Source organism: Somniosus microcephalus, unplaced genomic scaffold (assembly GCF_052327205.1).
Source record: "Somniosus microcephalus isolate GS21.2 unplaced genomic scaffold, FLI_Smic_1.0 unresolved_chr9, whole genome shotgun sequence".
Classification (NCBI taxonomy): domain Eukaryota; kingdom Metazoa; phylum Chordata; class Chondrichthyes; order Squaliformes; family Somniosidae; genus Somniosus; species Somniosus microcephalus.
Genome location: NW_028225187.1, coordinates 15053591 through 15124871, shown reverse-complemented (window position 1 = coordinate 15124871; position 71281 = coordinate 15053591). Strand labels below are relative to the sequence as shown.

The 71281-nt window shown below is 51.3% G+C and overlaps 1 protein-coding gene across 1 annotated transcript; it reads left to right on the top strand.

Moving 5' to 3' along the window:
* Window positions 1-30981: 30981 nt before the first annotated feature.
* Window positions 30982-63611, top strand: LOC147084807 (uncharacterized). The gene is made up of 3 exons (XM_085979519.1): window positions 30982-31240; window positions 41756-42400; window positions 58178-63611. Exons 1-3 carry the CDS (start codon window positions 31164-31166, stop codon window positions 63237-63239), a joined length of 5784 nt encoding a protein of 1927 aa, XP_085835645.1. The 5' UTR covers window positions 30982-31163; the 3' UTR covers window positions 63240-63611.
* The last annotated feature ends 7670 nt before the right edge of the window (window positions 63612-71281 follow it).

Sequence of the window (71281 nt, the reverse complement as noted above, 5' to 3'; positions counted from 1 at the left end):
AAGGTGTTCCCTGTTGTGAAAACATGTTCCTTGTGAAAAGATGTTCCTTGTTGTGAAAAGATGTTCTCTGTTGTGTAAACGTGTTCTCTGTTGTGTAAATGTGTTCCCTGTTCTGAAAAGATGTTCCCTGTTGTGTAAAGGTGTTCCCTGTTGTGAATAGATGTTCCTTGTTGTGAAAAGATGTTCCTTGTTGTGAAAAGATGTTCCCTGTTGTGTAAACGTGTTCTCTGTTGTGTAAATGTGTTCCCTGTTGTGAAAAGATGTTCCTTGTTGTGTAAAGGTGTTCCCTGTTGTGTAAACATGTTCCCTGTTGTGAAAAGATGTTCCCTGTTGTGTAAAGATGTTCCTTGTTGTGAAAAGATGTTCCTTGTTGTGAAAAGATGTTCCCTGTTGTGTAAAGGTGTTCCCTGTTGTGAAACGATGTTCCTTGTTGTGAAAAGATGTTCCTTGTTGTGAAAAGATGTTCCCTGTTGTGTAAACGTGTTCTCTGTTGTGTAAATGTGTTCCCTGTTCTGAAAAGATGTTCCCTGTTGTGTAAAGGTGTTCCCTGTTGTGAAAAGATGTTCCTTGTTGTGAAAAGATGTTTCCTGTTGTGTAGACGTGTTCTCTGTTGTGTAAAGGGGTTCACTGTTCTGAAAAGATGTTCCCTGTTGTGTAAAGGTGTTCCCTGTTGTGAAAAGATGTTCCTTGTTGTGAAAAGATGTTCCTTGTTGTGAAAAGATGTTCCTTGTTGTGAAAAGATGTTCCTTGTTGTGAAAAGATGTTCCCTGTTGTGTAAAGGTGTTCCCTGTTGTGAAAAGATGTTCCTTGTTGTGAAAAGATGTTCCTTGCTGTGAAAAGATGTTCCCTGTTGTGAAAAGATGTTCCCTGTTGTGTAAAGGTGTTCCCTGTTGTGAAACGATGTTCCTTGTTGTGAAAAGATGTTCCTTGTTGTGAAAAGATGTTCCCTGTTGTGTAAACGTGTTCTCTGTTGTGTAAACGTGTTCTCTGTTGTGTAAATGTGTTCCCTGTTGTGAAAAGATGTTCCTTGTTGTGTAAAGGTGTTCCCTGTTGTGTAAACATGTTCCCTGTTGTGAAAAGATGTTCCCTGTTGTGAAAAGATGTTCCTTGTTGTGAAAAGATGTTCCCTGTTGTGTAAAGGTGTTCCCTGTTGTGAAACGATGTTCCTTGTTGTGAAAAGATGTTCCTTGTTGTGAAAAGATGTTCCCTGTTGTGTAAACGTGTTCTCTGTTGTGTAAACGTGTTCTCTGTTGTGTAAATGTGTTCCCTGTTCTGAAAAGATGTTCCCTGTTGTGTAAAGGTGTTCCCTGTTGTGAAAAGATGTTCCTTGTTGTGAAAAGATGTTTCCTGTTGTGTAGACGTGTTCTCTGTTGTGTAAAGGGGTTCCCTGTTCTGAAAAGATGTTCCCTGTTGTGAAAAGATGTTCCCTGTTGTGAAAAGATGTTCCCTGTTGTGAAAAGATGTTCCTTGTTGTGTAAAGGTGTTCCCTGTTGTGTAAACGTGTTCCCTGTTGTGAAAAGATGTTCCCTGTTGTGAAAAGATGTTCCCTGTTGTGTAAACGTGTCCTCTGTTGTGTAAACGTGTTCTCTGTTGTGTAAATGTGTTCCCTGTTCTGAAAAGATGTTCCCTGTTGTGTAAAGGTGTTCCCTGTTGTGAAAAGATGTTCCTTGTTGTGAAAAGATGTTCCTTGTTGTGAAAAGATGTTCCCTGTTGTGTAAACGTGTTCTCTGTTGTGTAAAGGTGTTCCCTGTTCTGAAAAGATGTTCACTGTTGTGAAAAGATGTTCCTTGTTGTGTAAAGGTGTTCCCTGTTGTGTAAACGTGTTCCCTGTTGTGAAAAGATATTCCCTGTTGTGTAAAGGTGTTCCCTGTTGTGAAAAGATGTTCACTGTTGAGTAAAGGTTTTCCCTGTTGTGAAAAGATGTTTCCTGTTGTGTAAAGATGTATATTGTGATACACACACACTGTGTATATTGTGACACACACACTGTGTATATTGTGACACACATGCTGTGTATATTGTGACACACACTGTGTATATTGTGATACACACACTGTGTATATTGTGACACACACACTGTGTATATTGTGATACACACTGTGTATATTGTGACACACAGACTGTGTATATTGTGACACACACACTGTGTATATTGTGATACACACTGTGTATATTGTGACACACACACTGTGTATATTGTGACACACACACTGTGTATATTGTGACACACACACTGTGTATATTGTGACACACACTGTGTATATTGTGATACACACACTGTGTATATTGTGACACACACTGTGTATATTGTGACACACACTGTGTATATTGTGATACACACACTGTGTATATTGTGACACACACTGTGTATATTGTGACACACACACTGTGTATATTGTGACACTCACACTGTGTATATTGTGACACACACACTGTTTATATTGTGACACACACACTGTATATATTGTGATACACACTGTGTATATTGTGACACACACTGTGTATATTGTGACACACACTGTGTATATTGTGACACACACAGTGTATATTGTGACACACAGTGTATATTGTGATACACACACTGTGTATATTGTGACACACACTGTGTATATTGTGATACACACAATGTATATTGTGACACACACACTGTGTATATTGTGACACACACAATGTATATTGTGATACACACACTGTATATTGTGACACACACACACTGTGTATATTGTGATACACACACTGTGTATATTGTGATACACACACACTGTATATTGTGACACACACACTGTGTATATTGTGACACACACAATGTATATTGTGATACACACACTGTATATTGTGACACACACACACTGTGTATATTGTGATACACACACTGTGTATATTGTGATACACACACACTGTGTATATTGTGATACACACACACTGTGTATATTGTGATACACACACTGTATATTGTGACACACACACACTGTGTATATTGTGACACACACACTGTGTATATTGTGACACACACACTGTGTATATTGTGATACACTGTATATTGTGACACACACACACTGTGTATATTGTGACACACACACTGTGTATATTGTGACACACACACTGTGTATATTGTGATACACACGCTGTATATTGTGACACACACACAGTGTATATTGTGACACACACACTGTGTATATTGTGACACACACACTGTGTATATTGTGACACACACACTGTGTATATTGTGATACACACACTGTATATTGTGATACACACACTGTATATTGTGACACACACACACTGTGTATATTGTGACACACACACACTGTGTATATTGTGACACACACACTGTGTATATTGTGACACACACACTGTGTATATTGTGACACACACACTGTGTATATTGTGACACACACACTGTATATTGTGACACACACACTGTGTATATTGTGACACACACACTGTGTATATTGTGATACACACACTGTGTATATTGTGACACACACACTGTATATTGTGACACACACACTGTGTATATTGTGACATGTGTATATTGTGACACACACACTGTATATTGTGACACACACAGTGTATATTGTGATACACACACTGTGTATATTGTGACACACACACTGTATATTGTGACACACACACTGTGTATATTGTGACACACACACACTGTGTATATTGTGACACACACACTGTATATTGTGACACACACACTGTGTATATTGTGACACACACACTGTGTATATTGTGACACACACACTGTGTATATTGTGACACACACACTGTATATATTTGTGATATGCACAGACTGTATATTGAGGTCCTGGCAAAGTGGTTTGATTGACTGGTCCTCTTGCCCCGCCCCCATTTCTGACCGGAAGTGCCTCTACCAAAGATGGCGGCCTCCATGTGCCGGGCAGTCGCGGTTTTTGACCCCGAATCGCTCGGTCACCGCCAGCCGGAGCTGCCCATTGCACCCGCCGGAGCGGCCGGACTCTGCGCCGCTGCGGCTCCGCCGCCTCCGCCCGACCCGCTTTACCCGCTCCTTCTTCGCTTTTTCTTCAGCTGGGGAAGCGACAAAATGGCGGCTCCTCCCGCCTCCCCCCCCCCCCAACGGACCCAGCCTGCACTGCGGTCCGGTTCCCCGCGCGCCTGCGCACTGGCGGCCACCGGCTCCATCTTTGTAGAGGGGAAGCTGGGCGGTGAAGCTCGTCCGCCATCTTCGTAGAGGGCTGCCGCCGCCGCCATCTTCTATCAACGGAGAAGCGGGCGGCCGCCATTTTAGTTCCGTCGTCTCGCGCCATCTTTGTAAAGGGTGGCTTTCCTGTGAAGGGAAGCGGTGGTGAAGCCGGCGGCGCCATCTTGGGAAAGATCATCCTTTGAGTCGCGAGTTCGAAGCCCAGCACGGCAGCTGGGGATTTTAAATTAATTTTAAATTAATTCAATCAATCAGGATTAAAAAGCTAATATTAGTAAATGTGACCCAAAAACTACCGGATTGTCGTTAAAAACCCCAACTGGTTCACTAATGTCCTTAAAGAAAGAAAGAAAGACTTGCATTTCTCCAGCACCTTTCATGACCACCAGAAAGCCCAAAGCGTTTCACAGATAATGAAGTACTTTTGAATTTTTTTTATTTGTTTGTGGTATGTGGGCGTCGCTGCCAAGGCCCAGCATTTATTGCCCATTCCCTAGTTGCCCTTGAGAAGGTGGCGGTGAGCCTCCTTCTTGAACCGCTGCAGTCCGTGTGGTGAAGGTGCTCCCACAGCGCTGTTAGGGAGGGAGTTCCAGGATTTGGACCCAGCGACGATGAAGGAACGGCCAATATATTTCCAAGTCAGGATGGTGTGGAACTTGGAGATGGTGGTGTTCCCACGCGCCTGCTGCCCTTGTCCTTCTAGGTGGAAGAGGTCGCGGGTTTGGGAGGTGCTGCCGAAGAAGCCTTGGCGAGTCGCTGCAGTGCATCTTGTAGATGGTACACACTGCAGCCACGGTACGCCGGTGGTGGAGGGAGTGAATGTTTAAGGTGGTGGATGGGGTGCTGATCAAGCGGGCTGCTTTGTCCTGGATGGTGTCGAGCTTCTTGAGTGTTGTTGGAGCTGCTCTCATCCAGGCAAGTGGAGAGTATTCCATCACACTCCTGACTTGTGCCTTGTAGATGGTGGAAAGGCTTTGGGGAGTCAGGAGGTGAGACACTCGCCGCAGAATACCCAGCCTCTGACCTGCTCTTGTTGCCACAGTATTTATGTGGCTGGTCCTGTTAAGTTTCTGGTCAATGGTGACCCCCAGGATGTTGATGGTGGGGGATTCGGCGATGGTAATGCCGTTACATGTCAAGGGGCGGTGGTTAGACTCTCGCTTGTTGGAGATGGTCATTGCCTGGCACTTGTGTGGCGAGAATGTTACCAGCCACTTATCAGCCCAAGCCTGAACGTCGTCCAGGTCTTGCTGCATGCGGGCATGGACTTCATCATTATCTGAGGAGTTGCGAATGGAACTGAACACTGTGCAGTCATCAGCGAACATCCCCACTTCTGACCTTATGATTGAGGGAGGGTCATTGATGAAGCAGCTGAAGATGGTTGGGCCTAGGACACTGCCCTGAGGAACTCCTGCAGCGATGTCCTGGGGCTGAGATGATTGACCTCCAACCACCACAACCATCTTCCATTGTGCAAGGTACGACTCCAGCCAGTGGAGAGTTATCCCCCTGTTTCCCATTGACTTCAATTTTGAAGTGGAGTCATTGGGACCTTTTACATCCACCTGTGAGGGCAGACGGGGCTTTGGTTTAATGTCTTATCTAAAAGACGGCACCTCCAACCATGCAGTGCTCCCGCAGTACTGCCCCTCCGACAGTGCGGCGCTTCCTCAATACTGCCCCTCCGACAGTGCGGCGCTCCCTTAGTACTGCCCCTCCGACAGTGCGGCGCTCCCTTAGTACTGCCCCTCCGACAGTGCGGCTCTCCCTCAGTACTGCCCCTGCGACAGCGCGGCACTCCCTCAGTACTGCCCTTCCGACAGCGCGGCACTCCCTCAGTACTGCCCCTCCGACAGCGTGGCACTCCCTCAGTACTGCCCCTCCAACAGTGCGGGGCTCCCTCAGTACTGCCCCTGCGACAGCGCGGCACTCCCTCAGTACTGCCCCTCCGACAGCGCGGCACTCCCTCAGTACTGCCCCTCCGACAGTGCGGTGCTCCCTCAGTACTGCCCCTCCGACAGTGCAGCACTCCCTCAGTACTGCCCCTCTGACAGTGCGGCGCTCCCTCAGTACTGCCCCTCCGACAGTGCGGCGCTCCCTCAGTACTCCCCCTCCGACAGCGTGGCACTCCCTCAGTACTGCCCCTCCGACAGTGCGGCGCTCCCTCAGTACTGCCCCTCCGACAGTGCGGCGCTCCCTCAGTACTGCCCCTCCGACAGCGCGGCGCTCCCTCAGTACTGCCCCTCCGACAGCGCGGCACTCCCTCAGTACTGCCCCTCCGACAGTGCGGCGCTCCCTCAGTACTGCCCCTCTGACAGTGCGGCGCTCCCTCAGTACTGCCCCTCCGACAGTGCGGCGCTCCCTCAGTACTGCCCCTCCGACAGTGCGGCGCTCCCTCAGTACAGCCCCTCCGACAGTGCGGGGCTCCCTCAGTACTGCCCCTCCGACAGCGCGGCGCTCCCTCAGTACTGCCCCTCCGACAGCGCGGCGCTCCCTCAGTACTGCCCCTCCGACAGTGCGGGGCTCCCTCAGTACTGCCCCTCCGACAGCGCGGCGCTCCCTCAGTACTGCCCCTCTGACAGTGCGGCGCTCCCTCAGTACTGCCCCTCCGACAGTGCGGCGCTCCCTCAGTACTGCCCCTCCGACAGTGCGGCGCTCCCTCAGTACAGCCCCTCCGACAGTGCGGCGCTCCCTCAGTACTGCCCCTCCGACAGTGCGGCGCTCCCTCAGTACAGCCCCTCCGACAGTGCGGGGCTCCCTCAGTACTGCCCCTCCGACAGCGCGGCGCTCCCTCAGTACTGCCCCTCCGACAGCGCGGCACTCCCTCAGTACTGCCCCTCCGACAGCGCGGCAAGAGTGCGACCAACTAAACCACGGCTGACACCTGGGGAAGGAAATCTGCAGCCCTTACCCGGTCTGGCCTATATGTGACTCCAGACCCACAGCAATGTGTTTGACTCTTAACTGCCCTCTGAAATGGCCTCGAAAGCCACTCCGTTGTATCAGAACCACTACGAAAATGTATAATAAGAATAAAACTGGATGGACCACCTGGCATCGACTTAGGCACTGGATTCGGACACGACAAAGTCAGGATGGTGTGTAACTTGGAGGCGGTGGTGTTCCCATGCGCCTGCTGCCCTTGTCCTTCTAGGTGGAAGAGGTCGCGGGTTTGGGAGGTGCTGCCGAAGAAGCCTTGGCGAGTTGCTGCAGTGCATCTTGTAGATGGTCCACACTGTAGCCACGGTGCGCCGGTGGTGGAGGGAGTGAATGTTTAAGGTGCCAATCAAGTGGGCTGCTTTGTCCTGGATGGTGTCGAGCTTCTCGAGTGTTGTACAGAGGAGATTTACAAGGATGTTGCCGGGTGTAGAGAATCTTAGCTACGAGGAAAGACTGGATAGGCTGGGTCTGTTTTCCTTGGAACAGAGGAGGTTGAGGGGAGACCTTGTTGAGGTGTATAAAATTATGAGGGGCCTAGATAAAGTGGATAGAAAGGACCTATTTCCCTTAGCAGAGGGGTCAAAAACCAGGGGCACAGATTTAAAGTAACTGGGGGAAGATTTAGAGAGGATTTGAGGGGAAATTTCTTCACCCAGAGGGTTGTGGGGGTCTGGAACTCACTGCCTGAAAGGGTGGTCGAGGCAGGAACCCTCACCACATTTAAAAAGTACTTGGATGTGCACTTGGGATGCTCGAACCTGCAGGGCTACGGACCGAGAGCTGGGAAGTGGGATGAGGCCGGATAGCTCTTTGTCGGCCGGCGCGGACACGATGGGCCGAAATGGCCTCCTTCCGTGCTGTAACTTTCCAAGATTCTTGTTGGAGCTGCACTCATCCAGGCAAGTGGGGAGCATTCCATCGCACTCCCGACTTGTGCAAGCTTGTTTAATGCTTCAGCCTTGCACTCTCGCTTTCTCGCTCTGGTATGCGGTCTCTTAGCAACAGCCCCCTTATCTTGCGGTGGGCCTTCTCCTGACCTGGCTGGTCATCATTCTCCGTCGAAGGAGTCTCCGAAACCGCCTCTGCTCACACATTTCCAATTTTCCTCCGCATTCGCGCTCAGGCGGAACTGCATAAAGTTTGACCGCTTTGAACTATTTTAAGACCTTCTGACAAAATCCAAAGAGGATCTTAGATGCGTGTGAGTATGCTAAACATCCTGGCCGCGGGCACACCCAAGCCTCCTGTGCTAACCCCCGCGGTAAGTGCACCTTGGATTCCACCCTCGTTCTCCACGCTTCCCGATACTCCAGGGCCTGGCCACAAGCGCGGGTAGGGGCATTTACTCGGCTCTCTCCCCACTGTCGCAAGGCCCCATACACTTTCCAACGCCCACCCCTCCCTCCCTCCCTCCCACACAGGGCCCCCTACATAAGGGGCCAATACTAAGAAACATCGAAGATAGGAGCAGGAGTAGGCCATTCGGCCCCTCGAGCCTGCTCCGCCATTCAATGAGATCATGACTGATCATCCAAATTCAGTACCCTGTCCCTGCCTTCTCCCCATACCCTTGATCTCTTTAGCCTTAAGAAATATATCCAACTCCTTCTTGAATATATTTAATGAATTGGCCTCAACTGCCTTGTGTGGTAGAGAATTCCACAGGTTCACCACTCTCTGGGTGAAGAAATTCCTCCTCATCTCTGTCCTAAATGGCTTACCCCTTATCCTTAGACTGTGACCCCTGGTTCTGGACTCCCCGACCATCGGGAACATCCTTCCTGCATCTAGTCTGTCCAGTCCTGTTAGAATTTTATAAGTTTCAATGAGATCCCCTCTCATTCTTCTAAACTCCAGCAAGTATAAGCCCAATCGACCCAATCTCTCCTCATACGTCATTCCTGCCATCCCAGGTATCAGCCTGGTGAATCTTCGCTGAACTCCCTCCATGGCAAGAACATCCTTCCTCAGATAAGGCGACCAAAACTGCACACAATACTCAAGGTGTGGTCTCACCAAGGCCCTGTACAACTGCAGCAAGACATCCTTGCTCCTGTACTCGAATCCTCTCGCTACGAAGGCCAACATACCATTTGCCTTCTTAACCGCCTGCTGCACCTGCATGCTTACCTTCAGCGACTGGTGCACAAGGACACCCAGGTCTCGTTGCACTTCCCCTTCTCCCAATCTATTGCCGTTCAAATAATAATGTGCCTTCCTGTTTTTGCCCCCAAAGTGGATAACCTCGCATTTATCCACATTATACTGCATCTGCCGTGCATCTGCCCAATTACCCAACCTGAAGCAGCATCACCGGATCCACACCGAGGAGGCAACCTTCCAGCATGGTGTGCACGCCAAGGATCTCCACTATCCCATGGACCTGGCCTGGCACAACCGGGTCTTCAAGCCAGGGCCTTCACCAGGTCCTCCAACCCGCTGGTCACCAGCATCAGCAACTCCCATTCATTCAGCACCTTTAACATAGTAAAACTTCCCAAGGCGCTTCACAGGAGCGATTATCAAACAAAATTCGACAGCCAGCCAAAAGCTTGGTCAAAGAGGTAGGTTTTAAGGAGCGTCTTAGAGGAGGAGGAGAGAGGGGGAATTCCAGAGCTTAGGACCCCAGGCAGCAGAAGGCACGGCCGCCAATGGTGGGTGAATAAAACCAGGGATGCGCGAGAGGCCAGAATTGGAGGAGCACTGAGCTCTCGGAGGGTTGTAGGGCTGGAGGCGGTTACAGAGATAGGGAGGGGGCGAGGGGCCAGGGAGGGATTTGAACAGGAGGATGAGAATTGTAGGGGCTGGAGGAGGTTACAGAGATAGGGAGGGGGCGAGGGCCATGGAGAGATTTGAACAGGAGGATGAGAATTGTAGGGCTGGAGGAGGTTACAGAGATAGGGAGGGGCGAGGGCCATGGAGGGATTTGAACAGGAGGATGAGAATTGTAGGGCTGGAGGAGGTTACAGAGATAGGGAGGGGGCGAGGGCCAGGGAGGGATTTGAACAGGAGGATGAGAATTGTAGGGGCTGGAGGCGGTTACAGAGATAGGGAGGGGGCGAGGGCCATGGAGGGATTTGAACAGGAGGATGAGAATTGTAGGGCTGGAGGAGGTTACAGAGATAGGGAGGTGGCGAGGGCCAGGGGGGGATTTGAACAGGAGGATGAGAATTGTAGGGGCTGGAGGAGGTTACAGAGATAGGGAGGGGGCGAGGGGCCATGGAGGGATTTGAACAGGAGGATGAGAATTGTAGGGGCTGGAGGAGGTTACAGAGATAGGGAGGGGGTGAGGGGCCATGGAGGGATTTGAACAGGAGGATGAGAATTGTAGGGGCTGGAGGAGGTTACAGAGATAGGGAGGGGGCGAGGGGCCATGGAGGGATTTGAACAGGAGGATGAGAATTGTAGGGCTGGAGGACGTTACAGAGATAGGGAGGGGGCGAGGGCCATGGAGGGATTTGAACAGGAGGATGAGAATTGTAGGGCTGGAGGAGGTTACAGAGATAGGGAGGGGGTGAGGGCCATGGAGGGATTTCACAGAAATCACAGAAACCCCACAGTGACAAGTGTCTGCTGCTACAGGATCTCCAGCTCCGTGTTGATGAGCTGGAGTCTGAGCTTCAGATACTGCGACACATCAGGGAGGGGGAGAAGTTCCTGGACTCTGTGTATCAGGAGGTGGTCACACCTATGAAGTTAATTAATTCAGATGTAGCCCATGGTCAGGGACAGGACGGTGTGACTACAAGTGAGGCAGGTACGGGGATCCAGGAGGTGGAGCTGGAGGAGCCGCAGCCCTTGCTCTTGTCCAACAGGTTCGAGGTTCTTACTCCCTGTGGGGACAGGAGCAGGGACTGCAGGGAGGATGAGCAACCTAGCCACAGCACCGTGGAACGGGAGGCCATTCAAGAGGGGGGGAGTAAATAGAAATGTTGTAGTGGTAGGGGATAGTATTATTAGGGGGATAGATAGAGTTCTCTGCAGCCAAGAGCGAGAGTCCCGTAGGCTGTGTTGCCTACCCGGTGCCAGGGTTAAGAACATCTCCTCTGGGCTGGAAAGAAACTTGCAGTGGGAGTGGGTGGATCCAGTCGTCATGGTCCATGTTGGTACAAACGACATAGATAGGACTAGGAAGCCGGTTCTGTTAAAGGAGTATGAGCAGCTAGGGGTCAAATTAAAAAACAGAACCTCAAGGGTAATAATCTCTGGATTATTACCTGAGCCACGAACGAATTTGGCTAGGACAAATAAAATCAGAGAGTTAAATGCGTGGCTCAAAGACTGGTGTGGGAGAAATGGGTTTTGCTTCCTGGGACACTGGCACCAGTACTGGGGCAGGAGGGAGCTGTTCCGTTGGGACGGGCTTCACTTGGCCAGTGCTGGGACTAGAGTCCTGGCGGATCATATAACTAGGGCTGTAGAGAGGGCTTTAAACTAACTAGTGGGGGGGAGGTTCCTAGAGAGCAAATAATAAAAATGACAACAGAGAAGGTCATAGACTTAGGTAGCAGTGGGGAAATGAAAAACCAGAGCGTGTCAGGAAGGGGCAGAAGGTATGGAGTAAAAGGTAAAGTAATAAAAAGGGCAAAAGCAGGAACTAAGTGTCAAAAAACACATTTGAAAGTTCTCTATCTGAATGCACGTAGCATTCGTAACAAAATAGATGAGTTAATGGCACAAATAGCTACATATGGGTATGATCTTGTGGCCATTACAGAAACATGGCTGCAGGGTGACAATGCCTGGGAATTAAACATACCAGGTTATTTAACGATCAGGAAGGACAGGCAGGAAGGAAAGGGAGGTGGGGTGGCTATGTTAATAAAGGAAGGAATCACTGTAATACAGAGAAATGATATTGGGTCAAAAGATCAGGATAATGAAACAGTTTGGGTGGAGATAAGGAATAATAAGGGGAAAAAAACACTAGTGGGCGTAGTCTATAGGCCTCCGAACAGTTGCAACTCGGTTGGACGGAGTATCAATCAGGAAATAGTTGAGGCTTGTAATAAGGGAACATCTATAATTATGGGGGATTTTAACTATCATATTAACTGGACAAATCAAATTGGGCAGGGCTGCCTTGAGGATGAGTTCATTGAGTGTATTAGGGATGGGTTTCTTGAGCAGTATGTAACTGAACCGACCAGGGGGCAAGCAACCTTAGATCTGGTCCTGTGTAACGAGACAGGATTAATTAAAAATGTCCTAGTAAAGGATCCCCTTGGAATGAGTGACCATAACATGGTTGAATTCCATGTTCAATTAGAGGGTGAGGAGGTTGTATCTCAAACAAGCGTGCTAAGCTTGAATAAAGGAGACTATGAAGGTATGAGAGCAGAATTGAGCAAAGTGGATTGGGAAAATAGATTAAAGGGTAAGACGATACATGATCAGTGGTGTACATTTAAGAGTTATTTTACAACTTCCAAAAAAAGTATATTCCACTGAGAAGAAAAGGGTGTAAAAGAAAAGACAGCCATCCGTGGCTAAGTAAAGAAATTAAGGATAGTATTCGACTAAAAACAAGGGCATATAAGGTAGCCAAATCTAGTGGGAGGATAGAGGATTGGGAAAACTTTAAAAGACAGCAAAAAATAACAAAAAGATTGATTAGGAAAGGGAAGATAGATTATGAAAGTAAATTAGCAAAAAATATAAAAACAGATAGTAAGAGTTTTTATAGTTATATAAAAAGAAAAAGGGTGGCTAAAGTAAATGTTGGTCCCTTAGAGGATGAGACCGGGAAAATAATGGTGGGAAATATGGAGATGGCAAAAACACTGAATGAATATTTTGTATCAGTCTTTACAGTAGAGGACACCAAGAATATCCCAACACTGGACAAACAGGGGGCTATGGGGGGGAGGAGATAAACACGATCAAAATCACTAAGGAAGTGGTACTCAGTAAAATAATGGGACTCAAGGCGGATAAATTGCCTGGACCTGATGGCTTACATCCAAGGGTCTTGAGGGAAGTGGCGGTAGGGATTGTGGATGCATTGGTAATAATCTTCCAAAACTCCCTGGACTCAGCAAAGGTCCCGGCAGACTGGAAAACTGCTAATGTAACACCCTTATTTAAAAAGGGCAGTAGACAGAAGGCTGGAAACTATAGACCGGTTAGCCTAACATCTGTGGTAGGTAAAATTTTGGAGTCCATTATTAAGGAGACAGTAACAGGACATTTGGATAATCATAGTTTAATAAGACAAAGTCAGCATGGTTTTATGAAGGGGAAGTCATGTTTGACAAATTTGCTGGAGTTCTTTGAGGAAGTAACATATAGGGTGGATAAAGGTGAACCAGTGGACGTAGTGTATTTAGACTTCCAAAAGGCATTTGACAAGCTGCCACACAAAAGATTATTGCTTAAGATAAAAAATCACGGGATTGGGGGTAATATTCTGGCATGGATAGAGGATTGGCTATCTAACAGAAGGCAGAGAGTTGGGATAAATGGTTCATTCTCAGACTGGCAATCAGTAACCAGTGGTGTTCCGCAGAGGTCAGTGCTGGGTCCCCAACTCTTTACAATCTATATTAACGATTTGGAGGAGGGGACCGAGTGTAACATATCAAAGTTTGCAGATGATACTAAGATGGGAGGGAAAGTAGTGAGAGAGGAGGACATAAAAAACCTGCAAGGGGACATAGACAGGCTAAGTAAGTGGGCAGAGACTTGGCAGATGGAATACAATACTGGAAAGTGTGAGGTTATGCACTTTGGCAGGAAAAATCGTAGAGCAAGTTATTATCTTAATGGCAAGAAACTGGAAAGTACTGAAGTACAAAGGGATCTGGGGGTCCTGGTGCACGAAACTCAAAAGGTTAGTATGCAGGTGCAGCAAGTGATTAAGAAGGCCAATGGAATGTTGGCTTTCATTGCTAGGGGGATAGAATATAAAAATAGGGAGGTATTGCTTCAGTTGTACAAGGTATTGGTGAGACCGCACCTGGAATACTGCATACAGTTTTGGTGTCCATACTTAAGAAAAGACATACTTGCTCTCGAGTCAGTACAAAGAAGGTTCACTCGGTTAATCCCGGGGATGAGGGGATGGACATATGAGGAGAGGTTGAGTAGATTGGGACTCTACTCATTGGAGTTCAGAAGAATAAGAGGCGATCTTATTGAAACATATAAGATTGTGAAGGGGTTGGATCGGGTGGATGCGGGGAGGATGTTCCAGATGATGGGTGAAACTAGAACTAGGGGGCATAGTCTTAGAATAAGGGGCTGCTCTTTCAAAACTGAGATGAGGAGGAACTACTTCACTCAGAGGGTGGTAGGTCCATGGAATATGCTGCCCCAAAAAGCTGTCGAAGCTACATCATTACATAAATTTAAAACAGAAATAGACAGTTTCCTAGAAGTAAAGGGAATTAAGGGTTACGGGGAGCGGGCAGGAATTTGGACATGAGTTTAGGTGCGGATCGGTCATGGCCCTGTAGGTAGCGGAGCGGGCCCAGGGGCCGTGTAGCCTGATCCTGCTCCTGTTTCGTGTGTCTAATTCTGTTAGATTCAGGAGATAGTCCTGTCATAGTGGATTGGCGGTTAGGATCAGATCAGCCATGATCTTATTGAATGGCGGAGCAGGCTCGAGGGGCCAATTGGCCGACTCCTGCTCCTATTTCTTATGTTCTTGTGTTCTTATGTAGTGCAGATAGAGGCCATTTCGGCCCATCGAGCCTGCACCGACACATATCCCACCCGATCCCCGTAACCCCTACACCAACACATATCCCACCCTATCCCCGTAACCCCACGTATTTAATCCCCCTAACACTAAGGGTCAATTTATCATAGCCAATCAACCTAACCCGCACATCTTTGGACTGTAGGGGCTGGAGGAGGTTACAGAGATAGGGAGGGGATGAGGGGCCATGGAGGGATTTGAACAGGAGGATGAGAATTGTAGGGGCTGGAGGAGGTTACAGAGATAGGGAGGGGGTGAGGGGCCATGGAGGGATTTGAACAGGAGGGTGAGAATTGTAGGGGCTGGAGGAGGTTACAGAGATAGGGAGGGGGCGAGGGTCATGGAGGGATTTGAACAAATGGATGAGAATTGTAGGGGCTGGAGGAGGTTACAGAGATAGGGAGGGAGCGAGGGGCCATGGAGGGATTTGAACAAGAGGATGAGAATTGTAGGGGCTGGAGGAGGTTACAGAGATAGGGAGGGGGCGAGGGCCATGGAGGGATTTGAACAGGAGGATGAGAATTGTAGGGGCTGGAGGAGGTTACAGAGATAGGGAGGGGGCGAGGGCCATGGAGGGATTTGAACAGGAGGATGAGAATTGTAGGGGCTGGAGGAGGTTACAGTGATAGGGAGGGGGCGAGGGGCCATGGAGGGATTTGAACAGGAGGATGAGAACTGTAGGGGCTGGAGGAGGTTACAGAGATAGGGAGGGGGCGAGGGGCCATGGAGGGATTTGAACAGGAGGATGAGAATTGTAGGGGCTGGAGGAGGTTACAGAGATAGGGAGGGGGCGAGGGCCATGGAGGGATTTGAACAGGAGGATGAGAATTGTAGGGGCTGGAGGAGGTTACAGAGATAGGGAGGGGGCGAGGGCCATGGAGGGATTTGAACAGGAGGATGAGAATTGTAGGGGCTGGAGGAGATTACAGAGATATGGAGGGGGCGAGGGCCATGGAGGGATTTGAACAGGAGGATGAGAATTGTAGGGCTGGAGGATGTTACAGAGATAGGGAGGGGGCGAGGGGCCATGGAGGGATTTGAACAAGAGGATGAGAATTGTAGGGGCTGGAGGAGGTTACAGAGATAGGGAGGGGGCGAGAGCCATGGAGGGATTTGAACAGGAGGATGAGAATTGTAGGGGCTGGAGGAGGTTACAGAGATAGGGAGGGGGCGAGGGCCATGGAGGGATTTGAACAGGAGGATGAGAATTGTAGGGCTGGAGGAGGTTACAGAGATAGGGAGGGGGCGAGGGGCCATGGAGGGATTTGAACAAGAGGATGAGAATTGTAGGGACTGGAGGAGGTTACAGAGATAGGGAGGGGGCGAGGGCCATGGAGGGATTTGAACAGGAGGATGAGAATTGTAGGGGCTGGAGGAGGTTACAGAGATAGGGAGGGGGCGAGGGCCATGGAGGGATTTGAACAGGAGGATGAGAATTGTAGGGGCTGGAGGAGGTTACAGAGATAGGGAGGGGGCGAGGGCCATGGAGGGATTTGAACAGGAGGATGAGAATTGTAGGGGCTGGAGGAGGTTACAGAGATAGGGAGGGGGCGAGGGCCATGGAGGGATTTGAACAGGAGGATGAGAATTGTAGGGGCTGGAGGAGGTTACAGAGATAGGGAGGGGGCGAGGGCCATGGAGGGATTTGAACAGGAGGATGAGAAATGTAGGGGCTGGAGGAGGTTACAGAGATAGGGAGGGGGCGAGGGCCATGGAGGGATTTGAACAGGAGGATGAGAATTGTCGGGGCTGGAGGAGGTTACAGTGATAGGGAGGGGGCGAGGGGCCATGGAGGGATTTGAACAGGAGGATGAGAATTGTAGGGGCTGGAGGAGGTTACAGAGATAGGGAGGGGGGGCGAAGGCCATGGAGGGATTTGAACAGGAGGATGAGAATTGTAGGGGCTGGAGGAGGTTACAGAGATAGGGAGGGGGCGAGGGGCCATGGAGGGATTTGAACAGGAGGATGAGAATTGTAGGGGCTGGAGGAGGTTACAGAGATAGGGAGGGGGCGAGGGCCATGGAGGGATTTGAACAGGAGGATGAGAAATGTTAAATGGAGACGTTGCTGGAGCGGGAGCCAGTGTAGGTCAGCGAGCACGGGGGGTAATGGGTGAACGGGACTCGGTGTGAGTTAGGACACGGGTCAACAGAGGTTTGGGACGAGCTGAGGTTTAGGGAGGTTGGAAGATGGGAGGGCAGGCCAGGAGAGCGTCGGAATAGTCGAGTCTGGAGGAAGTAGGAGCGAGATAATATCCAGGTCATTAAACACCGTGTGTCATTCACCAGAATGATACGGGGGCTAAAAGGGTTAAATTATGAGGACTGGTTGTATAGGCTAGGCTTGTGTTCCCTTGAGTACAGAAGATTAAGGGGTGATCAAATCGAGGTGTTTCAGTTGAATTAAGGAGTTGATCGGGTAGAGAGAGAGAGAGAATCTCTTCTGGTGGGGGGAGTCCAGACCAAGGGGGCAGAACATTAAAATTAGAGCCAGGCCGTTTAAGGGGAGGCTAGCGAGATACGCACATGAGGGAGAAGGGAATAGAGGGTGGCGCTGATAGATTTCGATGAGGAAAGACGGGAGGAGGCCCGAGTGGAGCATAAACGCGGCATGGACTGGTTCACAGAATCACAGAAACCCCACAGTGCAGGTAGAGGCCATTTCGGCCCATCGAGCCTGCACCGACACATATCCCACCCGATCCCCGTAACCCCTACACCAACACATATCCCACCCTATCCCTGTAACCCCATGTATTTAATCCCCCTAACACTAAGGGTCAATTTATCATAGCCAATCAACCTAACCCGCACATCTTTGGACTGTGGGAGGAAACCGGAGCACCCGGAGGAAACCCACGCAAACACGGGGAGAATGTGCAAACTCCAAACAGACAGTCACCCGAGGCCGGATTCGAACCCGGGTCCCTGGCGCTGTGAGGCAACAGTGCTAACCACTATGCCACCGTGCTGCCCTGGTTGGGCCGAATGGCCTGTTTCTGTGCCGTATATCCTATGTTCAGGGGTGAGGTCAAGAAGCACTTCTTCACACAAAGGGTAGTGCAAATCTGGAACTCTCCCCCCCCCCCCCCCCCAAAAAGCTGTTGAGGTTGCGGGGTGGTGGGGGGGGGGGTCCATTGAAATTTTCAAGACTGTGATTGATGGATGTTTTGATACGGGGAGACCAAACGCAGATTGGGCGACCGCTTTGCGGAACACCTCCGTTCAGTCCGTAAGGGTGACCCCGAGCTTCCGGTCGCCTGTCATTTTAATTCACCGCTCCATTCCCACTCGGACCTCACCGTCCTTGGCCTCTTGTATTGTTCCACGGAAGCTCAACGTAACCTCGAGGAACAGCACCTCATCTTCCGATTAGGCACTTTACAGCCTTCCGGACTCAAAATCGAGTTCAACAATTTCAGATCATAACCTCGGCCCCTATCACATTTTTACTTACATTTTTTTTCCACCCCTTTGTTTTGGGTTTTCCCTCCACCCCCCCATTCCTCTTTGTTTTACACGGCAGCTGTCTCCCATCCTGCCAGCACATTTCACACCTAATCTAGAGCCGTCTGTTGTCTCCACTAATCCTATCACCATCTCGTCTGGTTTTGAATACCTCTTAATGTCTCTTCACTTCACTTGTTCCCTCCCCAGCCCTGCCTTTCGATCTATTTCATTTCCTTCCCAGTTTTGAAGAAGGGTTCGACCCGAAACGTCGACTCTAATTTCTCTCCACGGATGTTGCCTGGCCTGCTGAGTTTTTCCAGCATTTTCTGCTGTTATTATTGATAGATGTTTGTTAAGCAAGGGTTTTAAGGGTTACAGAACCAAGGCGAGTATATGGAGTTAAGATACAGATCAGCCGTGACGTAATTGAATGGCGGAGCAGGCCCGAGAGGCTGAATGGCCTCCTCCTGTTCATATATTCGTTCCTTCCTATGTATCAATCCCCATCTAATCCCACTCTCTCCCCAGAGAATAATGCATTGCTCATTCTGTGCTATAAAGCGCCTGTCCCCATAAACCAGCACATCACGTGACTAACCCTGGGAAACACTGTGAAACCTGCAATAGGAAAGCCTATAAAGGGAGCTATTCTTCTGGAAGATCAGGTCCAACCACCTCCACAGCAGTACGATAGCAAAATACTGCAGATGTTGGAAATCCGAAATAACAACAGAAAATGCTGGAAAAACTCAGCAGGTCAGGCAACATCCGTGGAGAGAAATTTGAGTTGACGTTTCGGGTTTGACCCTTCTTCAAAACTGGAAAGAAAAGAAACTAGATCGAAGGCAGGGCTGCGATCGGACAAAAGAATAAAAGAAACAAAAGAAGTAAAAGAGATTAGAAGCTAGACGAGATGGTAATAGGCTGGGATTAGGTGTAAAGTGTGCTGGCAGGGCAAAAGATAGCTACCAGGTGTGAGAGGGAAACAAAAGGAAAAGGGGGGGGGGAAAGGAGTGGAAAAATTACAAGAGAAAATGAAATGGGGGCCGAGGTTATGATCTGAAATTGTTGAACTCGATATTGAGTCCGGAAGGCTGCAGACTGCCTAATCGGAAGATGAGGTGCTGTTCCTCGAGTTTACGTTGAGCTTCCGCGGAACAATACAAGAGGCCAAGGACGGTGAGGTCCGAGTGGGAATGGAGCGGTGAATTAAAATGACAGGCGACCGGAAGCTCGGGGTCACCCTTACGGACTGAACGGAGGTGTTCCGCAAAGCGGTCACCCAATCTGCGTTTGGTCTCCCCAATGTAGAGGAGACCGCATCGTGAGCAGCGAATACAGTATACTAGATTGCGAGAAGTAGAAGTAAATCGCTGTTTCACCTGGAAGGGGTGTTTGGGGCCCTGGACAGTGGGAAGGGGGGAGGTATAGGGGCAGGTGTTACATCTCCTGCGCTTGCACGGGAAGGTGCCAGCAGTATCAGCTGTGGCTCAGTGGGTGGCGCCCTCGCCTCTGAGTCAGAAGGTCACTCCAGAGACTGGAGAGCACAAAATCTAGGCTGATGCTCCAGTGCAGTACTGAGGGAGAGCTGCACTGGCGGAGGTGCCATTATTATTTTATTCATTGATGGGATGTGGGCGTCGCTGGCTGGCTAGGCCTGCATTTAGTGCCCATCCCTAATTGCCCCTTGAGAAGATGGTGGTGAGCCGCCTTCTTGAACCGCTGCAGTCCATATGGTGTAGGTACACCCACAATGCTGTTAGGAAGGGAGTTCCAGGATTTTGGCCCAGCGACAGTGAAGGAACGGCGATACAGGTCCAAGTCAGGATGGTGTGTGGCTTGGAGGGGAACTTGTAGGTGGTGATGTTCCCATGCGTCTGCTGCCCTTGTCCTTCTAGGTGGAAGAGGTCGCGGGTTTGGAAGGTGCTGCCGAAGAAGCCTTGGCGAGTTGCTGCAGTGCATCTTGTAGATGGTCCACACTGCAGCCACGGTGCGCCGGTGGTGGAGGGAGTGAATGTTGAAGGTGGTGGATGGGGTGCCAATCAAGCGGGCTGCTTTGTCCTGGATGGTGTCGAGCTTCTTGAGTGTTGTTGGAGCTGCACTCATCCAGGCAAGTGGAGAGTATTCCATCACACTCCTGACTTGTGCCTTGTAGATGGTGGAAAGGCTTTGGGGAGTCAGGAGGTGAGACACTCGCCGCAGAATTCCCAGCCTCTGGCCTGCTCTTGTAGCCACAGTATTTATGTGGCTGGTCCAGTTCAGTTTCTGATCAATGGTGACCCCCAGGATGTTGATAGTGGGGGATTCAGCGATGGTAATGCCTTTGAATGTCAAGGCTTTAAGCTGAGGCCTCATCTTCCTTGGGAGGCCGTAATAGATCCCATGGCACTATTTCAAAGAAGGGCAGGGGGAGTTATCCCTGGGGCCAATATTTATCCCTCAATAAACATAACAAAAAAACAGATTACATAGGAAAAGGAACTTAAGAACAGGAGGAGGCCATTCAGCCCCTTGAGCCTGTTCTGCCATTCAATGAGATCATGACTGCTCGACAACCTAACTTCATATACCTGCCTTTGTCCCATGTCCCTTAATACCTTTGGTTAACAAAAAGCTATCAATCTCCGATTTAAAATTAACAAATGACCCAGCATCAATTGCCATTTGTGAAAGAGTTCCAAACAAAGATTCCAGGACAACTCCCCCCTTCCCATCCTAGGAACCAGTCTGGTGAACCTTCGGTGCACTCCCTCTATGGCAAGTATGTCTTTCCTTAGGTAAGAAGACCAGAACTGTACACAATACTCCAGGTGTGGTCTCACCAGGGCCCTGAATAATTGTAGTAAGACTTCTTTACTCTTATACTCTAATCCCTTTGTGACAAAAGCTAACATACCATTTGCTTTCCTAATTGCTTGCTGTACCTGCATGTTAACTTTCAGTGATTCGTGTACAGGGACACCCAGGTCCCTTTGAGTGCAAACATTTCCCAATCTCTTGCCATTCAAAAAAATATTCTGCTTTTTGTGTTTTTCCTACCAAAAGTGGTAGGGAAATTATCGGAAAAAATTCTGAGGGACAGAATTGGTCTCCACTTGGAGAGGCAGCATGGCTTTGTCAAGGGAAGATCATGTCTGACCAATTTGATTGAATTTTTCAAGGGGGTGACGAGATGTGTGGATGAGGGTAGTGCAGTGGATGTGGTTTACATGGATTTCAGTAAGGCTTTTGATAAAGTCCCACATAGGAGACTGGTCAGGAAGGTAAGAGCCCATGGGATCCAGGGTGCCTTGGCACGTTGGATCCTAAACTGGCTTAGTGGCAGAAGGCAGAGGGTGATGGTCGAAGGTTGTTTTTGTGACTGGAAGCCTGTGTCCAGTGGGGTACCGCAGGGATCGGTGCTGGGTCCCTTGCTGTTTGTGGTCCACATTAATGATTTGGATGTGAATGTAAAAGGTATGATCAGTAAGTTCGCAGATGACACGAAAATTGGTGGGGTGGTAAATGGCGAGGCGGGAAGCCTCAGGATACAGGACGATATAGATGGGTTGGTCAGATGGGCGGAACAGTGGCAAATGGAATTTAACCCTGAAAAGTGTGAGGTGATGCATTTTGGACGGACTAACAAGGCAAGGGAATACACAATGAATGGTAAGACCCTAGGAAAGACAGAGGATCAGAGGGACCTTGGTGTGCATGTACATAGATCCCTGAAGGCAGCAGAACAGGTGGATAAGGTGGTTAAAAAGGCATATGGGATACTTGCCTTCATTAGCCGAGGCATAGAATATAAGAGCAGGGAGGTTATGATGGAGCTGTACAAAACGCTGGTAAGGCCACAGCTGGAATACTGTGTGCAGTTCTGGTCGCCACACTATAAGAGGGATGTGATTGCATTAGAGAGGGTGCAGAGGAGATTCACCAGGATGTTACCTGGGCTGGAGCGCTTCAGCTATGAAGAAAGACTGGACAGACTGGGGTTGTTTTCCTTGGAGCAGAGAAGGCTGAGGGGGGACCTGATTGAGGTATACAAAATTATGAGGGGCATAGATAGGGTAGATAGAAAGGAACTTTTCCCCTTAGTAGAGGGGTCAATAACAAGGGGGCATAGATTCAAGGTAAGGGGCAGGAGGGTTAGAGGGGATTTGAGGAAAAAACTTTTTCACCCAGAGGGTGTTTGGAATCTGGAACTCACTGCCTGAAAGGGTGGTAGAGGCAGGAACCCTCACAACATTCAAGAAGCATTTGGATGAGCACTTGAAATGTCATAGCATACAAGGCTACGGACCAAGTGCTGGAAAATGGGATTAGATTAGACAGGGCTTGATGGCCGGCGCGGACACGACGGGCCGAAGGGCCTCTTTCTGTGCTGTATAACTCTATGACTCAAAAATGGATAACTTCACTCTTCCCCACATTGTATTCCATTTGCCATGTTCTTGCCCACTCAGTCAACCTGTCTATATCTCTCTGCAATTACCTCTTCTAAGAATGCCTACCTTGAAGAAGTTCTGCTCTTCTCTTCGACGGGATCTCCGTTTAGCTCTTCAACCTTGTTCATCTTCATTACTTTCAGTTTCCCTTCTCGTGTTTGATATTTTTTATCCACACCTTTGTTTTGGCCCTTTCCCCCCCCTTTTTCTCTCTCCCACATGGCAGCTGTCTCCCATTCTGCCGGCGCATTTCACACCGAATCTAGAGCCGTCTTTTGTCTCCACTAGTCCCCTCACCATCTCGTCTGGTTTTGAATACCTCTTCATGTCTCTTCGCTTCTCTTTTGTTCGCTCATCCCCATTTCCCAGCTCCCAAACTTCATTTCCTGTGCTTTCTCAGTCCTGACGAAGGGTTTCGACCTGAAACGTTGACTCTATTTCTCTCTCCACGGATGTTGCCATGCCTGCTGAGTCTTTCCAGCATTTTCTGTTGTTATTTATATCTCTCTGCAGCCTCTTTGCGTCCACCTGGCAGCTTACTTTCCCATTAATATGCTTGTATTTGAAATGTGAATGAGACTGGGACTCAAACACCAGCTGTTTTGACAGTAATTCTCTGTGAATTGCCGGAGTTAGGCCCACCCTGCTGTGGGATGGACCCAGGAGGCCACACCCAGCTGCAATGGCGGCCGGCCCGCCCCAGACTGCCTTGCGGCTGGGAAAAGGCTCGATCGCGCCAACAGCCGGGTCCGCGCAGGCGCAGAGCGGCTCCACACGGCCCCGCCCACTGCCCTCAGGGCACGTTGCATTGTGGGACAGCAGGAAGTGAAACTTCAGGCCGGAAGCAGAAATTCCAACCCGGAAGCAGCCAGAGCAGGAAGTGTAATGTATTTTTGGGCTGAAAACTGACTTTGCCTTTTTTCCTGGGGGGTGGGACTTTTTTAAAAAAATAGGCAAAATAAATTAAGTAGGTTGATGCCCCCTTTAAAAGGAGAGAAAGAAAGATTTAAAAAAAGACTTGCATTTCACCACCTCAGGACTTCCCAAAGCTCTTCATAGCCAATAAAGTACTTTTTTTGAAGTGTACTCACTGTTGTAATGTAGGAAACGCGGCAGCTAATTTGCGCACAGCAAGCTCCCACAAACAGCAACGTGATAACGACCTTTATTTTTTAGTGATGTTGATTGAGGGATAAATATTGGCCCCAGGACACCAGGGAGAACTCCCCCCTCGTCGCCGATATAACTGTAAATGTAAGCATTGCTCAGAGTCTCTCCCCTCAGGGTCAGAAGGGTTGTGTGTTCGAGGCCCACTCCAGGACTTGAGCCCCATAATCCAGGCCCACACTCCCCGGTGTCAGTACTGAGGGAGTGCTGCACTGTCGGAGGTAGATGTATATACTCTAGGACTCGAGCCCCATAATCCAGGCCCACACTCCCCGGTGCCATTACTGAGGGAGCGCAGCACTGTCGGAGGTAGATGTATATACTCTAGGACTCGAGCCCCATAATCCAGGCCCACACTCCCCGGTGCCAGTACTGAGGGAGCGCTGCACTGTCGGAGGTAGATGTATATACTCTAGGACTCGAGCCCCATAATCCAGGCCCACACTCCCCGGTGCCAGTACTGAGGGAGCGCTGCACTGTCGGAGGTAGATGTATATACTCTAGGACTCGAGCCCCATAATCCAGGCCCACACTCCCCGGTGCCAGTACTGAGGGAGCGCTGCACTGTCGGAGGTAGATGTATATACTCTAGGACTCGAGCCCGATAAGCCAGGCCCAGACTCCCTGGTGCCAGTACTGAGGGAGTGCTGCAATGTCGGAGGTAGATGTATATACTCTAGGACTCGAGCCCGATAATCCAGGCCCACACTCCCCGGTGCCAGTACTGAGGGAGCGCTGCACTGTCGGAGGAGCAGTACTGAGGGAGTGCTGCACTGTCGGAGGGGCAGTACTGAGGGAGCGCCGCACTGTCGGAGGGGCAGTACTGAGGGAGCGCCGCACTGTCGGAGGGGCAGTACTGAGGGAGCGCCGCACTGTCGGAGGGGCAGTACTGAGGGAGCGCCGCACTGTCGGAGGGGCAGTACTGTGAGAGCCCTGCACTGTCGGAGGGGCAGTACTGAGGGAGTGCCGCACTGTCGGAGGGGCAGTACTGTGAGAGCCCTGCACTGTCGGAGGGGCAGTACTGAGGGAGTGCCGCACTGTCGGAGGGGCAGTACTGAGGGAGTGCTGCACTGTCGGAGGGGCAGTACTGAGGGAGTATCGCACTGTCAGAGGGAGCAGTACTGAGGGAGCGCCGCACTGTCGGAGGGGCAGTACTGAAGGAGTGCCGCACTGTCGGAGGGGCAGTACTGAGGGAGTGCCGCACTGTCGGAGGGGCGGTACTGAGGGAGCGCTGCACTGTCGGAGGGGCAGTACTGAGGGAGTGCTGCACTGTCGGAGGGGCAGCACTGAGGGAGTGCCGCACTGTCGGTGGGGCAGCACTGAGGGAGCCCCGCACTGTCGGAGGGGCAGTACTGAGGGAGCGCCGCACTGTCGGAGGGGCAGTACTGAGGGAGCACCGCACTGTCGGAGGGGCAGCACTGAGGGAGTGCCGCACTGTCGGTGGGGCAGCACTGAGGGAGCCCCGCACTGTCGGAGGGGCAGTACTGAGGGAGCGCCGCACTGTCGGAGGGGCAGTACTGAGGGAGCACCGCACTGTCGGAGGGGCAGTACTGAGGGAGCGCCGCACTGTCGGAGGGGCAGCACTGAAGGAGCACTGCACAGTCGGAGGTGCCGTCTTTCTGATGAGACGTTAAAGCGAGGCCCCGTCTGCGCTCTCAGGCGGACCTAAAAAAATCCCATGGCACAATTTTGAAGAAGAGCATTGGTGAGGTCTCCCCGGTGTCCTGGGGCCAACTTCACTGAAACATGAGCCTCCTCTCACCTCTCTTCATCTCACCCCATCAACATATCCTTCTATTCCTCTCTCCCTCATGCGCGTATCCATCTTCCCCTGAAACTCATATCACGCCTTTCCCCACTTCGTGATGTCCCAGAGCGCTTTACAGGAGGTGTTTGTGAAGTGCAGTCGCCGTTGCGATGTCGGGGATGCCTCTCAGAGGGCCCGTGGCAGTGTTGAATCTTCTCTTCATATCAGGGCTGTTGCCTATTGGAAGTTAAGCATGTGCCCCCCTTAAAGGGGCACAACCAATAAAAAGTCACTTAACAATTAAAATTAAAAGGAAACATAACAAATTAAATTAAAAACTATTGGGTTGCAGTGTTGGGAATGAGCAGGGGGGCTGTGAGACATCTTGGGAGGCTGAGGAGAGCTGTGAGAAGCTGAGGGGGCTGTGGGAGCCTTCAGGAGACTGGGGGGCTGAGAGGCTGGGGGAGGATGCTTGGGGCTGAGAGAGACAGAGAGGGGCTGAGAGAGACTGTGAGAGGGGCTGAGGGAGACTGTGAGAGGCTGTCAAGGTTGAGAGAGCCTCTGGGGAGGTTGTGAGAGGCTCTGGGAGCCTGTGAAAAGCTGCTGAGGCTCTGGGAGCCTGTGAGAAGCTGAGCGAGGCTGAGAGGCGCTCTGGGAGGTTGTGAGAGGCTGCCAAGGCTCTGGGAGCCTGAGAGAGGCTCTGGGAGGCTGAGGAGAACTGTGAGAGGCTGTGCGGGGTGTGGGAGGCTTCAGGAGACTGGGGGAGGATGCTTGAGGCTGAGGGAGACAGAGAGGGGCTGAGGGAGACTGAGAGGCGCTCTGGGAGGCTGTGAGAGGCTGCCAAGGCTCTGGGAGGCTGTGAGTAGCTGCAAAGGCTCTGTGGAGGAGGAATTCCTGGAGTGTTTACGGGATGGTTTCCTGGACCAATATATCGAGGAACCAACCAGAGATCAGGCCATCTTAGACTGGGTATTATGTAACGAGAAAGGATTAATTAGCAATCTTGTTGTGCGAGGCCCCTTCGGTCAGAGCGATCATAATATGATCGAATTCTTCATTAAGATGGAGAATGAAGTAGTTGACTCAGAGACTAGGGTCCTCAATTTAAATAAAGGAAACTACGATGGTCTGAGGTGCGAGTTGGGTAGGATTGATTGGGGAATGTCACTCAAAGGGTTGACGGTGGATAGGCAATGGCAAACATTCAAAGACCGCATGGATGAGCTACAGAATTTGTTCATCCCTGTTTGACATAAAAATAAAACAAAAAAGGTGACTCAACCGTGACTAACAAAGGAAATTAGGGATAGCATAAGATCCAAGGAGAGGACATATAAATTGGCCAGAAAAAGCAATAATCCTGAGGATTGGGAGCAGTTTAGGATTCAACAAAGGAGGACAAAGGGATTAATTAAGAAAGGGAAAATGGAATATGAGAGTAAGCCTGCAGGGAACATAAAAACTGACTGTAAAAGCTTTTATAGATATGTGAAGAGAAAAAGATTGGTGAAGTCAAGCGTAGGTCCCTTGCAGTCAGAGTCAGGGGAATTTATAATGGGGAATAAAGAAATGGCAGACCAACTAAATACATACTTTGGTTCTGTCTTCACAAAGGAGGACACAAATAACCTCCCAGAGATGTCGGGGAACATAGGGTCTGATGAAAGGGTGGAACTGAAAGAAATCAGTATTTGTAGGGAAATGGTGTTAGGGACATTGATGGGACTGAAGGCCAATAAATCCCCAGGGCCTGATAATCTACATCCCAGGGTACTTAAGGAAGTGGCCCTAGAAATAGTAGATGCATTGCTGGTCATCTTCCAACATTCGATGGAATCTGGAACAGTTCCCATGGATTGGAGGGTAGCTAATGTTACCCCACTATTCAAAAAAGGTGGTAGAGAAAAAGCGGGGAATTACAGACTGGTAAGCCTGACATCGGTAGTGGGGAAAATGCTAGAGTCCATTATAAAAGATGTAATAGCAGAGCACTTGGAAAGCAGTGACAGGATCGGACAAAGTCAACATGGATTTACAAAAGGTAAATCGTGCTTGACTAATCTACTGGAATTTTTTGAGGATGTAACTGGTAAAATAGATAAGGGAGAACCAGTGGATGTGGTGTATTTGGACTTTCAGAAGGCTTTCGATAAGGTCCCGCATAAGAGTTTAGCGTGTAAAGTTTAAGGCACATGGGATTGGGGGCAAGGTACTGACTTGGATAGAGAACTGGTTGGTGGACAGAAAGCAAAGAGTTGGAATAAACGGGTCTTTTTCCGAGTGGCAGGCAGTGACTAGTGGGGTACCGCAAGGATCGGTCCTTGGGCCCCAGCTATTCACAATATATATTAATGATCTGGACGAGGGAATTGGATGTAATATCTCCAAATTTGCAGGCGACACAAAGCTGGGTGGGAGGGTAAGCTGTGAGGAGGATGCCGAGAAACTCCAGGATGATTTGGACAGGTTGGGTGATTGGGCAGAAACATGGCAGATGCAATATAATGTGGATAAATGTGAGGTTATCCACTTTGGTGTCAAAAACAGGAAGGCAGATTATTATCTGAACGGCAATAGATTGGGAGAAGTGGAAGTGCAACGAGACCTGGGTGTTCTTGTGCACCAGTCGCTGAAGGTAAGCATGCAGGTGCAGCAGGCGGTTAAGAAGGCAAATGGTATGTTGGCCTTCGTAGCGAGAGGATTCGAGTACAGGAACAAGGGTGTCTTGCTGCTGTTGTACAGGGCCTTGGTGAGACCACATCTTGAGTATTGTGTGCAGTTTTGGTCGCCTTATCTGAGGAAGGATGTTCTTGCCATGGAGGGAGTGCAGCGAAGATTCACCAGACTGATACCTGGGATGGCAGGAATGACGTATGAGGAGAGATTGGGTCGATTGGGCTTATACTCACTGGAGTTTAGAAGAATGAGAGGGGATCTCATTGAAACTTATAAAATTCTAACAGGACTAAACAGACTAGATGCAGGAAGGATGTTCCCGATGGTCGGGGAGTCCAGAACCAGGGGTCACAGTCTAAGGATAAGGAGCAAGCCATTTAGGACTGAGATGAGGAATTTCTTCACCCAGAGAGTGGTGAACCTGTGGAATTCTCTGCCACAGAAGGCGGTGGAGGTCAGTTCATTAAATATATTCAAGAAGGAGTTGGATATATTTCTTAAGGCTAAAGGGATCAAGGGATATGGGGAGAAAGCAGGGACAGGGTACTGAGTTTGGATGGTCAGCCATGATCTCATTGAATGGCGGAGCAGGCTCGAGGGGCCGAATGGCCTACTCCTGCTCCTATCTTCTATGTTTCTATGGGAGGCTGTGAGAAGCTGCCATGGTTGTGAGAGGCTGTGAGAAGCTGCCATGGTTGTGAGAAGCTCTGGGAGCCTGTGAGAACCTGCCATGGTTGTGAGAAGCTCTGGGAACCTGTGGGAAGCTGCCATGGTTTGTGAGAGGCTCTGGGAACCTGTGAGAAGCTGCCATGGTTGTGAGATGCTCTGGGAACCTGTGAGAAGCTGCCATGGTTTGTGAGAGGCTCTGGGAACCTGTGGGAAGCTGCCATGGTTTGTGAGAGGCTCTGGGAACCTGTGGGAAGCTGCCATGGTTTGTGAGAGGCTCTGGGAACCTGTGGGAAGCTGCCATGGTTTGTGAGAAGCTCTGGGAACCTGTGGGAAGCTGCCATGGTTTGTGAGAAGCTCTGGGAACCTGTGAGAAGCTGCCATGGTTTGTGAGAAGCTCTGGGAACCTGTGGGAAGCTGCCATGGTTGTGAGAGGCTCTGGGAGGCGGAGAGAAGCTGCCATGGTTTGTGAGAGGCTCTGGGAACCTGTCATGGTTGTGAGAGGCTCTGGGAGCCTGTGAGAAGCTGCCATGGTTGTGAGAGGCTCTGGGAGGCGGAGAGAACCTGCCATGGTTTGTGAGAAGCTCTGGGAACCTGTGAGAAGCTGCCATGGTTGTGAGAGGCTCTGGGAACCTGTGAGAAGCTGCCATGGTTGTGAGAGGCTCTGGGAACCTGTGAGAAGCTGCCATGGGTGTGAGAGGCTCTGGGAGGCGGAGAGAAGCTGCCATGGTTGTGAGAGGCTCTGGGAGCCTGTGAGAAGCTGCCGTGGGTGTGAGAGGCTCTGGGAGGCGGAGAGAAGCTGCCAAGGCTGTGGGAGCCTGTGAGAAGCTGCCAAGGCTCTGGGAGGCTGAGAAGCTGCCATGGTTGTGAGAGGCTCTGGGGGCCTGTAGGGAGGCTGTGAGAGGCTCTGGGAGGCTGTAAAAAGCTTCCATGGTTGTGAGAGGCTCTGGGGGGCTGTAAAAAGCTTCCATGGTTGTGAGAGGCTCTGGGAAGCTGCCAAGGCTGTCGGAGCCTATGAGAAGCTGCTATGGTTGCGAGAGGCTCTGGGAACCTGTGACAAGCTGTGAGAGGCTCTGGGAGCCTGTAAGAAGCTGCCATGGTTTGTGAGAAGCTCTGGGAGCCTGAGAGAAGCTGCCATGGTTTGTGAGAGGCTCTGTGAGCCTGTGAGAAGTTGCCATGTTTGTGAGAGGCTCTGGGAACCTGTGAGAAGCTGCCATGGTTGTGAGAGGCTGCCATGGTTGTGAGAGGCTCTGGGAACCTGTGAGAAGCTGCCATGGTTGTGAGAGGCGCTGTGAGCCTGAGAGAAGCTCTGGGTGGCTGTGAGAAGCGGCCATGGTTTGTGAGATGCTCTGGGAGGCTGTGAGAAGCTGCCATGGTTGTGAGAGGCTCTGGGAGGATGTAAGAATCTGCCATGTTTGTGAGAGGCTCTGGGAGCCTATGAGAAGCTGCCATGGTTTCTGGGAGGCTGTAAGAAGCGGCCATGGTTTGTGAGAGGCTCTGGGAACCTGTGCGGAGGTTGTGAGAGGCTCTGGGAAACTGTGCGGAGGTTGTGAGAGGCTCTGGGAGGCTGAGAGAAGCTGTGAGAGGCTCTGGGAACCTGTGGGGAGGTTGTGAGAGGCTCTGGGAACCTGTGGGGTGGTTGTGAGAAGCTCTGGGAACCTGTGGGGAGGTTGTGAGAGGCTCTGGGAACCTGTGGGGAGGTTGTGAGAGGCTCTGGGAACCTGTGGGGAGGTTGTGAGAGGCTCTGGGAACCTGTGGGGAGGTTGTGAGAGGCTCTGGGAACCTGTGCGGAGGTTGTGAGAGGCTCTGGGAGGCTGAGAGAAGCTGTGAGAGGCTCTGGGAACCTGTGGGGAGGTTGTGAGAGGCTCTGGGAACCTGTGGGGAGGTTGTGAGAGGCTCTGGGAGGCTGTGACAAGCTTCCGAGGCTGAGAGAGGCACTGACCGGAAGTGCCGGCGCTGTCAATGGCGGCGCCGCGGACCCAGCCTGCACCGCGCGGGGGGAAAGTGGCCCGGGCCGCCAGTGGGGCGGCAGTGCGGCTGCGCCGAGGCTGCACCCTGGGAAGCTGGCCCGAGCCTGCCAGCCATTGCAGACTTTCTCCCGTCCTCTCCCCGCCCGGCTCGGCTCAGCCCGGGTCTCCTCACCGCCAGAAGGAGCCGCGCACCGGCCCGGCATTGCAGCGGGAGGCGGCGAATGGACATGGAGTCCGGCAGCGTCCGGGCCCGGAGCCCCGGCCTGGGACTGGGATTGGGACTGGGCCCGCCCAGGGTGTGAGTAAAACCCGGCACAATCTGCACTCCGCTCCCCGGGGGCGGCGGGGGTCCTTTGTCCACAAAACAAACCCCGGGTCAGTGTCCAGAGTGAGATTAAACCCCGGGTCAGTGTCCAGAGTGAGATTAAACCCCGGGTCAGTGTCCAGAGTGAGATTAAACCCCGGGTCAGTGTCCGGAGTGAGATTAAACCCCGGGTCAGTGTACGGAGTGAGATTAAACCCCGGGTCAGTGTCCAGAGTGAGATTAAACCCCGGGTCAGTGTCCAGAGTGAGATTAAACCCCGGGTCAGTGTCCAGAGTGAGATTAAACCCCGGGTCAGTGTCCAGAGTGAGATTAAACCCCGGGTCAGTGTCCAGAGTGAGATTAAACCCCGGGTCAGTGTCCAGAGTGAGATTAAACCCCGGGTCAGTGTCCAGAGTGAGATTAAACCCCGGGTCAGTGTCCAGAGTGAGATTAAACCCCGGGTCAGTGTACGGAGCGAGATTAAACCCCGGGTCAGTGTACGGAGCGAGATTAAACCCCGGGTCAGTGTACGGAGCGAGATTAAACCCCGGGTCAGTGTACGGAGCGAGATTAAACCCCGGGTCAGTGTACGGAGCGAGATTAAACCCCGGGTCAGTGTACGGAGCGAGATTAAACCCCGGGTCAGTGTACGGAGTGAGATTAAACCCCGGGTGATGCGCTATCAATTACTCATTAAAGACTGAGAGTTAAGAGAGTAACTAAAGGCTTTTATTAACAAAAGAATGAAGGTCTGCCTCGAGTGGTCGACCGGTCCAGAATACAAAGGGGGCTGGGGAGCAGTCACCTTTATACTAGGACTTGTGGGAGGAGTCAGCCGAGGCATGTCCAGGCATGTACACAGTGGAATACAAACAGTGGTTTACCACACCGGGTCAGTGTACAGAGTGAGATTAAACCCCGGGTCAGTGTACAGAGTGAGATTAAACCCCGGGTCAGTGTACAGAGTGAGATTAAACCCCGGGTCAGTGTACAGAGTGAGATTAAACCCCGGGTCAGTGTACGGAGTGAGATTAAACCCCGGGTCAGTGTACAGAGTGAGATTAAACCCTGGGTCAGTGTACGGAGTGAGATTAAACCCCGGGTCAGTGTACGGAGTGAGATTAAACCCCGGGTCAGTGTACAGAGTGAGATTAAACCCCGGGTCAGTGTACGGAGTGAGATTAAACCCCGGGTCAGTGTACAGAGTGAGATTAAACCCCGGGTCAGTGTACAGAGTGAGATTAAACCCCGGGTCAGTGTCCAGAGTGAGATTAAACCCTCGGGTCAGTGTCCAGAGTGAGATTAAACCCCGGGTCAGTGTCCAGAGTGAGATTAAACCCCGGGTCAGTGTCCAGAGTGAGATTAAACCCCGGGTCAGTGTACAGAGTGAGATTAAACCCCGGGTCAGTGTCCAGAGTGAGATTAAACCCCGGGTCAGTGTCCAGAGTGAGATTAAACCCCGGGTCAGTGTCCAGAGTGAGATTAAACCCCGGGTCAGTGTCCAGAGTGAGATTAAACCCCGGGTCAGTGTACGGAGTGAGATTAAACCCCGGGTCAGTGTCCGGAGTGAGATTAAACCCCGGGTCAGTGCACGGAGTGAGATTAAACCCCGGGTCAGTGTCCGGAGTGAGATTAAACCCCGGGTCAGTGTACGGAGTGAGATTAAACCCCGGGTCAGTGTCCAGAGTGAGATTAAACCCCGGGTCAGTGTCCGGAGTGAGATTAAACCCCGGGTCAGTGTCCAGAGTGAGATTAAACCCCGGGTCAGTGTACGGAGTGAGATTAAACCCCGGGTCAGTGTACAGAGTGAGATTAAACCCTGGGTCAGTGTACGGAGCGAGATTAAACCCCGGGTCAGTGTCCAGAGCGAGATTAAACCCCGGGTCAGTGTACGGAGCGAGATTAAACCCCGGGTCAGTGTCCGGAGGGAGATTAAACCCCGGGTCAGTGTCCAGAGTGAGATTAAACCCCGGGTCAGTGTACGGAGTGAGATTAAACCCCGGGTCAGTGTCCAGAGTGAGATTAAACCCCGGGTCAGTGTACGGAGTGAGATTAAACCCCGGGTCAGTGTACGGAGTGAGATTAAACCCCGGGTCAGTGTACGGAGTGAGATTAAACCCTCGGGTCAGTGTACGGAGTGAGATTAAACCCCCGGGTCAGTGTACGGAGTGAGATTAAACCCCGGGTCAGTGTACGGAGTGAGATTAAACCCCGGGTCAGTGTCCGGAGTGAGATTAAACCCCGGGTCAGTGTCCGAAGTGAGATTAAACCCCGGGTCAGTGTCCGGAGCGAGATTAAACCCCGGGTCAGTGTACGGAGCGAGATTAAACCCCGGGTCAGTGTCCGGAGCGAGATTAAACCCCGGGTCAGTGTACGGAGCGAGATTAAACCCCGGGTCAGTGTACGGAGCGAGATTAAACCCCGGGTCAGTGTACGGAGTGAGATTAAGCCCCGGGTGATGCGCTATCAATTACTCATAAAAGACTGAGAGTTAAGAGAGTAACTAAAGGCTTTTATTAACAAAAGAATGAAGGTCTGCCTCGAGTGGTCGACCGGTCCAGAATACAAAGGGGGCTGGGGAGCAGTCACCTTTATACTAGGACTTGTGGGAGGAGTCAGCCGAGGCATGTCTAGGCATGTACACAGTGGAATACAAACAGTGGTTTACCACACCGGGTCAGTGTACAGAGTGAGATTAAACCCCGGATCAGTGTACGGAGTGAGATTAAACCCCGGGTCAGTGTACGGAGTGAGATTAAACCCCGGGTCAGTGTACGGAGTGAGATTAAACCCCGGGTCAGTGTACGGAGTGAGATTAAACCCCGGGTCAGTGTACGGAGTGAGATTAAACCCCGGGTCAGTGTACGGAGTGAGATTAAACCTCGGGTCAGTGTACGGAGTGAGATTAAACCCCGGGTCAGTGTACAGAGTGAGATTAAACCCCGGGTCAGTGTACAGAGTGAGATTAAACCCCGGGTCAGTGTACAGAGTGAGATTAAACCCCGGGTCAGTGTACAGAGTGAGATTAAACCCCGGGTCAGTGTACACAGAGGGATTACACCCCCCCCCCCCCAGAGCCAGCCCTGAGAGAGTTTGCACAGAGAGGGATTACCCCCCCAGAGCCAGCCCTGAGAGAGTTTGTATTTAAAGGGCTTGCACTTAAAAGGATGCAAACATAAGAATTAGGAGCAGGACAGATGGCCCCTCATGCCTGCTCCGCCATTCAATAAGATCATGGCTGATCTTTGACCTCGACACCATTTTCCCCGGCCGATCTCCATATCCCTCGATTGCCCGAGAGTCCAAAAATCTCTCGATCTCAGCCTTGAATATACTCAACGACTGAGCCTCCACAGCCCTCTGGGGCAGAGAATTCCAAAGATTCACCGCCCTCTGAGTGAAGAAATTCCTCCTCATCTCAGTCCTCAATGGCCGACCCCTTATCCTGAGACTGTGACCCCTGGTTCGAGACTCTCCAGCCCAGGGGGGAAACAGCCTCTCAGCATCGACCCTGTCAATCCCCCTCAGAATCTTAAACCTTTCAATGAGATCACCTCTCATTCTTCCAAACTCCAGGGAGTATCGGCCCAACCTAGAGCCAGCACTTAAAGGGATTGCATCTTGGACCCATTAATTAATTCAATTCAATTTTATTTGTCATATATGCAGCAGACGTGTGTACTGCACAATGAAATGTTGATTCTTACGAGTCCTCCCAACTGGGACTATACCCAGATCCTTCAATTAAAGGGACTATACCCAGACCCATCTATCCTAATACTTGCACCTAAAGCCATTAGTTATAGCGACTGCATTAATTACAGTTTTGAAGTAGATAAGTCACCCGGTCCGGAGGGAAGTACGGCTGGAAAGGCAGGGCATCCAAAGCTAGAGCTCCCCAGCCGACCAAAGATAGAGAGGTTAAAATGATTCACGCAAGGGAGGCTTATGATTAATGTAAGGTTCATCATTCAGTTGAGAAACAAGCTGAACACAAAGTACAGAGGAGATCTTAAAAAAAGGGAATAAGAGGGGCAAAGAGGTTATATCAGAATAGATTAGCGGCTAACATAAAAGAGAACCCAAAAGTCTTTTTATAAACACAAATAGTAAAAGTTTAGTCAAAGGGAGGGTGGGGCCGATTAGCGAACAAAAAAGGAGATCTTGTGGCGGCAGGGGCCATGGCGGAGATACTGAATGAGTACTTTGCATCTGTCTTCACTAGCGAAGAGGATGCTACCAATGTCACAGTAAAGGAGGCGGCAGTAGCGATATTGGATCGGATAAAAATAGATAAAGAGGAGGAACTTAAAAGGTTGGCGGCGCTCAAAGCAGAAAAGTCACCCGGTCCGGATGGGATGCATCCGAGGTGACTGAGGGAAGCACGGCTGGAAATTGCGGAGGCTCTGGCCGCAATCTTCCCGTCCTCCTTCGATACGGGAGTGGTGCCCGAGGACTGGAGGATTGCAAGTGTTAACACCCCTGTTTAAAAAAAGGACAGAGCGAGAAACCTGGTAACCGCAGGCCAGTCGGCCTAACGCCGGTGCTCGGGGAACTGTTATGGACAAACCGAGCTTACGTAATCTCTCCTCATAATCTAACTCTTGGAGCTCCGGTATCATTCTGGTTAATCTGCGCTGCACTCCGTCCAAGGCCAATATATCCTTTCTAAGGTGCGCTGCCCAGAACTGTACACAGTGCTCCAGATGTGGTCCAACCAGGGCTCTGTACAGTTGCAGCAAAGCTTCCTCCCCCCTTTATATTCTAGCCCTCTAGTTATGAAGGCTAACATCGAGTTACATAGAACGTACAGGCCATTCGGCCCAACAGGTCTGTGCCGGTGTTTCTGTTCCACACGAGCCTCCTCCCACCGCTCTTCATCTCACCCCAGCACCATATCCTTCTATCCCTTTCTTCCTTGTGTGTTTATCTCACTTCTCCTTAAATGTATCTCTGCTATTCGTCTCAACCACTCCCTGTGGTAGCCAGTTCCACATTCTCGCCACTCTCTGGGTAAATCTTTTAGCCTTTTTTGATTTACTTTTTTGTACCTCACTACTACATTTTAGTGAGCTGTGTACATGGACCCCTAAATCTCTTTGTCCCTCCACTGTTCCGAGCTTTTCACCATTTAAATAGTTCTTTGATGAACGAACGGATTAGTACCTAGGCTCCCGGTCGATTTTAAAATTCTCATCCTCCTGTTCAAATCCCTCCATGGCTCTCGCCCCCTCCCTATCTCTGTAACCTCCTCCAGCTCTACAATTCTCATCCTCCTGTTCAAATCCCTCCATGCCCCTCGCCCCCTCCCTATCTCTGTAACCTCCTCCAGCTCTACAATTCTCATCCTCCTGTTCAAATCCCTCCATGGCCCCTCGGCCCCTCCCTATCTCTGTAACCTCCTCCAGCCCTACAATTCTCATCCTCCTGTTCAAATCCCTCCATGGCCCTCGCCCCCTCCCTATCTCTGTAACCTCCTCCAGCCCCTACAATTCTCATCCTCCTGTTCAAATCCCTCCATGGCCCCTCGCCCCCTCCCTATCTCTGTAACCCCCTCCAGCCCCTACAATTCTCATCCTCCTGTTCAAATCCCTCCATGGCCCTCGCCCCCTCCCTATCTCTGTAACCTCCTCCAGCCCCTACAATTCTCATCCTCCTGTTCAAATCCCTCCATGGCCCTCACCCCCTCCCTATCTCTGTAACCTCCTCCAGCCCTACGACCCTCCGAGATCTCTGCGCTCCTCCAACTCCGGCCCCTTGAGCATCCCCGATTTCCATCGCTCCACCATTGGCGGCCGTACCTTCAGCTGCCTGGGGCCCTGAGCTCTGGAATTCCCTCCCTAAACCTCTCCGCCTCTCTCTCCTCCTTTAAGACGTTCCTTAAAACTGAGCTCTTTGACCCAGCTATTGGACACCTGTCGCAATATCTCCTTATATGTCTCGGGGTCAGATTGTGTTTGAGTTCTGCTCCTGTGAAACACCCTGGGACGTTTTACTATATTAAGAACAATAGAATTAGGAGCAGGAGTCGGCCATTTCGCTGTTCAAGCCTGCTCCGCCATTCAATAAAGTCATGGCTGATCTTCTACCTCTTCTACTTTCCTGCACTATCCCCATATCCCTCGATTACCTTAATATTCAAAAATCTATCGATCTCGGCCTTGAATATACTCAACGACTGAGCCTCCACAGCCCTCTGGGGCAGAGAATTCCAAAGATTCACCGCCCTCTGAGTGAAGAAATTCCTCCTCATCTCAGTCCTCAATGGCCGACCCCTTATCCTGAGACTGTGACCCCTGGTTCGAGACTCTCCAGCCCAGGGGGAAACAGCCTCTCAGCATCTACCCTGTCAATCCCCCTCAGAATCTTGTATGTTTCAATAAGATCACCTCTTAAAGGTGCTATATAAATGCAAGTTGTTGTTGAACTCTGTCAAAACCCTTCATGATTTTGAACATCTCTATTAAATCTCCCCTTAACCTTCTCTGCTCCAAGGAGAACAATCCCAGCTTCTCCAGTCTCTCCACATCACTGAAGTCCCTCATCCCTGGTACCATTCTGGTCAATCTCCCCTTAACCTTCTCTGCTCTAAGGAGAACAATCCCAGCTTCTCCAGTCTCTCCACATCACTGAAGTCCCTCATCCCTGGTACCATTCTGGTCAATCTCCCCTTAACCTTCTCTGCTCTAAGGAGAACAACCCCAGCTTCTCCAGTCTCTCCACATCACTGAAGTCCCTCATCCCCGGTACCATTCTGGTCAATCTCCCCTTAACCTTCTCTGCTCTAAGGAGAACAATCCCAGCTTCTCCAGTCTCTCCACATCACTGAAATCCCTCGTCCCTGGTGCCATTCTGGTCAATCTCCCCTTAACCTTCTCTGCTCCAAGGAGAACAATCCCAGCTTCTCCAGTCTCTCCACATCACTGAAGTCCCTCATCCCTGGTCCCATTCTGGTCAATCTCCCCTTAACCTTCTCTGCTCTAAGGAGAACAACCCCAGCTTCTCCAGTCTCTCCACATCACTGAAGTCCCTCATCCCCGGTGCCATTCTGGTCAATCTCCCCTTAACCTTCTCTGCTCCAAGGAGAACAACCCCAGCTTCTCCAGTCTCTCCACATCACTGAAGTCCCTCATCCCTGGTCCCATTCTGGTCAATCTCCCCTTAACCTTCTCTGCTCTAAGGAGAACAACCCCAGCTTCTCCAGTCTCTCCACATCACTGAAGTCCCTCATCCCTGGTACCATTCTGGTCAATCTCCCCTTAACCTTCTCTGCTCTAAGGAGAACAACCCCAGCTTCTCCAGTCTCTCCACATCACTGAAGTCCCTCATCCCTGGTACCATTCTGGTCAATCTCCCCCTAACCTTCTCTGCTCTAAGGAGAACAACCCAGCTTCTCCAGTCTCTCCACATCACTGAAGTCCCTCATCCCTGGTACCATTCTGGTCAATCTCCTCTGCACCCTCTGCAAGGCCTTGACATCCTTCCTAAAGTGCGGTGCCCAGAATTGGACAAATTACTCCAGCTGGGGCCTAACCAGTGTTTTATAACTCTATGCCTCTATTAATAAAGCGAAGGATCCCATATGGTTCATTAACAGCCTTCTCACCATGGCTGATCTTTGAAGGTGGCAGGACATGATTTTATTGAATGGCGGAACAGATTCAAGGGTGATGAATGGGCCTCCTCCTGTTCCTGTGTAACAGGCTCGAGGGGGTTGAACAGGCCTCCTCTTGTTCCTGTGTAACAGGCTCGAGGGGGCTGAATGGGCCTCCTCCTGTTCCTGTGTAACAGGCTCGAGGGGCTGAATGGGCCTCCTCCTGTTCCTGTGTAACAGGCTCGAGGGGCTGAATGGGCCTCCTCCTGTTCCTGTGTAACAGGCTCGAGGGGCTGAATGGGCCTCCTCCTGTTCCTGTGTAACAGGCTCGAGGGGGCTGAATGGGCCTCCTCCTGTTCCTGTGTAACAGGCTCGAGGGGCTGAATGGGCCTCCTCCTGTTCCTGTGTAACAGGCTCGAGGGGCTGAATGGGCCTCCTCCTGTTCCTGTGTAACAGGCTCAAGGGGCTGAATGGGCCTCCTCCTGTTCCTGTGTAACAGGCTCGAGGGGGCTGAATGGGCCTCCTCCTGTTCCTGTGTAACAGGCTCAAGGGGCTGAATGGGCCTCCTCCTGTTCCTGTGTAACAGGCTCGAGGGGGCTGTTTGGGCCTCCTCTTGTTCCTGTGTAACAGGCTCGAGGGGCTGAATGGGCTCCTCCTGTTCCTAATGTAACAGACTCGAGGGGCTGAATGGGCCTCCTCCTGTTCCTGTGTAACAGGCTCGAGGGGGTTGAACAGGCCTCCTCTTGTTCCTGTGTAACAGGCTCGAGGGGCTGAATGGGCTCCTCTTGTTCCTGTGTAACAGGCTCGAGGGGCTGAATGGGCTCCTCCTGTTCCTGTGTAACAGGCTCGAGGGGCTGAATGGGCCTCCTCCTGTTCCTGTGTAACAGGCTCGAGGGGGCTGAATGGGCCACCTCCTGTTCCTGTGGAGCAGGCTCAAGGGGCTGAATGGGCCTCCTCCTGTTCCTGTGTAACAGGCTTGAGGGGGCTGAATGGGCCTCCTCCTGTTCCTGTGTAACAGGCTCAAGGGGCTGAACGGGCCTCCTCCTGTTCCTGTGTAACAGGCTCGAGGGGCTGAATGGGCCTCCTCCTGTTCCTGTGTAACAGGCTCGAGGGGCTGAACGGGCCTCCTCCTGTTCCTGTGTAACAGGCTCGAGGGGGCTGAATGGGCCTCCTCCTGTTCCTGTGTAACAGGCTCAAGGGGCTGAACGGGCCTCCTCCTGTTCCTGTGTAACAGGCTCGAGGGGCTGAATGGGCCTCCTCCTGTTCCTGTGTAACAGGCTCGAGGGGCTGAATGGGCTCCTCCTGTTCCTGTGTAACAGGCTCGAGGGGCTGAATGGGCCTCCTCCTGTTCCTGTGTAACAGGCTCGAGGGGGCTGAATGGGCCACCTCCTGTTCCTGTGGAGCAGGCTCGAGGGGCTGAATGGGCTCCTCCTGTTCCTGTGTAACAGGCTCGAGGGGGCTGAATGGGCCTCCTCTTGTTCCTGTGTAACAGGCTCGAGGGGCTGAATGGGCTCCTCCTGTTCCTGTGTAACAGGCTCGAGGGGCTGAATGGGCCTCCTCCTGTTCCTGTGTAACAGGCTCGAGGGGCTGAATGGGCCTCCTCCTGTTCCTGTGTAACAGACTCGAGGGGACTGAATGGGCCTCCTCCTGTTCCTGTGTAACAGGCTCGAGGGGCTGAATGGGCCTCCTCCTGTTCCTGTGTAACAGGCTCGAGGGGCTGAATGGGCTCCTCCTGTTCCTGTGTAACAGGCTCGAGGGGCTGAATGGGCCTCCTCCTGTTCCTGTGTAACAGGCTCGAGGGGCTGAATGTGCCTCCTCCTGTTCCTGTGTAACAGGCTCGAGGGGCTGAATGGACCTCCTCCTGTTCCTGTGTAACAGGCTCGAGGGGCTGAATGGGCCTCCTCCTGTTCCTGTGTAACAGGCTCGAGGGGCTGAATGGGCCTCCTCCTGTTCCTGTGTAACAGGCTCGAGGGGGCTGAATGGGCCTCCTCCTGTTCCTGTGTAACAGGCTCAAGGGGCTGAACGGGCCTCCTCCTGTTCCTGTGTAACAGGCTCGAGGGGGCTGAATGGGCCTCCTCCTGTTCCTGTGTAACAGACTCGAGGGGCTGAATGGGCCTCCTCCTGTTCCTGTGTAACAGGCTCGATGGGCTGAATGGGCCTCCTCCTGTTCCTGTGTAACAGGCTCGAGGGGGCTGAATGGGCCTCCTCCTGTTCCTGTGTAACAGGCTCGAGGGACTGAATGGGCCTCCTCCTGTTCCTGTGTAACAGGCTCGAGGGGCTGAATGGGCCTCCTCCTGTTCCTGTGTAACAGGCTCGAGGGACTGAATGGGCCTCCTCCTGTTCCTGTGTAACAGGCTCGAGGGGCTGAACGGGCCTCCTCCTGTTCCTGTGTAACAGGCTCGAGGGGCTGAATGGGCCTCCTCCTGTTCCTGTGTAACATGCTCGAGGGGGCTGAATGGGCCTCCTCCTGTTCCTGTGTAACAGGCTCGAGGGGCTGAACGGGCCTCCTCCTGTTCCTGTGTAACAGGCTCGAGGGGCTGAATGGGCCTCCTCCTGTTCCTGTGTAACAGGCTCGAGGGGCTGAATGGGCCTCCTCCTGTTCTTGTGTAACAGGCTCGAGGGGCTGAATGGGCCTCCTCCTGTTCCTGTGTAACAGGCTCGAGGGGCTGAATGGGCTCCTCCTGTTCCTGTGTAACAGGCTCGAGGGGCTGAATGGGCCTCCTCCTGTTCCTGTGTAACAGGCTCGAGGGGGCTGAATGGGCCTCCTCCTGTTCCTGTGTAACAGGCTCGAGGGGCTGAATGGGCCTCCTCCTGTTCCTGTGTAACAGGCTCGGGGTTGGGGGGGGATGCTGAATGGTCCTACTCCTGTTCCTAAGATGACGTCTTTTCACGTATTTCCTTTTTTAATTTTGCAGCAAGGAGGAGGAGACGGAAAATGAGATGTTGGCGCAAGATCCGGGGGAGGCTGCGATTTACCCTGAGAAAGCGGAGGAGGAGGATGCCGGGCCTGGTGCAGCTCCGGCAGAGATCGATAACAGCTGCGGGGCAGAGGGGCCGGGATCGCCCTTGGAGCTCGGGGAGCGGGAGGCTGCGGAGGAGGAGAAACCCCCGGTGTGTGCCATGTGCTGCCGAGTCTTTGCCAGCACCCGGGAGCTGGAGCGTCACGCGCTAGAGGTTCACGGCCCCGAAGGCCCGCCGGCCCCCGCCCCCGTCCCCCCCTTCCAGTGTCTGGTCTGCCAGCGTTCCTTCCTCACCTCCTCGGAGCTCCGGGCCCACCGCCGCTCCCACACACAGGACCGGCTCTTCCAGTGCTCCGTCTGCAAGGAGACCTTCAGCCAGTCGGCTCACTTCTTCAGCCACCGGTGCTCGCTCGGGGAGGACAAGCCCTGCCAGTGCAGCGTCTGCCACAAGACCTTTCAGCGCCTCTCCTCCTTCCTCGTCCACCAGTGCTCCCGCCCCGTCCAGAAGCCCTTCAAGTGTGACGTGTGCGGCAAGGGTTTTGCCCAGTCCTCTAAGCTCTCGGATCACCAGAGGACTCACACCGGAGAGAGGCCTTTCAGGTGAGCTAGGGGAGCGTGAGGGGGCTCCGAGTTTGCCAACGACGCCAAGATAGGCGGCATTACGAGCGGGGGCAGAGGGAAGCGTCACATTACAAAAGAGATATTAAATGGCCCGGAATTTGCGCTCCGTGGCGAAGCAAAGTTGCTCGCCACTGGCCCCGAAGTAGGCTGCGCGCGAAGATCTCGCGATCTCTGTGTCGAGCAGTTCGGGTTTTCCGACACGTCATTCAAAGCGACTGAGTTTAGTGGAACTTATAAAATTCTGACAGGACTGGACAGACTAGATGCAGGAAGGGTGTTCCCGATGGTGGGGGAGTCCAGAACCAGGGGTCACAGTCTAAGGATAAGGGGTAAGCCATTTAGGACAGAGATGAGGAGGAATTTCTTCACCCAGAGAGTGGTGAACCTGTGGAATTCTCTACCACAGAAGGCAGTAGAGGCCAATTCATTAAATATATTCAAGAAGGAGTTGGATATATTTCTGAAGGCTAAAGGGATCAAGGGATATGGGGAGAAGGCAGGGACAGGGTACTAAGTTTGGATGATCAGCCATGATCTTGGTGAATGGCGGAGCAGGCTCGAGGGGCCGAATGGCCGACTCCTGCTCCTATCTTCTATGTGGGGATCTCCCAGTGCGAGCTGCCGAATTCTCACAGACGGCGAACAAGGAAGTGGGCAAGCTCTTAAAATTCCAACTTTTCAAAAATGTTAAGAGAGAGAGCAAAAGAGAGATTGGGGCTCTCGTGCGGGGGAAAAGGCAAACCTGAAATAAAAATGAACAAACTTTAAAAAAAAAAAAAAAAAAGTTTTCAATTTTTGTTTTAAGTTTCTTAAAAATTTGAAATGTTATTGAAATGGATAAATTTGATTAAAATTAGTTTTTCAGGCCCTTGGCATTTGTTTGCAGACGACACAAAGCTGGGTGGGCGTGTGTGCTGTGAGGAGGATGCCGAGAAACTCCAGTATGATTTGGACAGGTTGGGTGATTGGGCAGATGCAGTATAATGTGGATAAATGCGAGGTTATCCACTTTGGTGGCAAAAACAGGAAGGCAGATTATTATCTGAACGGCAATAGATTGGGAGAAGGGGAAGTGCAACGAGACCTGGGTGTCCTTGTGCACCAGTCGCTGAAGGTAAGCATGCAGGTGCAGCAGGCGGTTAAGAAGGCAAATGGTATGTTGGCCTTCGTAGCGAAAGGATTCGAGTACAGGAGCAAGGATGTCTTGCTACAGTTGTACAGGGCCTTGGTGAGACCACACCTTGAGTATTGTGGGCAGTTTTGGTCGCCTTATCTGAGGAAGGATGTTCTTGCCATGGAGGGAGTGCAGCGAAGATTCACCAGACTGATACCTGGGATGGCAGGAATGACATATGAAGAGAGATTGGGTCGATTGGGCTTATACTCGCTGGAGTTTAGAAGAATGAGAGGGGATCTCATTGAAACTTACAAAATTCTAACAGGACTAGATGCAGGAAGGATGTTACCGATGGCCGGGGAGTCCAGAACCAGGGGTCACAGTCTAAGGATAAGGGGTAAGCCATTTAGGACAGAGATGAGGAGGAATTTCTTCACCCAGAGAGTGGTGAACCTGTGGAATTCTCTACCACAGAAGGTAGTTGAGGCCAATTCATTAAATATATTCAAGAAGGAGTTGGATATATTTCTTAAGGCTAAAGGGATCAAGGGATATGGGGAGAAGGCAGGGACAGGGTACTGAATTTGGATGATCAGCCATGATCTCATTGAATGGCGGAGCAGGCTCGAGGGGCCGAATGGCCTACTCCTGCTCCTATCTTCTATGTTTCTATGTTTATCAGTCGATAGGCTGTTAAAAGCCCAGTTACACCTAATCCCTGAGAGTCTAACTTTCAGTGGGGAATTTAACAGCGTGGTTACTGCGGAAGACCTGAAGTTTAGTCCGTTTCCCTGATTCGAGAGATTTCCCTGATTGCTGGCTCTGTGTGTCGAGGGGGGTGGGGGATGGTGAGGTGCGCAGCGCAGCCAGTGTCGGAGCAGTGAATGACTGACCGCAACTTCCGCCTACGGCAAACCCTGAAGTTGCGGTCAGTCTCCAAGGCCAAATGGCGGTGAAGGCTGCCAGTTCGCCGCCGCCGCCGTCGAGACCGCGGTGGATTGAGTGAGTGGGTAAAGCTGTGGCAAATGGATTTCAATGTAGGCCAAGTGTGAGGCCATCCGCTTTGGACTTGAAAAGGATTACATCGGATATACGGCACAGAAACAGGCCATTCGGCCCAACCAGTCCATGCCGGTGTTTACGCTCCACTCGAGTCTCCTCCCATCTTTCCTCATCTAACTCTATCAGCGTCACCCTCTATTCCCTTCTCCCTCGTGCTTGTCCAGCCTCCCCTTAAATACATCGATACTATTCACCTCAACCACTCCCTGTGGCAGCGAGATCCACATTCTCACCACACGCTGTGCAAAGACGTTTCTCCTGAATTCCCCATTGGATTTCTTGGTATCTTATATTGCTGGCCTCTCGTTTTGCTGTTCTCCCACAGTGGAAAAACTCTCTCTCTCTCTCTACTATATTAAAACCTTGCATAATCTTAAAGACCTCTATCAGGTCAGCCCTCAGCTTTCTCTTTCCTAGAAAGAAAGAGCCCCAGCCTGTTCAGCCTTTCCTGATACAGGAAACTTTGTATTATCCGGAGGTTAAATGTCCGGAATGCTTGAGCCGCCGGCAAAAATCAGGAGCCGTTTCGTTAGTGTTTTTTTTTTTCTTTTCGTTGCTTTTTTTTCACCAGTCAGGCTCTGCAAGGTCTCGCTGAAGCTGTTGCTAAGCTACAGAGACGCTTGCAAGGTACGGCCGACTGTTTAGAAGACAGGGTTTGTTGCCAGATACGGAGCTCAAGCTCCGTATGTTTCAACATTAGCGCTGGTTTGTCCGGCAGTTTTGATGGGACGGCAACAGCGCGGTCCCGTCGGTGCCGGATATCACAAAGTTTCCTGTAGTTATAACCTCGCATTTCTGGCATCATCCTTGTAAATCTTTTTTGCACCCTCTCCAGTGCCTCTATCGCCTTTTTATAATATGGCGACCAGAACTGTGCACAGTGCTCCAAGGTATATGGAGACCAGAACTGTGTGCACTGCTCCAAGTGTGATCTAACCAAGGTATATGGAGACCAGGACTGTGCACAGCGCTCCAAGTGTGATCTAACCAAGGGATATGGAGACCAGAACTGTGTACAGTGCTCCAATTGTGGTCTAACCAAGGTATGTGGAGACCAGGACTGTGCACAGTGCTCCAAGTGTGGTCTAACCAAGGTATATGGAGACCAGAACTGTGCACAGTGCTCCAAGTGTGATCTAACCAAGGTATATGGAGACCAGAACTGTGCACAGTGCTCCAAGTGTGGTCTAACCAAGGTATATGGAGACCAGAACTGTGCACAGTGCTCCAAGTGTGATCTAACCAAGGGATATGGAGACCAGAACTGTGCACAGTGCTCCAATTGTGGTCTAACCAAGGTATGTGGAGACCAGAACTGTGCACGGTGCTCCAAGTGTGATCTAACCAAGGGATATGGAGACCAGAACTGTGCACGGTGCTCCAAGTGTGGTCTAACCAAGGTATATGGAGACCAGAACTGTGCACAGTGCTCCAATTGTGGTCTAACCAAGGTATGTGGAGACCAGAACTGTGCACGGTGCTCCAAGTGTGGTCTAACCAAGGTATATGGTGACCGGAACTGTGCACAGTGCTCCAAGTGTGGTCTAACCAAGGTATGTGGAGACCAGAACTGTGCACAGTGCTCCAAGTGTGGTCTAACCAAGTTATGTGGAGACCTGAACTGTGCACAGTGCTCCAGGTGTGGTCTAACCCAGGTATATGGAGACCTGAACTGTGCACAGTGCTCCAAGTGTGGTCTAACCAAGGTATATGGAGACCAGGACTGTGCACAGTGCTCCAAGTGTGGTCTAACCAAGGTATATGGAGACCAGAACTGTGCACAGTGCTCCAAGTGTGGTCTAACCAAGGTATATGGAGACCAGGACTGTGCACAGTGCTCCAAGTGTGGTCTAACCAAGGTATATGGAGACCAGAACTGTGCACAGTGCTCCAAGTGTGGTCTAACCAAGGTATATGGAGACGAGGACTGTGCACAGTGCTCCAAGTGTGGTCTGACCCAGGTATATGGAGACCAGGACTGTGCACAGTGCTCCAAGTGTGGTCTAACCAAGGTATATGGAGACCAGAACTGTACACAGTGCTCCAAGTGTGGTCTAACCAAGGTATACGGAGACCAGAACTGTGCACAGTGCTCCAAGTGTGGTCTAACCAAGGTATATGGAGACGAGGACTGTGCACAGTGCTCCAAGTGTGGTCTAACCAAGGTATATGGAGACCAGGACTGTGCACAGTGCTCCAAGTGTGGTCTAACCAAGGTATATGGAGACCAGAACTGTGCACAGTGCTCCAAGTGTGGTCTAACCCAGGTATATGGAGACCTGAACTGTGCACCGTTATGCAAGGCTAACAAGAGAAGTTAAAGATAGTATTAGATCAAAGGAAGAGGCTTATAATGTTGCCAAAAAGAGCAGTAAACCTGATGATTAGGAGGATTTTAGAATTCCGCAAAGGAGGACCAATAAATTGATAAAGAAAGGGAAAATAGAATATGAGAGTAAACTAGCGAGAGACATAAAAACAGACTGTAAAAGCTTCTATAGGTATGCAAAAAGGTAAAGATTAGCGAAAGTAAACGTGGGTCCCTTACAGGCTGAGACAGGAGAAATTATAATGGGGAATAAGGAAATGGCTGAGAAATTAAACAAATACTTTGTGTCTGTCTTCACAGAAGAAGGCGCAGAAAACTTCCCGGAAATAGTGGAGAACCAAGGGTCTAGCGAGAATGAGGAACTGAAAGAAATTAGTATTGGTAAAAAGGTAGTACTGGTGAAATTAATGGGTCTGAAAGCCGATAAACCCCCTGGACCTGATGGCCTACATCCTAGGGTTTTGAAAGAGGTGGATATAGAGATAGTGGATGCATTGGTTGTCATTTTCCAAAATTCCATAGATTCTGGAACGGTTCCCACAGATTGTAAGGTAGCAAATGTAACCCCACTATTTAAGAAAGGAGGGAGAGAGAAAACGGGGAACTACAGACCAGTTAGTCTGACATCAGTAGTAGGGAAAATGCTGGAATCTATTATTAAGGACGTGGTAACAGGACACTTAGAAAATAATAATAGGATTGGGCCGAGTCAACACGGGTTTATGAAAGGGAAATCGTGTTTGACAAATCTGTTTTTTGATGTATCTAGCAGAATAGATAAGGGGGAACTGGTGGATGTAGTGTATTTGGATTTTCGGAAGGCGTTCGTTAAGGTGCCACACAAGAGATTATGAAACAAAATTAGGGCTCATGGGATTGGCGGTAATAAACTAGCATGGATTGAGGATTGGTTAATGGACAGAAAATAAACGGGTCATTTTCGGGTTGGCAGGATCAGTGCTTGGGCCTCAGCTATTCACAATCTACATCAATGATTTGGATGAGGGGACCGAGTGTAATATATCCCAAGTTTGCCGATGATACAAAGCTGGGTAGGAATGTAAGTTGTGAGGATACAAGGAGGCTTCAAGGGGATATAGACAGGCTAAGTGAGCGGGCAAGAACATGGCAAATGGAATATAATGTGGAGAAATGTGAAGTTATCCACTTTGGTAGGAAAAATAGAAAAGCAGAGTATTTTTTAAAAGGTGAGAGATTGGGAAATGTTAGTGTTCAGAGGGACCTGGGTGTCCTTGTACACGAATCACTGAAAGTTAACATGCAGGTACAGCAAGCGATTAGGAAAGCAAATGGAATGTTGGCCTTTATTACAAGAGGATTTGAGTATAAGAGTAAAGAGGTCTTACTGCAATTATATAGGGCCCTGGTGAGACCACACCTGGAGTATTGTGGACAGTTCTGGTCTCCTTACCTAAGGAAGGATATACTGGCCTTAGAGGGAGTGCAACGAAGGTTCACCAGACTGGTTCCTGGGATGGGGGGATTGTCCTATGAGGAGAGATTTCTTTAAAAATTCGTTTATGGGATGTGGGCGTCGCTGGCAAAGATTGGGTCGACTAGACCTATATTCTCTGGATTTTAGAAGAATGAGAGTGATAGAACGGATTCTTTTACCCTCAGTCTGGTTCAGCAATCACCGAGTCGAATACACCTGGAGAGTTTAAACGATTTATTTTCCGCGGAGTCTTACTCTGATATATCGGCACCGACTCCTGCAAGAGTCTGACGAATCCAACAGAGTAAGCAATTTCTCATACAGCGTGCTACATTTTTATCCCTGCTTTTGAGAAAGCATTAACGCCTCGTACATCCTGCACCAATCCTGAGCTGTGCACGTATACATTTAATTGGATTTCCTGGTCTGGCAGTTCGAAATATACAAGCCACATTTTACTGAATGGGTTACAGCTAAGTAAACATCCTGGTAATGTCCTCACGATCACCTAAACATTATGGTAATGCGTTTGCAATCACCTAATGTCTGTACAGTTTCTGCCCGCCGCCCTACATTGTTCCTATCAGCAAGGGGTAACATCATGGGCGCCAGCCTCGTTAACAATTAAAGATCAGGTATCAGGTTAGCCCTTTTTACTTCTCTGCTGCTTTTACAGTTTCTGGTTTCTTTTTCTTGAAATGATATTCTCAAGAGGTGATCCCCTTGAAACATAAAATTCTCACAGGGCTTGACAGGGTAGATGCTGGGAGGATGTTTCCCCCTGGCTGGAGAGTCTCGAACCAGGGGTCCCAGTCTCAGGATAAGGGGTCAGCCATTTAGGACTGAGATGAGGAGAAATTTCTTCATTCAAAGGTCTTTGGAATTCTTTACATAAGAAATAGGAGCAGGAGTAGGCCAATCGGCCCCTCGAGCCTGCTCCGCCATTCAATAAGATCATGGCTGATCTGATCCTAACCGCCAATCCACTATCACAGGACTATCTCCTGAATCTAACAGAATTAGACACACGAAACAGGAGCAGGATCAGGCTACACGGCCCCTGGGCCCGCTCCGCTACCCACAGGGCCATGTCTGATCCGAACCTAGACTCATGTCCAAATTCCTGCCCGCTCCCCGTAACCCTTAATTCCCTTTTCTTCTAGGAAACTGTCTATTTCTGTTTTAAATTTATGTAATGATGTAGCTTCGACAGCTTTTTGGGGCAGCATATTCCATGGACCTACCACCCTCTGAGTGAAGTAGTTCCTCCTCATCTCAGTTTTGAAAGAGCAGCCCCTTATTCTAAGACTATGCCCCCTAGTTCTAGTTTCACCCATCATCGGGAACATCCTCCCCGCATCCACCCGATCCAACCCCTTCACAATCTTATATGTTTCAATAAGATCGCCTCTCATTCTTCTGAACTCCAATGAGTAGAGTCCCAATCTACTCAACCTCTCCTCATATGTCCATCCCCTCATCCCCGGGATTAACCGAGTGAACCTTCTTTGTACTGACTCGAGAGCAAGTATGTCTTTTCTTAAGTAAGGACACCAAAACTGTATGCAGTATTCCAGGTGCGGTCTCACCAATACCTTGTACAACTGAAGCAATACCTCCCGATTCACAATCTACATCAATGATTTGGATGAGGGGACCAAATGTAATATATCCCAAATTTGCTGATGATTCAAAGCTGGGTGGGAATGTAAGTTGTGAGGAGGATACAAGGAGGCTTCAAGGGGATATAGACAGGCTAAGTGAGTGGGCAAGAACATGGCAAATGGGATATAATGTGGAGAAATGTGAAGTTATCCACTTTGGTAGGAAAAATAGAAAGGCAGAGTATTTTTGAAATGGGGAGAGATTGGGAAATGTTGGTGTTCAGGGGGACCTGGGTGTCCTTGTACACAAATCACTGAAAGTTAACATGCAGGTACAGCAAGCGATTAGGAAAGCAAATGGTATGTTGGCCTTTATTACAAGAGGATTTGAGTAAAGAGGTCTTACTGCAATTATACAGGGCCCTGGTGAGACCACACCTGGAGTATTGTGGACAGTTTTGGTCTCCTTACCTAAGGAAGGATATACTTGCCACAGAGGGAGTGCAACGAAGGTTCACCAGACTGGTTCCTGGGATGGGGGGGTTGTCCTATGAGGAGAGATTTGTTTTTTTAAATTCGTTTATGGGATGTGGGCGTCGCTGGCAAAGATTGGGTCGACTAGACCTATATTCTCTGGATTTTAGAAGAATGAGAGGTGATCCCCTTGAAACATAAAATTCTCTCAGGGATTGACAGGGTAGATGCTGAGAGGCTGTTTCCCCCTGGGCTGGAGAGTCTCGAACCAGGGGTCACAGTCTCAGGATAAGGGGTCGGCCATTGAGGACTGAGATGAGGAGGAATTTCTTCACTCAGAGGGCGGTGAATCTTTGGAATTCTCTGCCCCAGAGGGCTGTGGAGGCTCAATCGTTTGGTATATTCAAGACTAAGATAGATTTTTTGCATGCTAAGGGATATGGAGATCGGGCAGGAGATGAGGTAGAAGATCAGCCATGAGGCTCGAGGGGCTATACAGCCTACTCCTGCTCCTATTTCTTACGTCGTGCGCAGATTTAGAAATTGTGTTTTTGATTCCCAAGTCCGAATCATTAATATAAATTGCAAACAACATTGGTCCCAGCGCTGATCCTTGTGGGACCCCCCCCCCCAACTTCCCACCTTCTGCCACTCTGAATAGCTACCCTTTACCCTTGCACTCTGCTCTCTAGCTAGCTATCCGTTCTGCTACTTGTCCTCTGACTCCGCATGCCCTGACCTTGTTCATTTAGAATAAGGGCAGCACGGTGGCATGGTGGTTAGCACTGTTGCCTCACAGCGCCAGGGACCCGGGTTCGAATCCGGCCTCGGGTGACTGTCTGTGTGGAGTTTGCACATTCTCCCCGTGTTTGCGTGGGTTTCCTCCGGGTGCTCCGGTTTCCTCCCACAGTCCAAAGATGTGCGGGTTAGGATGATTGGCTATGATAAATTGACCCTTAGTGTTAGGGGGATTAAATACGTGGGGTTACGGGGATAGGGTGGGATATGTGTTGGTGTCGGGGTTACGGGGATCGGGTGGGATATGTGTCGGTGCAGGCTCGATGGGCCGAAATGGCCTCTATCTGCACTGTGGGGTTTCTGTGATTCTGTGAAGGGGAATTCAGGAGAAACTTCTTTCCGCAGACAGTGGTTCGAATGCAGAAGTGGCTGCCACAGGGAGTGGTTGAGGCCAGTAGCACAGATGCATTTAAGGGGAAGCTGGATCAACACAGGAGGGAGAAAGGAATAGCTGGTTATGCTGATAGGGTGAGATGAAGTGAAAGAAAGATTCCCATTTCTCCAGCGCCTTTCACCACCTCAGGACGTCTCGGAGCGCTTCACAGCCAATGAAGTACTTTTTGAAGTGTGGTCACTGTTGTAATGTAGGAAGCGCGGCAGCCAATTGGTGCACAGCAAGCTCCCGCAAACAGCAATGTGATGATGACCAGATCATCTGTTTTAGTGATCACAGAATCACAGAAACCCCACAGTGCAGCTAGAGGCCATTTCGGCCCATCGAGCCTGCACCGACACACATCCCACCCGATCCCCGTAACCCCTACACCAACACATATCCCACCCTATCCCCGTAACCCCACGTATTTAATCCCCCTAACACTAAGGGTCAATTTATCATAGCCAATCAACCGAACCCGCACATCTTTGGACTGTGGGAGGAAACCGGAGCACCCGGAGGAAACCCACGCAAACACGGGGAGAATGTGCAAACTCCACACAGACAGTCGCCCGAGGCCGGATTCGAACCCGGGTCCCTGGCGCTGTGAGGCAACAGTGCTAACCACTATGCCACCGTGATGTTGGTTGAGGGATAAATATTGGCCCCGGGGAGAACTCCCCCTGCTCTTCTTCGAAATAGTGGCCGTGAGATCCTTTACGTCCACCCGAGAGGGCAGATGGAACTTCTCATTACATAGAAACATAGAAGATAGGAGCAGGAGTAGGCCATTCGGCCCCTCGAGCCTGCTCCGCCATTCAATGAGATCATGGCTGATCATCCAAATTCAGTACCCTGTCCCTGCCTTCTCCCCATATCCCTTGATCCCTTTAGCCTCAAGAAATATATCCAACTCCTTCTTGAATATATTTAATGAATTGGCCTCCACTGCCTTTTGTGGTAGAGAATTCCACAGGTTCACCACTCTCTGGGTGAAGAAATTCCTCCTCATCTCTGTCCTAAATGGCTTACTCCTTATCCTTAGACTGTGACCCCTGGTTCTGGACTCCCCGACTATCGGGAACATCCTTCCTGCATCTAGTCTGTCTAGTCCTGTTAGAATTTTATAAGTTTCAAGGAGATCCCCTCTCATTCTTCTAAACTCCAGCGAGTATAAGCCCAATCGACCCAATCTCTCCTCATACGTCATTCCTGCCATCCCAGGTATCAGTCTGGTGAATCTTCGCTGCACCCTCTCTAAGGCCTTCACATCCTTCCTAAAGTGCGGTGCCCAGAATTGGACACAATACTCCAGTTGAGGCCGAACCAGTGTTTTATAAAGGTTCATCGTAACTTCCTTGCTTTTGTACTCTATACCTCTATTTATGATGCTTTTTTAACCGCTTTCTCAACCTACCCTGCCATCTTCAATGATTTGTGCACATATACCCCCAGGTCTCTCTGTTCGTGCACCCCCTTTAGGATTGTACCGTTTCATTTATATGTCCCCTTCTCGTTCTTCCTACCAAAATCTATCATTTTGCACTTTTCTGTGTTAAATTGCATCTGCCACGTGTCCGCCCATTCCACCAGCCTGTCTGTCTTCCTGAAGTCTATCACTCTCCTCCTCACTGTTCACTATACTTCCAAGTTTTGTGTCATCTGCAGATTTCGAAAAAGTGCCCTGTACACCCAAGTCCAAATCATTAATATACAGGAAACTCTTTGGTATCCGGCACCCACGGGACCGGCGTGTTGCCGGTCGATCAAAAATTCCGGATGACGGAGAGGGTTATCTAGCGAGGCTACTTTTAACAAAGAAAAATAAAAAAAATCAAGAAATGTGCAGTATACAGTAATTGGGTACTCACCTACAGAATGTGGTGTTAAATGGATGGTGGAAGATGCTTGATTAAGTGCAGTACTGCCAATTGAGGGTAATGCAATGCAATGACTACCAGCAGCGTGGGAGACACACAGTACATCTGTAAAATGGTGGATCAGAAGAGACTACCGGCAGCGCGGGAGAGTCAGACTCCTGTTACAGGGGTATTGAGGTGTTCCGACTTCCGACAGCGCCAAGAAGCCGAGTATTGGCAGTTTGGAGAACTACCCCCACTGACTAACTCGGCCACCGCGCGAGGCTCGGACTCGGCAACATTGCCGGTTATTGAGGGGTTGTTTTCGGAGTGAGAAGTTTGCCGGTTAATAGAGAATTCTGGATATTTAGGTGCCGTTTAAGTGAGAGTTTCCTGTATATCAAAAGCAGTGGTCCTAGTACCGACCCCTGGGGAACACCACTGTGTACCTTCCTCCCGTCCAAAAAACAACCGTTCACCACTACTCTCTGTTTCCTGTCACTTAGCCAATTCCGTATCCATGCTGCCACTGTCCCCTTTATTCCATGGGCTTCAACTTTGCTGGCAAGCCTATTATGTGGCACTTTATCAAACGCCTTTTGGAAGGTATAAAAGGATATGGAACCAAGGCGGGTGAGTGGAGTGAGGATACAGAGCTGCCATAATCTCATTAAATGGCAGAACAGACTCGAGGGGTTGAATGGCCTCCTCCTGTTCCGATGTTGCTAAATGATGGGTCTAGAGGAGCTGTAACAGCAGAACCATTACTGAGAAAACGGATGGGGTGGTTATAAGAACATAAGAAATAGGAGCAGGCCATTCGACCCCTCGAGCCTGCTCCGCCATTCAATATCATGGCTGATCTTCTGTCTCCACTCCACTCTCCCGCCCAATCCCTGATTCCCTCCGTGCCCACAAATCTATCGATCTCTGCCTTGAATATCCTCAACAACTGAGAATCCACAGCCCTCTGAGGACTGTGGCATAGTGGTTAGCACTGTTGCCTCACAGCGCCAGGGACCCGGGTTCGAATCCGGCCTCGGGTGACTGTCTGTGTGGAGTTTGCACATTCTCCCCGTGTTTGCGTGGGTTTCCTCCGGGTGCTCCGGTTTCCTCCCACAGTCCAAAGATGTGCGGGTTAGGTTGATTGGCTCTGATAAATTGACCCTTAGTGTTAGGGGATTAAATACGTGGGGTTACGGGGATATGTGTTGGTGTAGGGGTTACGGGGATCGGGTGGGATATGTGTCGGTGCAGGCTCGATGGGCTGAAATGGCCTCTATCTGCACTGTGGGGTTTCTGTGATTTCTGTGATCTGTGACTCGGATCCCTCTGTTCCTATTGAGTTCAATAACTTCATAATCGTATATTAGCCTTTATTGCAAGGGGGTTGGAGGGTAAGAGTAAGGAAGTCTTGCTGCTATTTCTTATGTTCTTATGTAACATAACATAGAAGATAGGAGCAGGAGTAGGCCATTCGGCCCCTCGAGCCTGCTCCGCCATTCAATGAGATCATGGCTGATCATCCAAATTCAGTACCCTGTCCCTGCCTTCTCCCCATATCCCTTGATCCCTTTAGCCTTAAGAAATATATCCAACTCCTTCTTGAATATATTTAATGAATTGGCCTCAACTACCTTCGGTGGTAGAGAATTCCACAGGTTCACCACTCTCTGGGTGAAGAAATTCCTCCTCATCTCAGTCCTAAATGGCTTACCCCTTATCCTTAGACTGTGACCCCTGGTTCTGGACTCCCCCGCCATCGGGAACATCCTTCCTGCATCTAGTCTGTCTAGTCCTGTTAGAATTTTATAAGTTTCACTGAGATCCCCTCTCATTCTTCTAAACTCCAGTGAATATAAGCCCAATCGACCCAATCTCTCCCCATACATCATTCCTGCCATCCCAGGTATCAGCCTGGTGAATCTTCGCTGAACACCCTCCATGGCAAGAACATCCTTCCTCAGATAAGGCGACCAAAACTGCACACAATACTCAAGGTGTGGTCTCACCAAGGCCCTGTACAACTGCAGCAAGACATCCTTGCTCCTGTACTCGAATCCTCTCGCTATGAAGGCCAACATACAATTTGCCGCCTTAACCGCCTGCTGCACCTGCATGCTTACCTTCAGCGACTGGTGCACAAGGACACCCAGGTCTCGTTGCACTTCCCCTTCTCCCAATCTATTACCATTCAGATAATAATCTGCCTTCCTGTTTTTGCCACCAAAGTGGATAACCTCGCATTTATCCACATTATACTGCATCTGCCCAATCACCCAATCTGTCCAAATCATACTGGAGTTTCTCGACATCCTCCTCGCAGCACACACGCCCACCCAGCTTTGTGTCATCTGCAAACTTGGAGATATTACATCTAGTTCCCTCGTCTAGATCATTAATATATATTGTGAATAGCTGGGGTCCTCATCAACCCTCTCCTTAACATCATCAAAGGTTGGATAAAGGAAAAAAAGGGAAGCTTGTGACAGATACCGAGGACGCAATACTGCAGAAAGCCTAGAGGAGTACAGAAAGTGCAGGGGTGAAATTAAAAAGGATATTAGGAAAGCAAAGAGCGGGCATGAAAAAATATTGGCAAGTAAAATCAAGGAAAACCCAAAGATGTTTTATAAATACATTAAGAGCAATAGGATAACTAAAGTAAGAGTAGGGCCTATTCGGCACCACAAAGGTAACCTGTGTGTGGAGGCGGAAGACATGGGTATGGTTCTTAATGAATACATTGCGTCTGTTTTCACAAAAGAGAGGGACGATGCAGACATTGCAATCGGAGGAGGAGTGTGAAATATTAGATGAACTAAGCATCGTGAAAGAGGAAGTATTAAGGGGTTTAGCATCTTTTGAAAGTGGATAAATCCCCAGGCCCGGATGAAATGTATCCCAGACTGTTAAGAGAAGTAAGAGAGGAAATAGCAGAGGCTCTGACCATTTACCAATCCCCTCTGGCTACAGGTGTGGTGTCAGAGGACTGCTAACGTGGTACCGCTGTTTAAAAAGGGAGAAAGGGATAGACCGAGTAATTACAGGCCAGCCAGCCTAACCTCGGTGGTGGGAAAATTATTGGAAAAAATTCTGAGGGACAGGATAAATCTTCATTTGGAAAGACACGGATTAATCAGGGACAGTCGGCGTGGATTTGTTAAGGGAAGGTCATGTCCGACTTGATTGAATTTTTTGAGCAGGTAACAAGGAGGGTCGATGAGGGTAGCGCAATTGATGTAGTCTGTATGGATTTTAGCAAGGCTTTTGATAAGGCCCCGCATGGCAGACTGGTCACGAAAGTAAAAGCCCATGGGATCCAAGGCAAAGTGGCAAGTTGGAGCCAAAACTGGCTCAGAGGCAGGAAGCAAAGGGTAATGGTCGAAGGGTGTTTCCAGTGAGGTTCTGCAGGGCTCAGTACTGGGCCCTTTGCTTTTTGTGGTATAAATCAATGATTTGGACTTGAATGATGAAGTATGATTGGACTAGGGAGTTTGCAGATGATACAAAAATTAGCCGTGTGGCTGATAATGAAGAAGAAAGCTGCAGACTGCAGGAAGATAACAACGGACTGGTCAGGTGGGCAGAACAGTGGCAAATGGAATACAATCCGGAGAAGTGTGGGGTAATGCATTTGGGGAGGGCTAACAAGGAAAGGGAATACACATTAAATGGTAGGACACTGAGTCGTGCAGAAGATCAGAGGGTCCTTGGAGTGCACGTCCACAGATCCCTGAAGGTAGCAGGACAGGTAGATAAGGTGGTTAAGAAGGCATACGGAATGCTTGCCTTTATTAGCCGTGGCATAGAATATAAGAGCAGGGGGCGGTTTATGCTTCAACTGTATAAAACACTAGTTAGGCCTCAGCTAGAATACTGCGTGCAGTTCTGGTCACCACATTACAGGAAGGATGTGATTGCACTAGAGAGGGTGCAGAGGAGATTTACGAGGAATTTTAGCTATGAGGAAAGATTGGAGAGGTTAGGGTTGTTTTCTTTGGAACAGGGGAGATTTAATTGAGGTGTATTAAAATTATGAGGGGCCTAGATAAAGTGGATAGGAAGGACCTATTTCCCGTCACTAACCAGGGGCCACAGATTTAAAGTAATTGGGAGAAGGATTAGAGGGGAGTGGAGGAGAAATTTCTTCACCCAGAGGGTGGTGGGGTCTGGAACTCACTGCCTGAAAAGGTGGTAGAGGCAGGAACACTAACCACATTTAAACAGTACTTGGATATGCCCTTGAAGTGCTGTAGCCCACAAGGCGATGGTCCAAGAGCGGGGAAGTGGGATTAGGGTGGGTAGCTCTTTGTCGGCCGGCATGGGCCGAAATGGCCTCCTCCTGTGCTCTAAATTTCTACGATGATTCGACTCGATCATGTTATGAGAGAGAAAGGAATAGAAAGGGGATATGCTGAGGGGATCAGCTGAAGAAGGGGTGGGAGGAGGCTCGTGTGGAGCATAAACAAAGTCTTGCGTCGTATTTACAGCACAAAAACGGGCCATTCGGCCCACCAGGTCTGTGCTGTAAATACTATGCAAGACCGCTAAGCAATGTTGAGCGCAGGAAGGTCGTAAAGGGAGCAGTTTGAGGCCAAATGGCCTATGTCCGTGCCGTAGACTCGGTGTAACCGTCTCTCTCTCTCTCTCTCTCTCTCTCTCTCTCTGTTGTGTGCAGGTGTGAAGTGTGCGGGAAGAGGTTCGCCCAGTCCTGCAAGCTGCAAGTCCACCTGTGCATCCACACCGGCGAAAAGCCCTTCAAGTGCGACGCCTGCGGGCGTTCCTACAACCGGCTGGACAACCTGCGGCGTCACCAGCGCTCGCACCTGGTCGAGCGGCCGTTCAAATGCTCGGTGTGCGGCCGGGGCTTCACCGACTCCTCCTGCCTGCTGGCCCACCAGCGGGTGCACTCGGCCGAGAAGCCGTTCCGTTGCGAGGTGTGCGGCCGCGGCTTTGTCCGCTCCGCCAAGCTGGCACTGCACCGGTGCGCGCGCGCCGGAGAGAGGCCGTACCGGTGCGGGGAGTGCGGCAAGAGCTACAACCGCTCGGAGAACCTGAAGCGCCACCAGCGGGCCCACGCCAAGGGCCCCAAGCCCCTCCGCTGCCTGCTCTGCCACAAGTCCTTCAACCTCTTCTCCACCTTCCTGGCCCACCAGGCCAGCCACACCGGCCAGAAGCCGTTCAAGTGCCCCGTCTGCCAGAAGGCCTTCGGGCTCTCCTCCTCGCTCGTGGCCCACCAGTCCATCCACACCGGAGACAAGCCCTATCGCTGTCAGACCTGCGGCAGCAGCTACAACCGGCTGGACAACCTCCGGAGGCACCAGCGCGGACACCAGGACGAGGGCGGCCCGCGGTGGGAGGCGGGGGGCAGGAGGAAGGCAAAGCGGCCGCTGGCCGGAGTCGGACAGCCGGGGACCCAGCCCGCCAGCTGGGCGGCGCAGGGCAAGGTGGAGGCTGACTTGCCCGCCCTCCGGATGGACCAGGTCATCCACGTCGAGACCCTCTTCCGGTGTGACGAGTGTGGGGAGACCTTCGCCGACACGTCTAGCCTCCAGATGCACCGGCTGACTCACGCCGAGACGCTCCTCCGGTGTGACGAGTGTGGGGAGACTTTCGCCGACACGTCTAGCCTCCAGATGCACCGGCTGACTCACGCCGAGACGCTCCTCCGGTGCGACAAGTGTGGGGAGACCTTCGCTGACTCGTCTAGTCTCCAGACGCACCGGCTGGTACACGCCGAGACGCTCCTCCGGTGTGACGAGTGTGGGGAGACCTTCGCCGACCCGTCTAGTCTCCAGACGCACCGGCTGGTGCATGCCGAGACGCTGTTCCGGTGCGACGAGTGTGGGGAGACCTTCGCCGACCCGTCTAGTCTCCAGACGCACTGCCTGACTCACGCCGAGACGCTGTTCCGGTGCGACGAGTGTGGGGAGACCTTTGCCGACCCATCTAGTCTCCAGACGCACCGCCTCACTCATGCCGAGACGCTCTTCCGGTGCAACGTGTGTGGAGAAATTTTCGCCGACCCGTCTAGCCTCCAGGCTCACCGTCTGACCCACACCAAGAGGCGCGTTCACAAGTGCAACGTCTGCGGCAAGACCTTCAAGCAGTCGTCTGACCTTTCGGTCCACGGCTATGTCCACACAGGCGAGCGGCCGTTCGGCTGCGCGGTTTGTGGCCGCAGCTTCACCAAGGCGGCGTCTCTCCGCGCGCACCAGGCCATCCACACCGGCCAGAAGTCCTACCGCTGCCACGTCTGCCCCAAGAGCTACAACCGCCTGGACAACCTCCGGAGACACCAGCGCGTCCACCTGGGAGACCGGCCGTTCCGCTGCACCGTCTGCGGGGAGAGCTTTGTCTCCTCGGCCACGCTGCGCGCCCACCGGGCGGGGCATGGCTACGAGTGCCAGAGCTGCGGGGAGACCTTCACCCGACCGGCCTCGCTCCATGAGCACCGGTGTCGCGAGCGGGCTGGCGGGAAGGACTCAGCTGCGGGACCCTCCAACGCCGCCGCCTCCAACCAGGTCGTCCACACGGCCACCCGCCTCAAGTGCGAGGCGTGCGGCGAGAGTTTTGGTGATGCCCACTCTCTCCGTGCCCACCGGTCCCTCCACCTGGAGAGGTCCTGCCAGTGCAGAGTGTGCGGGGAGATCTTCAACGACTTCTCCTCGCTTGAAGCTCATCGACCCGTCCATGTGAAGCAGTCCTACCAATGTCGAGTGTGTGGGGAGATCTTCAATGACTCCTCTTCCCTTGAAGCCCATCAAACAGTCCATGTAGACACCTCCTATCAATGCTCTGTGTGTGGGGAGATCTTCAATGACTCCTCGTCCCTTGAAGCCCATCAACCGGTCCATGTGGACACCTCCCATCAATGCTCAGTGTGTGGGGAGATCTTCAACAACAATTCAGCCCTTGAAGCCCATCAAACGGTCCATGTAGACACCTATCAATGTTCTGTGTGTGGAGAGATCTTCAATGACTCCTCATCCCTTGAAGCCCACCAACCGGTCCATGTAGACACCTCCTGTCAATGCTCCGTGTGTGGCGAGATCTTCAACGACTCCTCATCCCTTGAAGCCCACCAACCGGTCCATGTAGACACCTCCTATCAATGCTCCGTGTGTGGCGAGATCTTCAATGACTCCTCATCCCTTGAAGCCCACCAACCGGTCCATGTAGACACCTCCTATCAATGCTCCGTGTGTGGAGAGATCTTCAACGACTCCTCGTCCCTTGAAGCCCACCAACCAGTTCATGTAGACACCTCCTATCAATGCTCTGTGTGTGGGGAGATCTTCAACGACTCCTCGTCCCTTGAAGCCCACCAACCGGTCCATGTAGACACCTCCTATCAATGCTCTGTGTGTGGGGAGATCTTCAACGACTCCTCGTCCCTTGAAGCCCACCGGGGAAGCCATGCAGAGCGGAGCCACGCAGAGCGGAGCCACAAGTGCAGTGGTTGCGGCCAGAGTTTCGACAGCCCCTCCGCGCTCGCTTCGCACCGCTGCCGGAATGTCGGCGACAAGCCCTTCAGGTGCCTGCTCTGCGGGAAGGGGTTCAGCCAAGCCATCTCGCTGAGGAAGCACCGGTGCCCCAGCCCCGGGGAGCAGCCTGCTGTGCGGTGGTCAGCGAGCGGCCACCGGCTGACTGGGCCTCCGCTGCCTCCGGCGCCCCGGGGGGCCCGGCAGTCCGGCCGGCCCAAGGAGCGCTGCTTCAAGTGCGATGTCTGCCCAAAGAGCTACAACCGTCTGGACAATCTGCGGCGGCACCAGCGCGTCCACATGGGAGACCGGCCGTTCCGCTGCACCGTCTGTGGGGAGAGCTTCGTCTCCTCGGCCACGCTGCGCGCCCACCGGGCGGGCCACAGCGCAGAGGGGGGCTACAGGTGTGAGGCCTGCGGCGAGACCTTCTCCCGTCCAGCTTCCCTGTCCGAGCACCGGTGCAACCAGCCCTTCAAGTGGTCGGTGGAGGGGCCGCGGCTGGCCAATGCTGCCGCCGCCTCCCCCTCCTCCTCCTCCTCTCTTCCCGGAAGCATCGCCATCTCCACCTCTCCGCCACCAGCGAGGCTGTTCCGATGTGACGTGTGCGGGGAGAGCTTCACCGACTCCTTCTCGCTGCGGACCCACCAGCTCCTCCACACCTGGGAGAGGCCCTTCAAGTGCGATCTGTGTGACCGAAGCTTCGAAGACTCTTCTTCCCTCACGGAACACCAGCTCAGTCATGGCACGGAGACCCAGAACAAATGTGGACAATGCCAGGAGGTCTTTGATTGTCAGTCCTCTCTGCAGACACACCAGCTCCTCCACACCTGGGAGAGACCCTTCAAGTGCGATCTCTGCGATCAGAGCTTTGAAGACTCTTCTTCCCTCACGGAGCACCAGCTCAGTCACGGTGCGGAGACCCAGTACAAGTGCGAGCAGTGCGGAGAGAGCTTTGACGGTCAGTCCTCGCTGCAAACCCACCAGCTCCTCCACACCTGGGAGCGGCCCTTCAAGTGCGATCTGTGTGACCGAAGCTTCGAGGACACTTCTTCCCTCACGGAGCACCAGCTCAGTCACGGCGCGGAGACAGAACACAAGTGTGAGCAGTGCGGAGAGAGCTTTGACGGTCAGTCCTCACTGAAAACACACCAACTCCTCCACACCTGGGAGAGGCCCTTCAAATGTGATCTCTGCGATCAGAGCTTCGAGGACACTTCTTCCCTCACGGAGCACCAGCTCAGTCACGGCGCGGAGACAGAACACAAGTGTGAGCAGTGCGGAGAGAGCTTTGATGGTCAGTCCTCACTGAAAACACACCAACTCCTCCACACCTGGGAGAGACCCTTCAAGTGCGATCTCTGCGATCAGAGCTTCGAAGACACTTCTTCCCTCACGGAGCACCAGCTCAGTCACGGCGCGGAGACAGAACACAAGTGCGAGCAGTGCGGAGAGAGCTTTGACGGTCAGTCCTCACTGAAAACGCATCAACTCCTCCACACCTGGCAGAGACCCTTCAAGTGCGATCTCTGCGATCAGAGCTTCGAGGACACTTCTTCCCTCACGGAGCACCAGCTCAGTCACGGTGCGGAGACCCAGTACAAGTGTGAGCAGTGCGGAGAGAGCTTTGACGGTCAGTCCTCACTGAAAACACACCAACTCCTCCACACCTGGGAGAGGCCCTTCAAGTGTGATCTCTGCGATCAGAGCTTTGAAGACACTTCTTCCCTCACGGAGCACCAGCTCAGTCACGGCGCGGAGACAGAACACAAGTGCGGACAATGCCGGGAGGTCTTTGATAGTCTGTCGTCACTGCGGACACACCAGCTCCTCCACGCCTGGCAGAGGCCCTTCAAGCGTGAGCAGGAGTTAGAGGAGCCCTCCATGGCGGTCTGCGGGGCTCCGGTTCCGGCCTGGGACGGCCCGTGCAAGTGCCAGGCGTGCGGCGAGCTCTTCCCGGATGCCCCCACCCTGCGGGCACACGGACTCCTGGCCCACGGGCTGGGGCGGGGGCAGGTGGGTCGACAGCAGCAACCGCCCCCTCACTCGTCCTCCTCCAGCCTCCCCTCCCCTGCTCGTGAAAAGCCCTTCAAGTGCCCGATCTGCCAGAAAAGTTTCAGCCTCAACTCGGCGCTGCGGGCCCACCAGACCATCCACACGGGGAACAAGCCTTTCCGCTGTGAACTCTGCGCCCGCAGTTACAACCGACTCGACAACCTCCGGCGACACCAGTACTCTCACCTCAAGACAGCCCGTTGATTCCCGCCAACTGTGCGGGGGGGAGTGGACAGTCTGTACGAAGCGTGCGCCTGGTCTGATGCGCGCCAGCGGTCTGCCTCTGAAACCAGAACCGGACCAGACCGGGAGGGGGCTGGGAGAGGATTGGCCAGCCTGTGGTCCGTCCGGACAATAACTGTGACTTGTCTCCAGACACCAGAGCCGTCTGCTGGGCCGGAATTGCTTCCCAAGCACTTTGGGAATTGAGTTTCACATCAGATCCATGATGTAACTGATTGGCAAGTGCTTGATACTGGAGTGTAGAGGGAGCTTTACTCTGTATCTAACCCGTGCTGTACCTGCCCTGGGAGTGTTTGATGGGACAGTGTAGAGGGAGCTTTACTCTGTATCTAACCCGTGCTGTACCTGCCCTGGGAGTGTTTGATGGGACAGTGTAGAGGGAGCTTTACTCTGTATCTAACCCGTGCTGTACCTGCCCTGGGAGTGTTTGATGTGACAGTGTAGAGGGAGCTTTACTCTGTATCTAACCCGTGCTGTACCTGCCCTGGGAGTGTTTGATGGGACAGTGTAGAGGGAGCTTTACTCTGTATATAACCCGTGCTGTACCTGCCCTGGGAGTGTTTGATGGGACAGTGTAGCGGGAGCTTTACTCTATCTAACCCGTGCTGTACCTGCCCTGGGAGTGTTTGATGGGGACAGTGTAGAGGGAGCTTTACTCCGTATCTAACCCCGTGCTGTACCTGCCCTGGGAGTGTTTGATAGGACAGTGTAGAGGGAGCTTTACTCTATATCTACCCCAGGCTGTACCTGCCCTGAACGTGGTAAAATTTTCAGACATTCCCAAATTGCTTCATAGCCAACGTATTAATGAGGGCTAACATGGTAGCTGATGTGTGCATAGCGGGATCCCCTGTGAATGATCAGCTAATTTTTCATTTGGGTGATGTTAGCTGAGTGACGATAGTTGGCCCCAGGACACGGGGAGAAGTCCCTCCCACTCTCCTTCCAATAGTTTCCATGGGCTCTTTAAACTTAGACTGCATGTTGAGGTGGGTATTAATGTCTCATCTAAAAGACGGCACCTCCGACAGTGTGGCACTCCCTCGGTACTGCCCCTCCGACACTGCGGAGCTCCCTCGGCACTGCCCCTCCGACACTGCGGAGCTCCCTCAGTACCGCCCCTCCGACAGTGCGGCTCTCCCTCAGTACCGCCCCTCCGACAGTGCGGCGCTCCCTCAGCACCGCCCCTCCGACAGTGCGGCGCTCCCTCAGTACCGCCCCTTCGACAGTGCGGCGCTCCCTCAGTACTGCCCCTTCGACAGTGCGGGGCTCCCTCAGTACCGCGCTCCCTCAGTACTGCCCCAGAGCTGGAGGGGAACAGAGTGAGGAGACGGTCAGAGGGAGTGAGAGCACGGTTATACCCGGGTTAGGTCTGGTATACTGGGAATGACGCTGTTGGGTGGATTGAAGTTTATATATTTAATATAAATTTATATCTGTACGTGATGTATAAAAGGGTTAGGATAGTTAGTAAGTGGAACATGTTTGGAAATGTATTTCCCACGTATTAAATGTGGCATTTGTTTTTTCTCACTGATTTCTGACTCCACCCTGCGAACGACCGTCATTAAACATTTTAAAATAACCAGCATGAGTATCGGGGACAGTGTTTATTCTACCCGGGCTGTCCCTGGGTGAGTGTTGTGTTTATCCAGCATCCGCGGAAGCAGAGAAATCGGCGCGGTGATCGACGGAAGGCAACGAGTTATGTTCGGAATCATTTTTCTAGAAGGAATGACCTAACTGATACTGGCACAAAGTCTAATTTCTCCAGCGCCTTTCACCTGCTCCAGACGTCCCAAACCCTTCACAGCGTATTCACTGTTTTGTAATGTAGGAAATGCGGCAGCCAATTTGCGCACAGCAAGCTCCCACAAACACCAATGAGATAATGACCAGATAATCTGTTTTAGTGATGTTGGTTCAGAGATCAATACTGCCCCCAGTACACCAGGGGGGACTCCCCAATGCTAGTCTTCAAATAGTGACCGTGGGACCTTTTACATCCACCTGCGAGGGCAGATGGGGCCTCGGTTTAACGTCTCATCCGAAAGACGGCTCCTCCGACAGTGCAGCACTCCCTCAGTACTGGCACCGGGGAGTGTGGGCCTGGATTATGGGGCTCGAGTCCTAGCGTATATACATCTACCTCCGACAGTGCAGCGCTCCCTCAGTACTGGCACCGGGGAGTGTGGGCCTGGATTATGGGGCTCGAGTCCTAGAGTATATACATCTACCGCTGACAGTGCAGCACTCCCTCAGTACTGGCACCGGGGAGTGTGGGCCTGGATTATGGAGCTCGAGTCCTAGAGTATATACATCTACCTCCGACAGTGCAGCACTCCCTCAGTACTGGCACCGGGGAGTGTGGGCCTGGATTATGGGGCTCGAGTCCTAGAGTATATACATCTACCTCCGACAGTGCAGCGCTCCCTCAGTACTGGCACTGGGGAGTGTGGGCCTGGATTATGGGGCTCAAGTCCTAGAGTATATACATCTACCTCCAACAGTGCAGTGCTCCCTCAGTACTGGCACCGGGGAGTGTGGGCCTGGATTATGGGGCTCGAGTCCTAGAGTATATACATCTACCTCCGACAGTGCAGCGCTCCCTCAGTACTGGCACCGGAGAGTGTGGGCCTGGATTGTGGGGCTCGAGTCCTAGAGTATATACATCTACCTCCGACAGTGCAGCACTCCCTCAGTACTGGCGAGTGTGGGCCTGGATTATATGCCTGCGTGTTTTGGCAGCTGCTCTGGACTCATGTTCCATCACTTCTATCTCTCCCTTCTTCCTCTTTCTTCATTACCCTCCAGTTTTTTTTTGCCTCCTCTCCTTTCTCTGCCGTCAGGTACTCTACCCTCACTAACCCCTATTCTCCACTACTCATCATCCTTCCTGCTCCCCTGCCACTGCTCAAGGCTTGACTCCTAAATAATTCTACTGCTCCCCTCTGTGCCTCTCTTGGCATTCTGCGAAAGGCCCACCGTGATGCTCGTCGCCGCCTCCTAGCTAGTAGCAATTGAAATTGCCCTATCGTTCACCCCACCCTAAACGCCTGCTGCGAGCTAATCTTGCCAGTTGCCTCCTTGCCCCGAAGGTGTCAGCGCCCCTTTCCACATGTCCCTTCAAAATGTACGCTCGCCTATAAATAAGGGCCTTGCCATCCATGACCTTATTATGGACGATCAAATTGACAACATGACATTGATGGAGACATGGTTGAGGCTTCCCCACCTGGCTGTACTTTCCACCATGTGCCCTGCTCAAAGCGCCGTGATGGTGGAGTAGTCCTTGCATCTAAAATCACACCATGGTCTGTCTCCCAGCAACTTCTCCTTCGAGCGTCTCACCTTGTTCCACCCCTCCCGTCTCTCTTAAAATCCTCATTCTGTACCACCCACCCAAATGCCACTCCAGCTTCCTCAGCAATAATCTTCTCCGCCTTTCTCCCTCTGCACCGAGCGACTTCTCGGCCTCGGTGATTTCAACCTCCCTCTCAAGTCATCTTGCTCCCTCTCCTCTGAGTTCAATGCCCTTTAAACGCTCCCTGCAGGACGACAACTCCACCCATATACACGGCTTCCCCCCCCTCGATCTCTCACGTGGCCTCACTAGCCCCTCCGCAACCATCACCGATAAGGCAATCTCCAACCATTTTGAGACCTGGGTGTCCTTGTGCACCAGTCGCTGAAGGTAAGCATGCAGGTGCAGCAGGCGGTTAAGAAGGCAAATGGTATGTTGGCCTTCGTAGCGAGAGGGTTTGAGTACAGGAGCAAGGATGTCTTGCTGCAGTTGTGCAGGGCCTTGGTGAGACCACACCTTGAGTATTGTGTGCAGTTTTGGTCGCCTTATCTGAGGAAGGATGTTCTTGCCATGGAAGGAGCGCAGCAAAGATTCACCAGACTGATACCTGGGATGGCAGGAATGACGTACGAAGAGAGATTGGGGCGATTAGGCTTGTACTCGCTGGAGTTTAGAAGAATGAGAGGGGATCTCATCGAAACTTATAAAATTCTAACAGGACTGGACAGACTAGATGCAGGAAGGATGTTCCCGATGGCCGGGGTGTCCAGAACCAGGGGTCAGTGTCTCAGGATAAGGGGTAAGCCATTTAGGACAGAGATGAGGAATTTCTTCACCCAGAGAGTGGTGAACCTGTGGAATTCTCTACCACAGAAGACAGTTGAGGCCAATTCATTAAATATATTCAAGAAGGAGTTGGATATATTTCTTAAGGCTAAGGGGATCAAGGGATATGGGGAGAAGGCAGGGACAGGGTACTGAATTTGGATGATCAGCCATGATCTCATTGAATGGCGGAACAGTCTCGAGGGGCCGAACGGCCAACTCCTGCTCCTATCTTCTATGTTTTCTTGTATCACTCTTTACCCATATTCCCCTTCCCCCTCCTAAACTCACTTATTTTTGTATCCACCCCGGAAAAAAAACTCCCTCAAGCCCCTTACCACTGCACTTTCTAATTTCCAACTACCTAACCTTTGGCTTACTAGTCTCCATGACCTCTCTGCAGTGACTGACTTACTAAATCACACCCACTCCACCACCTTTGATACCCTTGACCCCACTAAAATCATTACACTCTCTCGCCCGAGTCGTCCCCTCGGTGTACCCCCTCATCTCCGCTCCCTTAATTCCAAGGGACGCAGATTTGAATATCTTTGCCGGACAACTGGTCTAATCAGCCATCACCAGATTTGGCTAGATCGTATAAAGCAGGACCAGGTCCTGCTGTCGATCACTAAAACCAGCCGCTATTCCAAGGACATCCTGGACGGGCAAAAACAACACCAGGCTTCTTTTCACCACTAACCGTCTTCTGCCTGACCTCCAACAATAAATATGAGGAGCTCATTGACTTCTTTGTTAAAAAGATCGACAACATCCATTCAACTGCTCCCCCTCGCCCATTGAACCTACTTCCATTCCGTTTCCCCCCTGCCCTAACCCTAAATTTGCATATTTCTCTCCTTTTCCCCCATCTGCTCTTTCAAAGCTCATCTCGTCAACGAGACTGACCTGCTCTCTCGACCCTATTCCCACTAAATTGCTGACAACTCATCTTTCCTTCCTGGCTCCCATGTTAGCGGATATTGTTAACAGTTCTCTCTCCTCGGGTACTGCCCCCCACCCCTCAAAAAACCAACCCTCGACCCCTCTGTCCTTGCAAACTACCGCCCCCATCTGCAACCTCCCTTTCCTCTCCAAAGCCCTTGAACGTGTTGTCGCCTCCCAAATCTTTGCCAGAACTCCTAGTTTGAATCCCTCCAACCAGGTTTCCGCCCCTGCCACAGTACTGAAACTACTCTTACCAAGGTCACAAATGACATCCTAATTGACTGCGACAAAGGTAATCTATCCCCTTCTGGACCTGTCTGCAGCCTTTTGACACGGTTGACCACAAAATTCTGCTCCAACGCCTCTCCACCATCGAGAGAAACGGTGGCCTAGTGGTTATGTTACTGGACTAGTAATCCAGAGACACGAGTTCACATCCCACCCGGGCCACTGGGGAATTTAAATTCAGTTAATTAAATAAATCTGGAATAAAAAACTAGCATCAGTGACCATGAAACTATCGGATTGTCTTAAGAAAGGTTGGGCCTATACTCATTGGAGATTAGAAGAATGAGAGGTGAGCTTATTAAAACGTAAGATTCTGCAGGGGCTTGACAGGGTAGATGCAGGGAGGATGTTTCCCCTCGTGGGGAATCTAGAACTAGGGGGCATAGTCTCAGAATAAGGGGGCACCCTTTTAAAACGGAGCTGAGGAGTAATTTCTTCTCTAAGGGTCGTGAATCTGTGGAATTCTCTACCCCAGAGAGCTGTGGAGGCTGGGTCATTAAATATATTCAAGGCGGAGACAGACAGATTTTTGACAAACAGGAATCAAGGGTTATGAGGAGCGGGCAGGAAAGTGGAGTTCAGGAAAAGATCAGATCAGCCATGATCTTATTGAGTGACGGAGCAGGCTCACGAGGCCGACTCCTGCTCATATTTCTTATGTCATTAAAAACCCATGAGGTTCAAAAATGTCCTTTAGGGCAGGAAATCTACAGTCCTTACCTGGTCTGGCCTATATGTGACTCCAGACCCACAGCAATGTGGTTGACTCTTAACTGCCCTCTGAAATGACCCAGCAACTCACTCAGTTGTAACAAACTGCTACAAAAAAAACCAAGAAGAATAAAACCAGACGGACCACCCGGCATCGGCTTCGGACACGACCACGGCACACCCAGCCCAGTCAACCCTGCAAAGACCTCAACAACATCTGGGGACTTGTGCCAAAATTGGGAGAGCTGCCCCGCAGACTAGTCAAGCAACAGCCTGACATAGTCTTACTCACAGACTCATACCTTTCATCCAATGTCCCAGACTCCTCCATCACCATCCCTGGGTATATCCTGTCCCACCGGCACAGAATGTACTCTGGGTGGGGGACTTCAATGTCCATCACCAAGAGTGGCTCGGTAGCACCACTACTGACTGAGCTGGCAGAGTCCTGAAGGACATAGCTGCCAGACCAGGACTGCGACAGGTAGTGAGAGAACCAACACGAGGGGAAAACCTACTTGACCTCGTCCTCACCAATCTACCTGTCGCAGATGCATCTGTCCATGACAATATTGGTAGCAGTGACCACCGCACAGTCCTTGTGGAGACTAAATCTCGTCTTCACACCGAGGACACCCTCCATCGTGTTGTGTGGCACTACCACGTGCTAAATGGGATAGATTCAGGACAGATCTTGCAGCTCAAAACTGGGCATCCACGAGGCACTGTGGGCCATCAGCAGCAGCAGAATTGTATTCCACCACGATCTGTAACCTCATGGCCACTGGAGCTGCGGCTGGAGTCACTGTGGAGCATCCGCGAGGCTGAGATCTTCGTGGATAGGACGATTAACGAGGTGGGTGCACAGGTGGAAAGGGAATGGGTGACCGCCAGACAAAGTAAAAGAACTAGGAAGGTAGTGCAGGAGTCCCCTGGGTCCACCTCCCTCTCCAATAGATTTTCCATTTTGGATACTGCTGGGGGAGATGGTTTCTCAGGGGAATGCAGCAAGAGCCAAGTCCGTGGCACTACGAGTGGCTTAGCTGCACAGGAGGGGAGGAAGAAGAGTGGGAGAGCAATAGTGGTAGAGGATTCTATCGTAAGGGGAACAGATAGACATTTCTGTGGCTGTAGACGTGACTCCAGGATGGTATGTTGCCTCCCTGGTGCCAGGGTCAAGGATGTCACTGAGCAGCTGCAGGACATTCTGAAGGGGGAGGGTGAACAGCCAGAGGTCGTGGTCCATATCGGTACCAACGACATATGGTAGAAAGAGGGACGAGGTCCTGCAAGCAGAATATAGGGAGCTAGGAAATAAATTAAAAAGCAGGACCTCATAATCTCAGGATTACTCCCAGTGCTACGTGCTAGTGAGAGCAGAAATAGGAAAATAGACCAGATGAATGCGTGGCTGGAGAGATGGTGTAGGAGGGTGGGATTTAAATTCCTGAGGCATTGGGACTGATTCTGGGGAAGGCGGGACCTGTACAAGCCGGACGGGTTACACCCCGGCAGAAATGGGACCACTATCCTCACAGGGGGGTTTGCTAGTGCTGTTGGGAAGGATTTAAACTAGTTCGACAGGGGGCTGGGAACCTAAGTGTGGGCCCAGAACAGAGAGAAACGAAGCTGGAACTGCAAGTTAGAAAAGTAGTCAGCAAAACTAGTAGGGAGCAGAAACAAAGGCCAACAGTAAAGAGGGTCAAAGTGCAGAAAAATATTAAACGGGCAAAGTTGAAGGCACTTTATCTAAATGCACGTAGCATTCGCACCAAGGTGGATGAATTAATGGCTCTAATAGAAGTAAATGGGTGTGATGTAATTGCCATTACAGAGACATGGTTGCAGGGTAACGAAAGCTGGGAACTGAATGTTCCAGGGTACTCAACATTTAGGAAGGACAGACAAAAAGGAAAAGGAGGTGGTG

Bases quoted from the DNA above. Each gene is read 5' to 3' on its own strand.
- LOC147084807 (XM_085979519.1), top strand. From the start codon at position 31,164: ATGGACATGGAGTCCGGCAGCGTCCGGGCCCGGAGCCCCGGCCTGGGA. The intron at 31,241-41,755 runs GTGAGTAAAACC...TTAATTTTGCAG, and splicing joins GGACTGGGCCCGCCCAGGGT to CAAGGAGGAGGAGACGGAAA. The intron at 42,401-58,177 runs GTGAGCTAGGGG...TGTTGTGTGCAG, and splicing joins ACCGGAGAGAGGCCTTTCAG to GTGTGAAGTGTGCGGGAAGA.